Here is a 72,089-nt window from a genome sequence, read left to right as displayed (position 1 = left end):
AACACGTCGCTGCCTAAAATCACTTGGATTCCTTACAAAATGAATCAAACATTGTTGTGAAATTCATTTTCGCTGTTGCATTTCGTTAATATCCAACAAAAACTGCATTTAGCTTTAGTAAAGTTGTCTCACAATAAATTTACCATTCTCTTTCTTCTGATATACAGGGTGAGTCACCCAACATTACCGCTGGATATATTTCGTAAACCACATCAAATACTGACGAATCGATTCCACAGACCGAACGTGCGGAGAGGGGCTAGTGTAATTGGTTAATACAAACCATAAAAAAATGCACTGAAGTATGCTTTTTAACACAAACCTACGTTTTTTTAAATGGAACCCCGTTAGTTTTGTTAGCACATCGGAACACATAAACAAATACGTAATCAGTGCCGTTTGTTGCATTGTAAAATGTTTATTACATCCGGAGATATTGTAACTTAAAGTTGACGCTTGAGTACCACTCCTCCGCTGTTCGATCGTGTGTATCGGAGAGCACCGAATTACGTAGGGATCCAAAGGTACAGAAGAGACTGGAACAGCACATTACGTCCACATGCTAACACCTTTTTATTGGTCTTTTTTCACTGACGCACATGTACATTACCATGAGGGGTGAGGTACATGTGCGCACGTGGTTTCCGTTTTCAATTACGGAGTGGAATAGAGTGTGTCCCGACGTGTCAGGCCAATAGATGTTCGATGTGGTGGCCATCATTTGCTGCACACAAGTGCAATCTCTGGCGTAATGAATGTCGTACACGCCGCAGTACATCTGGTGTAATGTCGCCGCAGGCTGCCACAATACGTTGTTTCATATCCTCTGGGGTTGTAGGCACATCACGGTACACATTTTCCTTTAATGTACCCCACAGAAAGAAGTCCAGAGGTGTAAGATCAGGAGAATGGGCTGGCCAATTTATGCGTCCTCCACGTCCTATGAAACGCCCGTCGAACATCCTGTCAAGAGTCAGCCTAGTGTTAATTGCGGAATGTGCAGGTGCACCATCATGCTGGTACCACACACGTCGACGCGTTACCAGTGGGACATTTTCGAGCAACGTTGGCAGATCATTTCATCTGTTGCAGCCGTTTGGGTCCCTGCAATGAAGTGAGGACCAATGAGGTGGTCGCCAATGATTCCGCACCATACATTTACAGTCCACGGTCGCTGTCGCTCTACCTGTCTGAGCCAGCGAGGATTGTCCACGGACCAGTAATGCATGCTCCGTAGATTCACTGCCCCGTGGTTTGTGAAACCCTCTTCATCGGTAAACAGGTAGAACTGCAACGCATTCTCTGTTAATGCCCATTGACAGAATTGCACTCGATGATTAAAGTCATCACCATGTAATTCCTGATGTAGCGACACATGAAACGGGTGAAAGCGGTGACGATGCAGTATGCGCATGACACTACTTTGACTCAGTCCACCGGCTCTCGCAATGTCCCGTGTACTCATGTGTGGGTTCATGGCAACAGTAGCTAACACACCAACTGCACCCGCTTGTCCTGTGACGGGCCTGTTACGGACCCGTTTGCGTGCTACGACCATACCTGTTGCATACAGTTGGCGGTAGATGTTTTGCAATGTGCGGCACGTTGGATGCTCTCTGTCCGGGTACCGTTCTGCATACACCCTGCAGGCTTCAGCTGCATTTCGTCGACACTCGCCATAGATGAGTATCATCTCTACCTTTTCAGAGTTCGAATACACCATGGTCATAGTTCCTACAACACTGCACTATCACAGATGTCTGGTAACACGGTGTACTACAGTTGGTCTGCGTGCGGAGACGAATGCAGAATAACGATAGCAGCAAGCGCTACATGCGGACACTGCGACAGCTAGACCAAACCACAACAGTGCACTATACCCACACAAGTAAACACGGTCGTCATCGTAAACATGTCCCTGCAGATGCTACTCGCCGACCGTGGCCAGTGTTTGTTACAACACGCAACTGAACGTCGGAGGTTTCAAGCGTCAACTTTAGGTTACAATATCTCCGGATGTAATTAACATTTTACAATGCAACAAACGGCACTGATTACGTATTTGTTTATATGTTCAGATGTGCTAACAAAACTAACGTGGTTCCATTTAAAAAAAACGTAGGTTTGTGTTAAAAAACATACTTCCGTGCATTTTTGTATGGTTTGTATTAAACAATTACACTAGCCCCTCTCCTCACGTTCGGTCTGTGGAATCGGTTCGTCAGTATTTGATGTGGTTTACGAAATATATTCAGCGGTAACGTTAGGTGACTCACCCTGTATATGTGATGTCAGCTTAAAATAGAAACAAAACCATCGATCGTTCAGTATCATTAAATCCCCTAACTCACTGATTACGTTTCTAGGACGCCATTAAGGTATGTTTTCATTTACACACATAACCCGCAGGCCACCTTACGCTGCGTAGTGAAGTTCATTCCATTCGTAAATGAAGGAGATAGAAACGACTGTCTGCATGCACCCGTATAAGCCTTGATTCTTCTTATCTTCTCTTCGCGGTCGTAACAGGAGATATGCAGGGTAGTCAGAAACAGTTTGAAAAGCTTGTAAGGATGTTGCAGGATAGGCTGTGCTGCTATATAATTGTTAAGAAAAAATTCGATACTTTGCGCCGTTTCCGAGTTAATTATCATTGAAGTTAGCCAATCAGGCCGTACCAGGTGCAAATTCAAGCGGCCCAGCAGATACAATTAGTGTTAGTTGCTCTCACAGCATAGATGATAATACACGAGACTGCGCAGCCTTTGGCTCGGGTTCGATCCTTTCTACAGGCCCATGTCCAATTTTTGTATGACTCTACTTCGGTTTTAGGAAATCAAACAAAGAACACGTTTGGCGATACCGTCTCTGGTGGGCTGCTTGAATTTTCATGCTCAAAGGCCTGATTGGTTAACATCAATGTTAATTAACTAGGAAACGATGCAAGGTATCAAAGTTTTTTCGTAACAACTATTTCTCAGCACTAAATGCCCTGAAACACCCTTACAAGCTTTTCAGACTGTTTCTGACCTACCTGTACGTCCATGGATTAGGATCGTCCTGCAGTCTGTTGCAAACGCCAGTCCTCCAAACTTCCTCAATAGCGTTTCGTGAAAGTCTTGTCTTCTTCCTACCAGAGATTCCCACTTGAGTTCAGGCAGCATTTCCGTAAGATTTGCGTATTTATCAAACCTAACAGTAACAAAACTAGCAGTACGCCTCTGAACTGGTTCGATGTCTTCCTTTAAACCGGTATGCTTGGGATCCCAAACACTCGCGCAGCGCTCAAGAATGCCTCGCAATAGTATTTTGTATTCGGTTTCGTTCATAGACGAACTACACTGTTCTATAAATCTACCAACAAGCCGAAGCCGATCCCTCGTGTCCCCTCCGAGCGACATTCCGAGTTTGTTCCATTTCTTGTCGCTTTGCAACGTCATGCTTAGATATTTAATCGAAGCGACTATGTAAAGCTGCATACTAGTAATACTGTTTCCGAACATTGTAGGAATGTTTTTCCTACTCCTCTGGACTAATTTACATTTTTCAACGTTTAGAGAAAGTTTCCATTTATGACACCAAATAGGAATTCTGACCAAGTCATCCTTCATTCACCTACGGCAACTTGGAGACGACATTCTCCCTTATGCAACAGCTTCATTGCCAGTCGCAAATTCCTGACCACCCTTATCTGGCACATCATTTATGTATATAGAGAACAAGAATGGTCCTGTCACACTTCCCTATGGCACTCCTGACGAAACCTTTGTCTCACATGAACACTCGCCGTAACAGAGTATTACGTTCGAGTCGAGATTTGAATTTTCGCCACTCCTTTTCTACCCGTTGAAGACAAGGTAAATATTTTTATCAAGATACACCCATTTTAATAAATTTCCGTTGGTGAGTGATAAACAACCCAAAATTAATATTTTTATGAGGGTAAGATTTTCATCTCCAAGCAGTTTAAAAGAAGAATAATGCGTTACGCAACTACTTTAAAGGTTTCTATTAATAAGTATTCTACAAGCCAGGCTGTACTTTATCTACGTATTACACAACATATACTGATGTAACAGATACAAAATTTCACTGTGCCATTGCGCCAGATCCGTAAAATATGACGTTATTTAACTCTAACAAAAAATCCGTACAAAATCTACTGAGTTCATTCATTTTAAAAACATGCTGTCTTTTGTGTCGTCTTTAACAGTGAAACCGGAAAATAAAAGACGAAGTATTATTCTTCCTTTAAGCTACTTGCTAAATACGACCTAAAACACACACCATACGGGAGGTCCACAGCACTTGGCAACAATTCAATTAAGTTCCATATAACTTGTTTGTGTACCTCTCTGGGACCAAAGGCGGCCGTACTCCATAACTGTGGCTCCCTTTCTTATAGAGCAAAGAATCCCTGACATCTCTAGGGCCGGTTAATGTTAGCTTCCTTCCATTAAAACTACAAATGGTTTTAATGAAACCCGCGAGAACGCACCGCATTTAATGACCTTAATTTCCTCCTGCAGACCGAAACATCCGCCATTTCCTTCGGCTTTTTAATGAATATCCGGTAATTTATGTACCACATTATCTTTACAAGTTGGAATTCTTCGAATATTTCATAATTAATTATAAGGCGGTAATGTGGAAGAGCCGATGTAAAGCAATTTCTGTTATCATCGAAGTTGGAACACAGAGAGCCATTGCGAAAGAAAGAAAAATTTGCTGCTTACAATATCGAAATCATTGCAAACAGCAGATATAAATATTTAGTTAAACAGCTAAATTCTATTAAATTTTCAATATAGATCGTATGATTCAAGGGGAGTTAGAAAGGAAAAACCTATTTTTCACATTTTCGAATTTTTATCCAATTACAAAATTTTCAATTTTCCGAATAACTCTTATAAACTCACATGGGAAGTATTTTATTTTTTTAAATATTATCTACACCGGTTGAAAATGTTAAAATTTTTACGTGCATTGCTTCAAGATGTAATAAAATCGGTAATTTTTTGTATAGAGTGCTGTGGGTTGCTGTGTTATAAATGTCATGTCCAGAAGAGGATGGGCACCAGCTTGAGGAAGTTGAAACAAAGTTTGAGAGACAAGAAACTTTCTGATGGTAGAACCATAACAGGCAGGCTGACAGACGAAATAATTGATGAACTACAGCAGTATTATGGAATGGCCATTATAAATAATACTGAGGATTTGTTGAAAATGAAGCAGTCAGCATGAGCTACCTTCTTCCACAGACTGTCAACTGACGAAAAACCAGTACACCCCCTTTTCCCTTCTGGACCTGATTCATGGTGCAGTTACCGCAATGCCCAGTAGCCAGACAGTTCATACAGCCATAAACATTCCATCCCAGTAGCATTCATGGATATCATAAAACCTATTTACACATACCTGGCAAATCCTGAGTTACTGCATGGTCAGACTCAAAATCCCAATAAGTCGTTCAGTAATCTTATATGGACTAGCTTACCAAAAAAATTTTTTGTTGGAATGAAGACCCTGAAGTGGAGGGTCAGTGATACTGTTATTGCTTTTAATGATGGTAACATTGATAGGATGAAAGTGCTACAGCATATGGGAATTAATCCTGGAGCAAACTGCATCAGAGAACTTGAACGGATGGACAAGGTTCGCATTGATAAAGCAAAGTATGCTGCACAGTTGGCCACTAAGGACTCTAGAAAGAAGAAAAGAAGAAAAAACTTGGAAAAAGATCAAGAGTATGATATACAGTATGGTGCAGGGTGCTTCTGAGTGACTAAAAACAAAAAAAAATCTAAGCATTTATTAAATGAGTTACAGTCTTTTGAAACTTTCCTGAAAATTTACATTTTCTGTTGCATTTTCCCCTAAATCTCAGAAACCACTTCGATTAGAGTATTCAAATGTTCAGGGAGTAATAACATACATATCCTGAGTCTACTGAACTAAAAGAGGAGCATAATGTTAAGTATAATTAAATTTATTTAGGATAACGTATAAAAAAGTACACAAAATTTTAACTGTGTAATTAAAAAATGAGTTACAGTCTTTCGAAACTTTCCTGAAAATTTACATTTTCTGTTGCATTTTCCCCTAAATCTCAGAAACCACTTCGATTAGAGTATTCAAATGTTCAGGGAGTAATAACATACATATCCTGAGTCTGCTGAACTAAAAGAGAAGCATAATGTTAAGTATAATTAAATTTATTTAGGATAACGTATAAAAAAGTACACAAAATTTTAACTGTGTAATTAAAAAATAGTATTTCGGAAAGTAGTGGCTGAAATGCAATTATTATATTTCAGTAGACTCAGAACATACAGTTAATGTCCTGTCAAAGTTTCATGTCAATGGCTACAGTGATTGGTTGCTGAAATACAGGGAAGCCAAATCACTAAATTTAACATTGTCGGGATAGGGCGTTCCAACTCCTCATAAGGCAGATGGAGAGTGACTGAGATGCAAATGTAACTTTTTCTGCGCGAAGTACTGACAAGGCTTTTTCTAAAATAATCCAAATGTTGCTGTAATAATCATTTACGCAACTGTTTTTGCTCAGAGTTCAGTGGCAGCCTAACTATTAACGCCGACAGCGTTGTACGTTCATTTATTTGCTTCAATCTGTTGAGTACTACTGTTACACCGAGGCTACTCTCATCGTCATTTTCATTTAGGAACAGAATTTCTTCTTTGACATTACATCAGTGAATTTCGCCGTAGTCATCTCCTATCTACCGTGCACCGCACCACTTACCCGTAATGTAGTTTGACATCTTCACAGCCTGTTGAGCGTTTGCCACCATCAAGACCAATGATATACTGTGAAGTCTTTACTAATTCTCACCGATTGTTCAACATCCTCCACTTACCATAAGCAGCAACCAACATGTGAAGTCATTTTTGCTCAACTTCCAGTCTCACAACCACACTTACCTTTACTCCACATTCATTATCCCCACCTTTTCGTCCATCGTCTCTCACGTACCCACAAACAGCACAGTTGCTACAGCCTTTCTCTTGACATCTTCACAATCATCAAGTTCACCAGCCATATTTTTCCTTTGTAGCTAATGGGATACCTGTGTACGCTGCAACGTCACCACCTTTACCCATACCAGCAACAGCAACAGCAACAGCTACAGCCATACCAGCATCGTACATGGCAGGAACAGCCGCACCACCACCACCACCACCATCGCCAACCTCATGTTCACCAACTCCACTACATCAGCTTCGCAATCGCATTTCATTTACTACCTCTGCTCCATGTAAGAAGCCACACCGGTAAAAATTCAATTCCTTTGACTGATCAACATCCTCGCCGTATCTTTAAAGAATCTCCAAAAACACTCATATCTTGCACCTACTCCAAAGGTCAAAAACCACAGTGCAAATACGATACAATTTACTTCGTTGAAGTAAACTCAGTAACAGAAAAAAATGGGAAGATTTCGGCCATGACCCGTTAATAAGTACCATCCTTGCATTCACCTACGATGATTTGGGAGTAGCATGGAAAACTCAATGATGTGGCTAGATCGGTTAATAAAATCTGTACCTTTTTGTGTAAATATTTTTTCACACTTTTCAGTGTGTTTTAGTGAATTGCAACTGTAATACTGTATAAAAATAAAGAGAATTTGAAGAACATAGTTGCAAAAAAAATTGTCGATTAATTCATACGTTACAGGGAACTACATTAACATAACACAATTAATAGGATCTGGCCTTACCTTCATTACAAAAGACACTGTGTTTCATTCACATACTGTGTAAACGAATGGTGAAATATATGTGTGGGGGGAAGGAAGAGGGGGGGAGGAGAGGTGGTGGAGTGTCCTCACAACGTTCTCTACTAGGCCCACTTTTGTTCTTAACGTACATAAATGAACTTCCAATTATTTTAAAGGGTAGTTCAGAAACGGAAATGGCTGCTGGTGACACAAATTAACAACTCAAGGACCGAAACTCAACTGTACCATACACAGCTCAGATGATAGCGATTCACAGGGAATAATTTAAGGCTTAATCTTAAGAAGACTCATATCATGCTATTTCAAACAAGCAAACATGACCTGATAGCACCAGATCTAATCATTAGTGGTCATATACTAAATTAAACATATTATGTAAAATTCCTTGAGGTCTAGTTGGATAACGTCCTAAAATGGAGTCGACATATACATAAACAAATTAATCAAAAGCGTGTTTTGCCCTCCGGATAATCCCGCATTTGTCGACCAAAAGAGAAAAGTGTTGGCTAATTTTGTGTATTTCCACTTTATGTTGTTTAATGGAATTATATTCTGCTCACGGCACAAAGCGTAAATATAGTGTTTATTCAGCCGAAGCAAGCATTAAGAATATTGTGTGAAGTACATATCCGTACATCGTGTAGAAGCCCATTTAAGGATCTTTGAATTCCTACATTCACTTCCCAATACATTTACTCCTGTCAGTTGAACTGTGAGTTACACTGTCACAATACAAGATACAAAAATAATGTTCATGTAAACTTTGCCTCCTCATACAAGGTTCAAAGTTAAATACTCTTGCGGAAAGATATTCAAAAAGCTCCTGCCTAACATAAACCAAGAATTGGGAATTCCTACCAGTTCAAAAGAAAATCAAAACATCTCATCAACCCTCTTTCTACAAATCACCTTAATATCCAGATTAGAGGACTGAAATGTTTCGTTAGCTACATGACAAGTTCGTTGTAACGTTACTTTAAAAAGTAGCAATATGCTGCAAATAGGATTCATTGTTTACAAATGCAAGTTCAAATTTTCTTTGATAAACGGCAGCTGTCTAGTATAACTAACAAAGCACTACCATTTTTCAAAGCAGCAGCTATCGTTCTCATCTGCTCGACTGCATTTAAATGCCATAAACATGAATACATTAATCAGTACAGCAATATATTAGTGTTAACATAGCAAGCACGCTAAGTTACTATGTTTTCCATGACATTTTTAGTGTATACCTTGACTCGTTTAACAATCCTGAAAGTTTACCTCCTGGATAAGACTTACGGCAGACGAAGAATGAATGAATGAATGAATGAATGATCTACAATACTACTACAGACAGGAGAACGAGTTAAACTGTAACTTTCCAAAGGTAATTATATAATAACCTCCCAACAGTAAAAAAAATATATAATTATATAATTCACATTCAGTGTAATTACCCAACAGATAAATTCCGTAACCTACCAGTAGTAAAAATGTGACTAACCTCCGAATTAAATTGTGGCTCACCTATAACCTTTCAATAATTGACTGTGAATTTAAACTGGTAAGTTTTGGACGTCAGCAGCGCTGCGCCATGGCCCTGAAACATCATACTGAATAAAATCCTTACCTCGATAAGGTCGCCGGATAACGCATATATATCTGCTCCTGTAAGAAATTTTGCTGGCACAGCGCAGTGCAATGCTGGCCGATAGATTTGTCACGTATAAAAGGGAACAAATGACTTTTCTTCACAATAATCAGGGTGACCATGGACTGGAGAAATTATTAAATTCTTTAAATTAAGATGAATGATTGTCAAAAGTTAATTTTTATAAAAAAGATTATTATGAAGAGATTTTTTAAAACATTTACCTGGGACTTGATATAACAATACTACATATGCGTGAGGCTGCGTTTACCTTATATTATATCGCTCAGGCTCCGCCATCGCTCCCCACGACTGGCCCAGCCAACTCGATACACCAGACTGCTAGCAACTACTTACTCCTACTGCTACACAGTTCCTACTGCTGACAACACAGCTCTCTGGTCTGAGATTCTCTTATAGCTTACATATCGCAGGCAGCGCGTGAGCAATCCATCGAAATTACATCTGCTCGAGTGCGCTAGCAACAAATTCCTTAATCATGGACCGCTTACAATGTATACTGCTGTTCCGTTTCAAACAATTTCGTGTTGTCGATCAGTTTTAGCTAGTAGATGTATTGTGTATGTCCAGTTCGTTAAACCTACAAGACCTCCATGAATTAATACTGAATGAGCTAAAATTATCATTTCTGCCCAAATTAACTGCTGCAAATTTTTGGAATGAAAGTAAGTAAGTTTTATCGTATCAGCGTTGCTGACTAAACAATATTTTAATCGTAAGACTGGCTGCATACCACTAACGCAGAAGATTAATATGCAAGTCATGTACATTTAATATTCACACCTGCCCTCACAACCTTAAGTTATGTAGCATCTGTTTCATTTACCCGATCACTAGTGTATGAGAGCTGAATGTTGTCACAATGGGAAGTTAAGTCCTGATTTGTCTCCCAATCTTTAAATGTCTCTTCAAACATAATTTTTGTAAGAAGCTTGGACTACCGTGTTTAATCTCCTAAACTATGAGAACCTACTAATGGTGATCAAAGAGTGAATTCCCTTCAGAACATGATTTGCTACTGCAAAGACTTTCGCAGGATGGCAGTCGTAAGTTCGTTGCTCGCTAGCGAGATCGGCACTCAATAGAGAGCTGCCCAACACCACAATCGGGCAGCTCTGAAAAGTCGCGAACATCGGACACACCCCTCGTCACAGCTGCTTTCCACATGTGTAAGCACCAGGATTTCCAGTACTGCCGCCTTCCGAGCAATTAAATCCTAAACCGCCACTTCCTTTGAACGAGCTTCTCGCAACTCCTGGAGACAGACGCTCAAGTTACGAGTTGGTAGCTGAAAATCTCAAATACCAGAGGATCCGCCGGTTTTGGACGTAGTCAACTTTTTTTGCATGTTATGAAGACATGAGACGCCTAGCAACTTATGGATGCCTAGATCGCTTTTAAGGCGCGTAGGTGAGAGCTGACTAACTCTGAGAAATGTGAAGAACTGCCGAAACGTGTAAGAAAAGAAAAGAAAAACAATAAGCTGCCAGTAAAAATCTCGATCATTAGCAGAAGAGCGGAAGACTTCCGACCAACGTCTCGAAATTGGACGTAAGTGTGTCTCAGAGGGCGCAGAAGAGGACTGATCGAATGATTAAAAACCACACTTTAGAGAAGAATATGTTTCATTCTATTTCAAGAGGTCTTTTGTCACCTAATTGTGTTGTTTGTCTGAGTCTTTTATTTTCATCTTCACCAAGTTACGGCCTGCTTCTAACGACTGACTTCATTCATGCACCAACTGACTTTCAGGCATGGTACACAGACGACTATACTGAAAAATATCTCTACAGTATGAGTTGATGCCACAGCTGCCTGTTGGCCCAACCAATGGCGAATTGAAGTTCCCCGACAGGAACTGCACTGATGTGTTGAAGTCCACTAATAAGCCTAAGCCAGCCGCGCGAAGAACAAAACAGGTCTTCCGCCCCTAAACTACGAGGGTTGTCCAGAAAGTAAGTTCCGTTCGGTCGCAAAATGGACACCACAGTGTAAACTCGACGAAGCTTTCCACAGATGTGTTGGGTAGTATGACCGTCGACCGCGTCAAGACGTTCTTTTCAGTTGTGAGCGCACTGTGAGCGAGTAAAGGTGCATGGAACAACAATGCCTCGCGCCAAGTAGGAGGTCCCGCTGGAAGCTTCGCCTTAATGAATGCAGCCCACCTAACACAACTGCCACGCACTTCCTTCTTCAAGGCAATTCTCAGCCGCACTCAGCGTAGAGAATTATCGTAAAAGCACAGGCGGCTGCCTTCTATGACGACGATGTCGGAAATTTGGTATAATACTCCGACAAATGTCTATGTCGTACCGGCGACTATGCCGAGAAGTATTTGGAAAGTGTAGCAAACTCAAGCAAATAAAATGTTTCTGATTTTCACTGTGGTGTCCATTTAGCGACCGATCGGAACTTACTTTCTGGACAACCCTCATACATTCGCAAGGTGACGGGGTCGCCGCCTCATCTGCGACCTAAGACTCCAGTGTCCGAGGCAGACCATAAGTTCCTCCACCTGTCCACAGGCAGCAGGGAACAGCCTGCACTTCATCAGCGAGAACAAGCAGCTTCATGATATGCGCCTCCACATGCTCACCACATCTCGCCCAGGCCAAAAGCTCATGGATTTTCTGGGTACAAGTTAATTCCTTTTTTTTTTTTTTTTTTACTGTAACATAACTTGGCCATTAATCGCTCTCCACCAAGGCAGTACCGAAGTGATCTCCCACCCCTGGCAGAACTATAAAAGTTTCGCCCTTACCCTTCTCAGAAAACTACCTTTCTAAAAATTATTCCCTGCAGAATTAACGAATTTTATAACTTGGTAAGACTTGAGAGGTTCCACGTCCTCTTTTGCATGTCGCTTGTCATTTTCATCAATTTTATTAATGTTTTATGTCATTTCACGGTGGTAACAGGCCGAATAAGGTTATTGCAATGAGAGTATTTGCACTGAGAGCTCAAAATATTTTTCAATTGATTCCTACGCATGATGGGTTACTTCCCTGTGTGGCCTGTGCGAGGTGAGCACCGGAGGACGCGGCACACTGCGTTTCCGGTTGGGGACTGCACTTCTGCAAATATTGAGAGGGTCGTACATCAATAGGCTTAAGCGCCCAGCGGAACGATTGACGTCAGTCGAGTTTCACCTACTGTATGCAGGGCGAAACGACCTGCGAGACGTCTGAGTGTCGCCGCAGTTTATGTGTTTACCGATCCAGCGCATGCAGAACAAAGACTGCTGGCACCCACTGACTGAATTGTCCTCATGATTCTGAAAATACTTATAGACTGTGCCCTGCTGGGCGCGACTGTCTAGCGCCAGATGGCCGGTGGTCTAGTCATGTTGTCTTCTTAGCTGGTCAGGTGGCAAGTTCAGTGCCTTGAGTTGAATAGCAGAGGCATGATTGGTCAACTTAAACTGTGGCTAGTTGACGTCATAAAGCCCTGCTCGAAATTCCAAGGAACAGTCGCTATTGGCGCCAATGATGTTCTGAGACGGTGTGGGGGAATTTTGGAATCAGCACTGAATGCTGATTCCCAGTTTTCGAGGACAGTAGGGAGTAGAGCAATGTTGTTTTCGCTCTTGCATTGTGCAGCCGCATGGCATTCGGGATCTGATCTTCGTCGTAGTCGGATGGTCTTGCGACTTAGTCGCACTTTTTCGGCAGAACTTAGAATTCTCGGAGAGCCTTCGAGGGCATTAGTTGAAACAGAGTTTCTGCACAGCAGAAGTAGGCACCTACATCATCAGAACGTTGCCTACCGACGACGTGCTGCAGATTTCAGGTCTGGTACAGTATTTTGCGGCTTCGGCATTGTAGGACCTATCATTTTTGTACTGAATCCCTCAGCAGCACTCTCGCTCGCTTTACTACAAGTCCACCTTGCTTGTTTCTCCATATGATCCCATTTGAACTCTCACTACTAATCGAAATACTGCATTATAGTTGGGAGAGTAATATTTGATTCATTAGCACCCCCAGTCATTATCGTCAATCTATTACATCACAAAGAGTAGGAACCCCTTGTCCTCGAGCCGAATATTCTCATAATAGTTATGTATAACCTCCCCTAAAGCCTACTGCATGTATTGACAATCAAGTACGTTTGTGTTCTGATTTATAATAAATCACATTGTAATATTTTATCCGCATATCATTTCATATATAGATGCAGAATCTCATTTCCTGTAGTTTTTTATGATAAAATTTCGCTTTTTTTACTGAGTAGATAATGATTTTTACTAAATTATTGTGAGTGTGCACTCCTTATTTTACCAATTAGCAGGGTCCACCATCAATTCCTTTCGTTACCGTTGCACACATAATCAATTAGGTGGTAGGTAAGGAGGGGGTGGAGTGCATGTCCAGTTTTCATGGAAAATTCTCCAGAATTAAAGAGGTACAAACTCTTCTCCACCCCGACACATTGCAGACTATTTAGTAAAAATATTGCTTTCTTCAAAAATACTGCCCACATCAAATTAAGAGCATCATAACAAATTAAAAATACTTTCTGAAAAGTGTAAAGTAAAACAAAATCAATACATTTTTCTTTATGGCAGCTACTGCACAACGCCTTCAGTTTGATCTATAACGAAGAACACATTTTACTTGCTTTCAAAAATTATTAATAGTGCTTAAATTATTACTTAGAAACAAAAGAAAAAGTTTCATCAGATTCGACTCTATATGGAACCAGTGTGTTCTCCGTTGTGTTATTTAAACTGAGAAACTTAGTCACTAACAATCTGTTTATTGCAGATCTAGCTACATTTCAGTAATGTGTGGCTGTCACCAGTGCTAAAAACATAAAATAATACATTGCGATAAGAAACATCCAAGAATCAAAGCAACCATGTTAAGGTGATCTTCCAGCCTCCTACGGATATTGTAGCCTTACTCCGATCTGTGAAGGATGATTGATTGCTTCGTAAGACGTGTGTGTATCAGGTTCCCTTCAGAAATTATGATAAGTCATACACAGGTCAGACAACATGCACCGTTCATGAGAGGTGCGTGGGACACCGAAGATACGCCCTTACTACAGCCAGAGAAGACAACTATGGCAGAACATTGTATAGATACTTTAAAATATCCAAACGGGAAGCCGTGCCAACGCTCTTCGTCAGCTGTGACACCTGGTACTTGAAAGCAGACATTTCGCCAACAGTCCTCGCTGTATCAGTTTTTCTGTTGTATTTGGCAATATACTCGGCTGTACATTTTTCTAGAGCTTGCATTCAAGCGTTTCCAGTCAGGAAATTAAAGTCAAATAATATGGTATGCTAAATGTGAGATCTGTTCTTCATTTCATTTATTATTCTATGAGATACTTTGAGGCACTCTAGCCCAAAAGTCTCGATACAGAACTCGGTCATCAGGAATCGGCCAGATTGGATGCCACCGGTCTACTCTTGTGTTTGCCTCAGCACCTGCTCGCCGACATTTGAGATCATGCAACACAATAGCGAAGTAGCTGCAAAAACGCCATTGATGAACATGGCGAGTTGTTCAGGCGGCAGCCGTGTCAACCAAGGACTTTTTTGCCACATAAAACATGTTGGCCACAGACGTGTGTTCATCAGTAGGCGTTTTATTTTTTATGCTATTTCGACGAAACGACATTGTAGAAATGACACTCAGGCAACACACTGGGTTTACAATCGCGAGCCGAGGGAAAGTCTTCTTCTTGTAGGCAGACGACGGGAACACAAGGGGGGGTCTCCTGCTTAATACCTAGCGCGCATTTTTTGTTATCCCTGGTTAATTGTTTCTGCCCCCTCTGTGCCTGTATCGTCATCCCCTCGGTACGGCTTAGCTTGCGACAACAGTCAGGCACCAAATTACGAAGGCAGCAGGTGAAGAGTACGAGCTATTACTCGAAATTCTTTAGTTACTTACCTCAAATCCAGAAGACAACTTACTGACAACCCAACTGTTAAATTTCCAGGCATTCATCACTCGAGAGAAGAGTGGGTACAGTTTAACAGGTAATCGACTGCAGAAAGTATGGGCAAATTCTTTGCACTGACGGTACGTGTGACTGTCATAATAGTCAGACGATGAGCCACAATGTAAATGAGTGCCTTAACATCAAGGATCTACACGAATCATCCAACAAGGTTCTACGATGGATAGAGTCTTCCTCCATTCATGTGTAGTCTGCACCGTTTGATATTTATATAGAGTAAGTATTTGCAGATCTGTATATTTTTCTTAAATGTGTATTGGATTTTTTGTAATCGACGAATGTGCTAATAATGATAAAAGTTACTTATCTGGATATGTAACAATGGTGCTTGTATCAACTGTCAAAGTAACAGCTTGAGAACTATCTACTATAGGTGACTGCAAGCTATATTTCACTTCACATGCTTCCCATTTTTCGGGCAAGATTGAAGCCAGTTGTAGGAAGGAAGGAACGTGAGTGTTTAACGTTCCGTCAGGAGTTGGCCGTTGGGGACAGCGTTCGACGTACTCTGTCAATCCTGAGCTAAAAATCTACAGCACCAAATCCAGTACCTACATCTCCGTTTCCAACTTATTCATTTATCCAACTTGTGATACTCGCCACTGTTACAAGCCATGTACAACAGCGTTTCTTAAGCGCACAAAGTGCCACTTCTCTGTCAGCTAATGATTCCGATTTGTGGACTTATCATCACCACATCAGCCAGGACCTAGTAGCTATTCTTTCCTTTCATTTTGGCAGTGAAACCATGTCCCTAAAATACTTGCCTGCTGTGTGATTGCCCTCTATCTATGTGTTCCAATCAATCACACTTTTTCTCTTGCTACAAAATTAACATTCAGCTTTAAAGAAATGTGAGCCCAGTGCGTTGGATATCATGATGTAGTCCATAGACCTTCAACAGTGAGTGATCCACAAATAATTTCTAAATATGTGATACAGATTGTGGAATGAAGAAATACCGCTGTGGATTGCTTGAGTGAGGCGTGAGAAGCAATATTTCCTGGGTTTTGCACGACATTTATCTACGCAGACTCGCAAATTTTCCTGATACAAATCACTTTCTCATCAGAACAGTCTTGCAAACGATTATAACACTGCACAGTTGTTAAAAGCTCGAGCATGTCCTTGCCATTCAGCTGTTACAATCACTGAAACGAAGATACGATTATGAATTACTTCGACGTTACCGTCCATTATCCATGAATGAGACGTTTAATTACAGACGCGTAACAAGTAACGTCCCCTTAGGAAGCATGGAGATTTCCGCGATGGTGTGACTTGCGTGGTTCAACGATTCAGATAGACATACAATAGGTGCAACCTCAACGGAGGTGTATCTATGGAGAGGCCAGACTGGCATATTGTGTTGAAGAGGGGCATCAGGCTTTCTTGTAGTGTCGGGGACAGCAGTCTGGATGATTGATCTGGCATTGTAACATTAGCCAGTACGGCTCTGCTGTGTTGGTCCTGCGAATAGCTGAAAGAAAGAGGGAAGTGCAGCCGTTTTATTTCTCGAGGGCATGCTATTTTTACGTTTTTTAGGGCCTTAACAGCTTGTAGCGGTAATGCCGACCATCTTAAATGGCAATCGATGCTAACGCTATACATCTGCTAGGAATTTTTGAGAAAGTTGACCTTGAGATTATCTAATGGAAACAGAACAATCAAACTAGTATTCGTTTCCGAAACACTCAAGCAGAGTATAACTAATAGGTGGGTCAGGAACAGCCGTTCTCCCACCACAAAAGCAAGTTGTAACATTACACATTGGTATCGGTCGACAGCCTAATTAGTCATTCTTGTGTCAAGAAATATAATAAAGCAAAAGGCAGAGCTAAGACTAACCTAAGTTTCCTTGCCACATCTCTTTTTTTTATACCCGTTCGACTACCACCTTGCAGATCAATGTACTACTGACTTGAAAATCAGACATACAAACGGCCAATGAGATACCAGACAGTAACATATCCCTCTCAACAACAAGTACCTTAAATGAACTAGATGCAGCAGTTTATGGAACCAATCACCAACACACATGAAACTAGAAGCAATAATGAACATGGAAGAGCATGAAATGATCCTGATTTATATCAGGGGCTCTGTTAATGATCATACTCTGTAACATCAATGCTTAGTACAGGGTCTCTATGCCTGTGCATTAACCAACTTACATTAGAATAGCTAACACAATAAATATTTATTTCTTTAAACTCGGTTTGAAGCAATTAAACAAAAAGCAAATCTAACTACACTGGCTTCGAAGGAGTCCTTGCTTTGGTTCATTATTAATTATGTAAAGCACAATAAACTATAACTCTTTAAATGACAAATGTGGTTTGATAAGCAGTATTTTAACATACTCAAAATACAGTACGAGTCACTAACTGTTGCCACCCACAATAACTCCGAAAATATGATAGTAGCTGAAAAGTGTGTGGAACAAATGGTGCCTGTGACAACGTTGGCCATTATATGATGTTGGTTTTTTGTTCCTAGGTAGGGTCGCGTCAGAGATTTGAAGGTCAACTTTGTTTTTTTAAACGGGATGCTATAGTTCGGATAGCTGGATAGCGGCTATCCAGACGAATCCAATGATGTGTAACAGTAAGGTCTTTGAAGGTCAGGGAAGGTCATAATGGTGGCATGAACGTCCATTTGCAGAAGGTGTTCGAAGTGATGACCATTGGTATCAACATAGTGCTGCAATCTTCTTATCATGGATTGTATGGTATTCCTTATCACTTTGTCACTTACTGATGCACATACTCTGACAATTCTCTCTCGTATATCGTGCAAACAGTAAATATTCGCTGAATATAGCGTACCCATCTAACGTGCCATTGACATGTAAACGCCATTCGACGGTTTCGAAATACAACACTAATAGGAACGGTAAGTCTAGTATCGTCGAATCAAGCGAATGTAAATGATGTATTCCTTCGAAGAACAAGTCGATATGCTTCTCATTTACGGAGAATGCCAGCAAAATTCAGTGAGAGCTAGAGACTTATACACTGAAAGGTATCCTCAACGCACTCACTCTACACGTCGTACATCTAAATATGTGTGTGATAAATTGAGAACAACGGATCTTTAACGCATCGGAAACATATCCGGCAAAGGGAAGTTACTAATGAGGAAACGGAAATTGGTACTCTGCCACATTGTTCGAGATCCTTGTGTTAGTTCGCTTCAAATCGCATGGGAATCTGGCATGAGCCACAGGATTGTTGTTCGTGTTCTGTATCGCCATAAATGTCATGCTTACCATGTCATTCTCCACCAAGAATTAACTGGTACGGGTTGTATGCGTCGCATTTAATTCTGCCAATGGGCTCCAGTTCAGATTCAGAGAGATGACACATTTATTAATTTGACTTTATTTGCTGACGAGGCTACATTCACGAACCATGGAAACGTTAATTTGCATAGCATGCATTATTGTGCAACTGAAAATCCATGTTTGTTGCAGAAAGTTGCACACCAAAAACCGTGGTCTGTGAATGTATGGTGTGGACTTCTGGAGGATAGAATTATAGGCCCCTATTTCATCGAAGGAAATCTGAATGGTAGGAAGTACACCATATTCCTGCAAGAAATATTAGGTCTGTTACTGGAAGAAATACCTTTAGGAACAAGGAACAGAATGTGGTATCAACACGATGGGTGTCCGGCACATTTTTCGCTGATGGCTAGAAATGAGTTGCAGAGACAATTCCCAAATCGCTCGATTGGACGCGGAAGAGATGTGTCGTGACCGGCTCGTTCGCCAGACTTGACGCCTCTGGATTTTTCTTGTGGGGATTCGTAAAAGACATTGTTTATAAAGACGTTCCAACTACACCTGAAGATATGCAAGAGAGAACTGTCAGAGCATGTGCTTCGATAATTGCTAAAGTGATAAGGAATACCACGCAATCCACGATAAGAAGATTGCAGCACTGCATTGATACCAATAGTCATCACTTCGAACACCTTCTGTAAATGGAAGTTCATGCCACCTTTGTGACCTTCTCTGACCTTCAAAGACCTTACTGTTACACATCATTGGATTCGTCTAGATAGCCGCTATCAGAAAACAAGTACAAAACTATAGCATCCCGTTTAAAAAAACAAAGTTGACCTTCATATCCCTGAAGCAACCCCACCTAGCAACGAAAAACCAACGTCATATTATGGCCGCCGTTGTCCCATGCAACTTTTGTCCCACAAACTTTACAGCTCCTATCATACTTTCGGAGTTATTCTTGGTGCAATAGTTAGTGATTCACCCTGTATAACTGGCTATGCAAATGCAATACTACATTAAATTCAAGTTCAAACACTTTCTCATGAAATGTATACTGAGAAAACTTCGGAACTCTGATCAATTTAAGAAAGTGACTGCAGATTGATTTAAAATTGCACTGGAAGTGGAGTATTTCTCAGACTATAAAACTGAACTTTAAACACTGTAGCTCCACACATTAGAAAGCAATCATAACTATTTTTACAGCTGCCGAATAAGTCTTTCCATAATAAATTAGGACACTCGGAGTTACATTCATTAGGATAGGATTCCTGTCCAGGTTTGTGATTTGGGATAATTACGGATGAAAGATAGAGTTTTTAACACCAAGATTATTATTAAAATCAACAAAATTTCACAAATACCTGGTCCATTTACAGAGTGCCAAATATAAACAATTTAGTGGAAGGCTGATGGTACTGGTGGCTTAACTTGCAGTGGCTATCAACATGGTGGCGATGGAGTCACGGCAGTACTGTTGGCCTCACCCTATTACTGATCTTCTTGGCGTCGGAATTATAGTTTTATAGGGCCAAAAACCATGCCATGATAATAGTATCACCAAATTTAGCATCCATAAATACTGCTCTTAAGCTCTTCTGGCCTCAAAGCTCCATAAATATGAGCCACAATGATGCTAGTGAGGTGCTAACCACAGCACTGCTCAGCCCAGACTCCTTACCTGTTACGATGGACGAGTTGCCACTTGCGCTCCAACCGCACCTTTTCCTCTCCTCCAGGATACTTCCGTAGCTGCGGGACTTACCCACATCTTTTACATTCAATCCTACGTTCCCTAACTGTGGACCAAGACATTTACAGTACATTACATAACAATCATTCCAATAGTTATTTAAATTCACAAGCATGATTCAAACAACATTGTTCAAAAGTTCACATAACTTAAATATGTATAAATAGTCAAAGAATTTACATGAGAGATACAACGCTCTACATAAGCAACACTACAAACTGACATAGAAATATCGATACAGATACAAAATAGCGAAAATAGGTGTTTCAGGCTTCTGCTACATTTTATAAATTTTGTCATCCACATTTCTTGCATCTACCGTAATTTATAAGTTATTTTTGTGCGTTGTTTCTCTTTCTGTATAACGAACATTTTCATAGTTCGGGCGCAAGAACTTGTCTCCCATTAAAGTCGCCTTTAGTCTTGCCAAGAAACTCTCACGGTTTCTGACAGGCTTCTATCACTGATTATCCTTAGCCCTCTTGTTCAGCACTAGAAATAAGCATCCCTACTAGCGGCCAGAATGATAGACCCCAGACATCGGAATCACGTTTATTTTGGTCGGTTAGAAACATAAGAAGGAGAGCCAAAATACGTAAAAAAGATAATGGCTCACCATATACAGCCTACCTAACAAAGTTATACAACGCCACAAGCAATGTGAATACATTACTTGATCAAAAGTACCCGACACTTATTGCTGGGTATCATTATCGGGCGTGGCTATCATTCATCTGTATGACGGCTTCAACTCTGTTGGGCACAATTTCATTGAGGCGTCTGATTGTCTGCGGAGAAATGGAACCCCTTTTTTATTCAAAAATCGAAATCAGATGTTGGACGCTGAGCTCTGGAAGCGAAATCGATGTTCTAATCTCAAAGCTGTTCCACTTGGTTCAGATCAGGACTATGGCCTGGCCAGCCCGTTTCTGGAATGTCCAAGATGCTGGGTTATGACATGGTGGATTTTCGTGCTGATACACAGAATCTTCGTCTCGGAACTGTTGCTCTACTATAGGCAATACGCAGTCCTATAAAATGTGTTCATATACTTCCACATTTAGCGTTTTCTTAAGTGCAATAAACAGCCACCCCGTAACCACGAAAAACACCTCCAACCGTAACAACACCTCCTCTGTACTTCACTGTTAGCACTGCACGTCATTCAGGTAAGGTTCTACAGGCATTCGCCAAACGCAAACCCTTCCATTAGGTTGCCAAAGAGTATAGAGTGATTCATCACTGCGAATCATTCGTTTCCAGTATACACTATCCAATGATGTCTCTCTTTACACCACCTCAAGCGTCGCTTAGTCTAGATTAGACCACATAAATGTGTGGTTTATAAGGAGCCATTCTTTTTAACTCCGTTCGCACACTCATTGTGCTAGCTGGACTGCCTGTAGCACTCTGGAGCTCACGAGTGTTTCTTTCCTTTCATTTCCGCCAGTACACGAGGTGCCTGCCTGGCCTTGGTTCAGCTGTGGTTGTTTCTCCCCGTGTCCACTTCACATTCACACGACCAATAGTCGACTTCGGCAGCTTTAGACGTATTTGTTACTCAGGTAACATCCAACGAATGGTCCACTTCGAAGTCACTGGTCTCTCCGGACCAACTCATTCTGCCGTTACGGCTTCTCTACTGACAACACAATACTCCCCACATCCTCATGTACTGGCGGGCCCATATCCCGTGACATCTAGTATTCAATTCCGCATTACGTAGAGTTGTGCCAGATATTTCTGATCAAATAGTGCAGGCATTACACGTAGCCCAAAAAGTGTACATCTGTTAATACATTTTGATTTTTCCTTCCTTTTTCCTTCTTTGCCTTTTTCTGTTTTAAGTCATCCTCAGTTACTATTCACTGTGTATAAATTTTACTTTATTCATAGCTAATTTCGTCTGTAACAAGTTTCCCGGAGAGTGCATCGCTACAGGGAAAGCGGATGCAACGCCTAAGGTAGCGTCGGGCGGGTAACATAACGAGCAGGGGCCGGACCGTTGGCGCTGGCCTTGTCTAGCGCGGTGGCATTGAACAGCGGTGGGCGCTGCCCGCTAACGGACGGCGCCGCTCGTATTTACTGGCTGGCGGCTCCTTTGAGGCTGACCAGAGCAGCACGCTGCTCTCTACTGCTTTATATCTAACACAGTCGACGACGATTACATGTGAGAACGAGATAGCCTCGGGAACTGCTTCCCACACGGTACACTAAATAAATGCCTCTGTAGCTACTGTGTGCCGACGGTTCCTTCTGTGTAACTTCAATATCGTAATGAGAGTAGATACTTTTCTTAGAAAAAGACTACAACCTGAGGCCCCACAGTCCGTCCGCGTTACCCCATTGAAGAGGGGTGCGCCTCGAGGAGAGGTGTAATGTCCACGAACACTGAAGTGCGCACCACTGGACTCGAAAGATGTCCGAAGGCTTTCAGCGGTGTCTCATTTACATTTACATTTATATCCTGGGAGCCACTGAACGGTGTGTGGCCGTGTATACATAGTGTTTCTAAATAATGTTTCTCCTTCTTTTCCAGAAAGAATGGTTTCTGTGCCGGTCTGTAGGACTTTAAATCAATCTCATTGTCACAGGAGATGTACGTTGGCTTGACTCGTACTGACAAATGGCTCAAATGGCTATAAGCACTATGGGACTTAACATCTGAGATCATCAGTCCCTTAGACTTAGAACTACTTAAACCTAACTAACCTAAGAACATCACACACATCCAGGATTCGAACCTGCGACCGTAGCAGCAACGCGGTTCCGGACTGAAGAGCCTAGAACCACTCGGTCACAGCGTTGTACTGACACGAATGCTCTCGGGATTCCAAGAACAAGCCTCTCCGCAATGTGAGATGCCATTTTGCGTCTCTTATTAAGCTGTGTTGAGCAGTATTGTGACTTCTTGCACGTTCGAAGTTGAGCGATTCTGTGACGATCTCAGACGGACTAAAAAGTCCATGACGAATCGCGCAGCACTTGATTCAATCTTCCCGACCTCTTCCGTTTACGCTGGTTGGCAACGGTGCCAGAGCAACGAAGAGCACTAACAGAAAGGTAAAACTTTCTGGTTCCTGGGTGTATTACACTTCTTTATGGTCGTTACGGTAAATGTCGCTATGACATCTGCTTTCGCCAAGACAAGATTTGTGATTGCTCTACCTTCATTTTCTCTGGACAGATATTGCTAGATACTTGACGGTCGTGACTGATGACACTAATTGATCGCATCACGCGCAAATAAACGATACTGTATCTTTTCACCTACTTACGTGCATTACATTACATTTATTTTCAATGACCATCTGCTTTGCATAAAACGCCAGTCTTTCTACCTTTTGTAACAATCTTTTAACGACGTGATATTTCCGTGTACAACCGCATCGTCTGTAAACAGCGTCAGAGAGCTGCAACAGTTTGCTACCAAGACGTTTATGTACGCTATATCCTAAACTGTAACAGTCATATCACACTTCCTTGACGCAGGACAGACGCTACTTTCTCCTGCCACTGTGACACAATCATGAAGATTTACCTGCTGAGTTCTGTTTGCTACGAACTCTTCAGTCTACATCCCTACCTGGTTTAATTCCGTAAGCAAGTATTTTGTATACTTACAGACGGAGTGGAGCTGTATTAAATTGTTTCTGGGGTCAAGAAACACATCATCAACGAAGAGTCCGTTATCTATAGCCTCCTGAATTTCCTGAACGTAAATTCGTTTTCACAATCGATACCTGCGGGAAATCGCGTTGAAGCCTATGGAAAAACTTTTCGACCTCCAAACAAAATCCCCTTCCGTAAGAATAAAATACATACCATGATTACACAGAAAATTGACCACAGTGAGATAGGTGTGCAGTTCTGAGTATTTGTTTGAAGTCTCCAGCGACTTGTGTTTCTCTCCAATCACGTGGAGTGCACACTTTGTCAGCGGTCTGCCCTCTTTTACATTTTGTTTTGTTAGTGCAGGTAAACTGAAAATGCCTTGAATTGGAATAGTTATGCCTTAACGTAGGCAAGTCTATAACCCATGGAACGCAATCTCACTGTAACATGAAAGTTAACTCAGCACAACAAACTTACAGTAATAGCACAATAGTAAAGGAACAGGTATAACATCAGTAAATTGAACACAAGTGTACATTAAATGTCATCTCTAATATTCCATCAACATTGAATGCCTTTTGGCAGCTCAACGTTTAGCCAGTCGCGGTGCGCTAGAGATGTAAAGTCCGCTTTGTGATTATAACAGTCAAATACAAAACAGTCAACATACACGCTTCTGTAGAATCACATTTCCCGTAAAATGAGTGCAGAGAAAGAGAGCACGTAATGTTTAGAATTTTGGGTGCTATTTATCATATGAAATATTCGAGAAAATTACCAAATGCATCAGCTATCAGACACAAATGATGCGTTTCGCAACACGCGATGATGTAATGGCGGCAGAATAAAAGTTATGCAGATGCATTTAAATACCGAGTAAATGACCAGGGTAGTAGAAATGAGAGAGAATATTTAATTTCATTGTCGCATAAGAAATTCAAGAATCAGGTGACCAGAGTAACTCATGACCTGTAAGCATCACAAAGGCACGTACTAGGCAAGCCAGGTATGCAAACTTCACTTAAACAAGTATTTATAAATGACGCAAAATACTTAACTAACTAACCTCAAGGGAGAGTGACTGAGTTGACTGCACTATTCTTCAGATTAAATGACAAAATTCAGACTCTGTGCCAAGTCTCGTTGCTACTGACCTGCCACCATTAGACTTAAATTGTTTTCCACTCCTATTTATTCCTTCATTTGTTATATTTCTAACAGCAAGGCCATCGAATTTGATACTGTGTTGTAATCTTCTTCGGTGAAGTAATTTCTTCTAAATCAGAAATTAATTTAAAATGTAGCCTACAGAACTTCTAAAACACGCCACAGTTTATCGTTTTCTATTCTCCAGGCCTGAATGTTTGCTCTGGTGTTTTGTATTCACTTTTTGATCCTCCCGCAGAGAATAAATCTTGTCCTTCTTAAATTTTCTCTCAAAACTATTAATCACTGGTCCATTTGTATCCTATGGTTTACGTGTACTATCTCTGTAACCATGACTGAAAAATGTAGGGCCTCTTAGTTACCAGAAGATATAATATGTTTCTATAGCGAGTGGGTCATCTAGCCAATTGCTAAAGGTAGTCATCAGGAAACACGTTTAGTAAACACTGTGTCTCCTAAATAATTATCCCTCGCTCCCACACAAAATCCATAGTTCTCCCACTCTATAGCTGACAAATCGAAATATTCATCTATTGCTAAAGTATTATTGCGAACTTATATGCGGATAAGTCCCTAACCATCTATGAAAAGTTCACCACTTACGTACTTGATATTGATGATCGAGCGCAGCATTCAATTATTATTTTAAGCTACATCTGTATCTGCATCTGTACTCCACAAGCCATCATGTGGTGTGTGGAGGGAGGTACTTTGTGTACCACTGTTAATTCCTCCCTTTCCCGTTCCAGTCACGAATAGTTCGCGGGAAGAGTCATTGCCGTCGTGTTTGCTAATGAACCTATAACGAAACGCGCTGCTCTTCTTTGGATCTTATGTATTTGTGCCATCAGTCCAATCTGGTACCGGTTCCATACTGACGAGCAGTATTCAAGTACTGGTCTAACGAGTGTTTTGTAAGCCACTTCCTTTGTTGACGATTCTTCCAGTGAATCTCATTCTGGCATATCTCTTACTCGCAATTTATTTTACCTGGTCATCCCATTTCAAATCACTCCGTATGCATACTCCCAGATATTTTATGGAAGTAACTGATTCCAGCAGTTGTTCTGCAATTGTGGAATCACTCAACAAAGAGTCTTCTGTATATGTATTCGCAATATGTCACATTGTTTATGTTGGGGATCAATTGACACTACCTGCAACGACCGTCGATCCACTGCAGGTCTTCTGCATTTCGCTGCAATTTTTTAGCATCACGATTTCTCTGTACCCAACAGCACCATCCGCGAGAAACCTCATGGAACTTCCACCTTTTAATACTCCCCTGGAGCACGCCCGAAGTTACTTTTACGTCTGAAGACTTCTCTCTGTTCAGAATGACATTCTGTGTTTTGTTTACACTCCAATCACACAGCTGGTCTGATATTCCATACGGCCGTACTTTGTTCACTAGCCGAAAGTACGGAACGGTATGGAGTGCCTTACGGAAGTCACGGAACATGACATCTGTCTTGGCGCCTGTATCTACTGCTTTCTGGCTCTCGTGGACGAACAGAGCCAACTGGGTTTCACACCATCGTTGTTTTCGGAATACATGTTGGTTCCTGTAGTGGAGATTTTCGGTCTCCAGAAATGTCATAGCACGCGGCCATAACACATGTTCCAAAATTCTACAACAGACTGACATCATGAATATAGGCCTTTGTTTTTTTTTCAATCATTAGGAACGCTTCGCCCCTTTCTCGGGAGCTACAGTACAAAGCTGCTACAAGAGGGATAAGTTCTTTCGAATACTCTGCGTAGAATCGAACTGGTATCTCGTCAGGTGTAGTAGCCTTTCCTCTGTGGAGTGACTTCACTGACTTTTCTATCCCAAGGTTACTTATTTCGAAATCTGTCATTCTGCTGTTCGTGCAACGATTTAAAGGAGGACCTACAGTGCTATCTTCCTCTGTGAAACAGTTTTGGAAAAAGACGTTTAGTATTTCGGACATTCCTACGACATTGTCTATTTCAGTGCTACTGTGGTCAGAGAGTATCTGGATAAATGGCTTCGATCCGTTTACTGATTTAACATCAGACCAAAACTTCTTATCATTTTCTGTCGAATCGGTAGACAGAATTTCACTTTCGAAATCATTAAACACTTCATGCTTGGGTCTCCTTACTCTAACTTTGACTTCGTTTAATTTTTTTGGCTATGAGGCTATGGAAAGGAAAAGGAAACCCCGTGATCATGCCCTGAAGACTACGCGATAGTCGTCCGACCGCCGTGTCAGCCACTCATCATCGGACACGGTCTGCGAAAGCATGGGGTCAGCACACCGCAATCCCGGTCGCTGTCGACGTTCCGATGTTGCAGCCACTACCTCTCAGTCAGGTAGCCTCTCAACTGGCATCATGAGAGTGAATGCATGTGTCAAGTATTCCCACCAAAGAAAAATATCTGGCGGTACCAGGAATCGAACCCTATATTTAAATTTGCAGTGAACCTCTCTTTTCTTTCGTAGCAGGTTTCTAATTTGGCTGTCGAACAATAGCGGGTTTTTCGGTGGGTTTTTTCCATCTCTCAAAACTTTGCTTGGCATATATCTGCCTAAAGCGTACTGTACAATACTCTTGAACTTTGTTCACTGATACTCAACGTTATTAGTGCTCGTGATGAAATTTTCGTAGTGATCGCTCAAGTAATCTGAAATCTGTTTCTTGACGATCTTATTAAGCGGGAAGATCTTCTTAACTTCTTCGTATTCCTATTTACAACAGTAATGAGTGAGGCTGTAATGTGTTTATGATAACTGATTCCCTGTTCTACGCTGAGTCGAAAAGTTCTGGTCTGTTTGTCCCCAGCAGATGTAAGATGTTACCTTCACGTGTCGGTTGTCTGATTAACTGCTCAGGGTAATTTTCAGATAAGGCATTTAAAATAATTTCACACACTTCTTTCTGCTTACTAGCCTTCCTGATCACTTGAATCTCCCAGTCTACAACTGATAAGTTGAAATCTTCGTCTAATACTATAACGTGACCAGGAAAATTTATGTGAAAGATTTTTAGGTTTGACTCTTACATTCACCGAGATAATCTCGAATTCCGACCCTATAACAATTATGATTGTACAGAAGAATTCTGAAGATTAGAAGCGTACATCACGTATCTAATGAAGAAATACTGAACAGAATTCAGGTGAAATGAAATTTTAGGCACAACCTGAGTAGAAGAAAGGCTAGGTTGATGGGAATGTTCTGAGACATCAAGGATTACCAATTTAGTGATGGAGGGAAGTGTGAGGTGTAGAAATCGTAGAGGAAGAACAAGTGATGAATACAGTAAGCAGTTTCAGAAGAATGTAACTTGCAGTAGTTATTCGGAAATGAAGAGGCTTGCACAGGATAGAGTAGCATGGAGAGCTGCATCAGACCAGTCTTCGGATTGAAGACCACAACAACAATTATTTCATTATACATTACTGAACTTTTATGGTAATAAATGCACTACCATTATTCCGGTCTAGTATATATGATGGACATAGATTCTTAAAAGAGTTTGAGAATTTGCTACTATTTCTTTCTGATGTGAGCCATCGCTCTTTTTCCAAGTGTTACACTACCGTTGACAACAGTGATTAACTATTTCACTGAATGCTTCTGTATTTGTCTAACATTACGCGCGCATGTCTTTTTCTGACCTATAAAGACATGTATGACACTCCGTAACAAGTACAGATGACTCGCTAATGTGTTTCTGGTATAGTACACCATATTGGTGAACTGGTTTAGGAAGAAGTTTCCTTAACCTAAAAATATCTTTATGTGCTGGCTACACATTACCATTCAACGACCACTTCTACGGAAGCTCTTCTCATAACAGTAGAAATCTGTCCTTGTGACCCAGGATGTACGATTCTAGTTCGAAGAGGTGACACAGAAAAAGTGCGAAATATTAGGGCCAACAGCAAATTCGTGGGAAGAAACGACTTCAAGCATAATGCGAGGCTTGAAACGTCCCCTTTCCAAATTATGAATGACCGTGGTGGTAAACTTCTACGTTATTTGATTTTCAAACAGCTGAGCAAAACTGAACGTACTCAGAAAGTTCTCTCTTTACTTATTCTGATCATCACTAAACTGACACACAATATTTTTTTAGCGCAATAGAATCTGATGTTCAATAATCCCCACAAAAGAATGGCCCTGACTAACAATAACCCATACCTTTCATGAATCACTTACCTCACAAAAATCTTCGTTCCTCGAACTACTGCAATACAGCGAGTGCCAATACTGCCAGCTAAATAAAAGATTCTGACTACTGAAGGCACTAATTACTGATAGGCGCAGTTAACTAATGAAAGATTTTGATATAGAACAAACAATGTATTTACCTTAATAATGTTCAAAAGTCATCATATATATATATATATATATATATATATATATATATATATATATATATATATTATATATCTCAATTCATGATATCCATCTTTACAAATTTCCTTTTTCTGGCGGACACACGTCCAGATCGTTCACTTATAGTAACCTCTCAAAACTCTGACCTCTCTCTCCACATCCAACTGCCCAACACTACACAAGCGAATATTCCAACAATGAGTCCAACCAGCCACAGACTACACACAGCGCAGTCAGCGGTTTTCATACAGAGCACTATGTGGTGTTACCAACATAAAAACCTAAACAGCCTACTTACAGGCTTAAGGTAATTCTACCCTGGAAGTGTATGAGCCATCGTCTTACAGGATATGGAAATTATCCCACGTATCTAAATTGACTTAGATGTCAAGTTAAAAGTAAATGTGAAGAAATTGAAAGACGGTCCATATTTTTCGCCATTGTATTCATTTCAGAGACTTCAGAGAATACAGAAAAGCTGGCATAACGGATTAAACAACACACAACATCGTACGGAACGAATGCTATAATTTTCTGAGTTAACTCATCACACAGAAAGTAAGTACTGATTTCACAAAAGCGAACAATAAGAATAACATGTGGTGTTTGGCCACCGTCGTCATGTAGGCACCTCTTCGAGGAGTTAGGGATGTTAACTGCATCATCACAGTACATGCATTCACTAATGGAATCCTTCATAAACAATTCATCACAATTTGAGAAGCATAGTGATGTCCACACGTGCTAATAACGTAAAATATCTGCCACGTAGTACGCCAAGTTTTAAATCTAACCTAAAATCATTTCGCCTGGACAATTCGTTCTATATTATGGACAAATGTTTGTTTAATATCTAGTAGCCTGTAAAAAATTTATGACATAAAATATAAAAAACACCTTATTTGGAAGCTTGGCCACGTGAATACGACTAAGAATAATAATTTCAGTAACATCAAAGCTAATGATGTCTAATGGTTCAAATGACTCTGAGCACTATGGGACTTAACTTCTGAGGTCATCAGTCCCCTAAAACTTAGAACTACTTAAACCTAACTAACCTAAGGACGTCACACACATCCATGACCGAGGCAGGATACGAACCTGCGACCGTAGCGGTCGCGCGGTTCCAGACTGTAGCGCCTAGAACCGCCCGGCCACAACGGCCGCAATGACGTCTGTATAACTTAAAAAACCGCAAACTCTTTCAAGACTATTTCTGTAAAACAGTCATTCAAACGATCTATGGAATTTGTGTGTATATGTGTGTTGGGGCTTACGGACGCTCAACGTCGAGGTCATCGGCGCCCTGACACACATTAAAAGAAACGAAAGTGGGCAAATTTAGTAAAATGTAAGCATACGAGCAAAGAAAGCAGGAAAAGATGAAAAATGCTGTATAAGAAAATAAAACGTTAGGAAAACGAGAACGGAACGTCAAGGATGCCACAGGAAATTGTCACTGGCTGGCCACTTACGTAAAATATGGGTGAGCCAATCATCCTGTGGACAAATTAGGACTCTCTCCCTAAAATCTTGGTGAAAACATTGGACAAGTCACAGAACTCTAAAACATTAACCACATTCGCCCGAGTGTTGCCTAAAAGAGATGGCAGGTCCGCTGGCAAGTCAGCCGCGGCCCGCTGGTCAGAAAATAAAACGCAGTCCAATAAAACGTGGCGCACAGTGACCCGGACGCCACAAGTACCACACATTGGAGGGTCCTCGCCGGAGCAGGAAGCCATGGGTCATAGGAATGTGGCCTATCCAAAGCCGAGTGAGGAGGACCTCGTCCCGTAGCTCAGTGGAAACTTTTAATAACTACAGGCTTTATCGGATTCAACTTTTTTAGCCTAGCAATGGTCTTCCGGATTCCAGAAACACTATGCTAGTGCAGTAGACAGTAAATATGGCGATAAATTTTTTGAAGTAAAATGCTATTAAGAAGGGACCGAGCTGTTAATTAGTAAACAGTTTACTAATAAACTTAGTTAGTCGGTAGTGTTACCTTACGAATTAATGAAATAGTCGAAAACCGTTTTACGAAATAGTTACCAGATGAAGTTATAGACTAATCGTAATAACACACAGCAGGATGTTGCGGTCTGCTTTAGCTTGTAGGTGGCACACCTATGTATCTACCACCTATAAACAAATAAACAAACAATATGACGCCAATCAGTACAGTAGCGATTTGTGGAGTTTTTTATGTGAGCGGTAAGAGGGGCGCGATATCCCCGGAATATCGACTACAAATTTTCAGATAACTAGCATAAAATGAACTGAATTGAGTGGCACAATAAAACTATAGGAAAATACACCTTGCGCTGAATGCTTGCTCGAAAACTCTTTTCTCCTTTGATTAAGCGCAGACAATCTGTCAATGATGCATTCACTGACGTCTACGCCGCTGTATACGAGACCCTTTTGCTTTCGTGCGCGCTGCAGGTGCAGTTAGCCGCTCTTGACCTGCAGTAGGACGCTGAATAGTTTCTACTCTCCTAGGATTAGGCAGCACTGGAGGTAGCCAGACAGGCCGTTTTCCGCGCAAATTCAAGAGGCCGTCAGATACAATTAGTGCCCTCATAGCGCAGATGATAGTGCACGAACTGCTCAGCCTTTGGTTCGGGTTTGATCCTTATTACCGTCCTCTGTTCAATTTTTGTTTGGCTCTCTCTCAGCCGGTTTTAGGTAACCAAACGGAGAGCACGTTTGGCGACACTGTCCGTGGCGGGCCACTTGAATTTGCGCGCGCAAATGCCTGACTGGCTAACTTCAGTACTAATTAACTCGGAAACGGCGCAACGTATAGAATTTTTTTTCTAAACAATTATTTCTCAACACAGCCTACCTTGTAATTCTTACGAGCTTTTAGAACTGTTACTGACCACCCTGTACGCACACCTATTTCTGTTAATACAACTGTAAATTATTTATGAATGTATTTTGTTGTATAAAATTATTTCTTGCGTAAACGATGCTATTTTGAAACTTTGTACTACGAACTAATTTATTGTAATTCGACTTTCAGGTGATACGCCCAGTTATGATTAAATGTAAGCTGTGTCGTAAGCGAAACAGGAAGTCGAAGACAGTGAACAGTGGAGTTGTGAGTTGAAATGGAAGTAAGCTAGAGGTCACGAAATTGAGTACAGTCAAAACGTGGATGACCAGTATTTTGGGCTCTGTTGCTAAAAGGAGTGTTAAATGAAGTGTCTATTGATAGAGTGAAAGGTGAAACATGATATGAATGATACTGCCGCGTGTTGAAATGTGTCCCAGTATCGGCGCCAAATGGCGATGTTTCACAATTATTTGATGAGTAGTACCGTTTACATAAGTACGCAAGAACGCTGGATGTACTAAAAGAAGTCAAACAAGACGACGGAAGAGTGGACGTAAGTGTTTCCATAGTGAAGATTCACAGTCAAGAAAAGATACCATCGGTATGTTAATCGCGAGCAACATTTGTGTTAAGCTTCGAAAAATTTCTTAGGTGTTGGAGATTGTAGCATAAAATACAGGTGGAAGGAGTCACCGGAATGATTACAATCAAGCGTTAATAATCTTGTCGGAGAGTGAGTTAATATGTGAACAGACTGTGGTTATCGAATGAACTGTGTATATGATTAACTGTTATATTTCCTGAACATCTGAACTGTTGTTGTTGTGGTCTTCAGTCCAGAGACTGGTTTGATGCAGCTTTCCATCCTACTCTATCCTGTGCAAGGTTCTTCATCTCCCAGTACCTACTGCAGCCTACATCCTTCTGATTCATGTTTAGTGTATTCATCTCTTGGTCTCCCTCTACGATTTTTACCCTCCACGCTGCCCTCCAATACTAAATTGGTGATTGATGCCTCGGAATATGCCCTACCAAACGATCCCTTCTTCTAGTCAAGTTGTGCCACAAATTTCTCTTCTCTCCTATTCTGTTCAATACTTCCTCATTAGTTACGTGATCTACCCATCTAATCTTCAGCATTCTTCTGTAGCACTACATTTCGAAAGCTTCTATTCTCTTCTTGTCTAAACTATTTATCGTTCACATTTCACTTCCATACATGGCTACACTCCATACAAATACTTTCAGAAACGACTTCCTGACACTTAAATCTATACTCTATAAAGGCACATTTGCATGCCGAGCGTGAGTTTCCTCGGAAACGCGAGATATTAATTAAATAAATAATCAGTGACAAATAAATAAAGCCTATGGCACACAACTGCAGCGCTGTGTCGCTGATAAAACAAAAGCACAATTACGTTACTCGTATGTTTGATTAGGAAAAGGAGAGCTCTGGTTGAAGTGGTGCGAGAAGCACGTATTTTAGTTTATTGTCTGGCACACCGCCATATTTCATGTTATAGAAAATTACTGCGAGTTGCAACCATACTAGGCACTCGATTCTGAAAAGAATTTATATTTATAAAAGTAAGTAGGATTATGAACTGTAGGCTTATTCATTGAATATATCTGATTTAACTAACTGTGTAACTTTTTTATGTTTAGTAGACAATCACCTCTGTACGACGTTTTGGCATGGCTGGCAAATTATTGTAATATTGAGATTTAGATTATGAGTCCGCAGCTACCGCAGCAGTCTTTGGAAACGATTTAATTACGAAGTCCGATTATTTCAGTTTTATTTCACGGTCAACTACGAGTAACATTGCCTTTACGAAAAAGCCATTGTCAAGCGTCTGATACCGAATAATTAAAACCTGACGACTCATAGGAGAGACAATCATACAGATAAAATAATTAATATTTTATTTTATTTTATTTTATTAATTTTATAACTCGATGTTAACAGATTTCTCTTCTTCAGAAACGCTTTCCATGCCATTGCCAGCCTGCATTTTATATCCTCTCTAATTCGACCATCATCTGTTATTTTGCTCCCAAAATAGCAAAACTCGTTTACTGCTTTAAGCGTCTCATTTCCTAATCTAATTCCCTCAGCATCACCCGATATAATTCGACTACATTCCATTATCCTCGTTTTGCTTTTGTTGATATTATGTATTGAAATAAATAGTAAAATGATCACCATGCAAAATAAGAATAACAGTATTCAATTATACAGCAGAACATCCGCGCTGCTGCATTGACTTGCTGATATTTTCATAGTGATGCCCAACAGTTGGCAGCATTTGCGCATGATGAAAAGATTGAACATTTACAAATGTGTACCTCAGGTTTCCATTGGGAAAAAATACTTCAGTTGCAGCTAAGACACAGTAAAAGTTAGTGAATGTAGCCAGAGGCTCTGGAAGGGATAATATTGTGTCTTTTCTAAAACCACACGCCGAGTCTCATTCAGGAATTCCATAGTGTAGTTTAAAATTTATTTTGATTCAAATCAGTGAATGAATTACTTTCAGGAGAAAGACCTTGGGGAATTAGAAATTTCTATGCAATTTGTTCAGAATGGTTGCCGAGGGCCGCCATTTGTAGCAGACTACGACATTCAGTTACGATGGAAGAAAAATAGAGACCATGCAGCTTCCAACAGTGCAGCCAGGTGACGTCATATAGGTAGGAAGTTACTGAAATGCGTCGCTGTTCACAGAAACAAAAACAGATCCATTGAAGATGAAGAGCGAACTGTTGAAGTACTGACATAATCGCTGCTGTTAGTTATCCTAGTGAGACTGTAGTGACTGTTTCGCAGAGACGGCGACAACTCTCTGCAGTGTTTCTGTAAACTACTGTGCCCCAGACAGTGTGATGAACACCCATCTGCAGTTAAAACCAGACCTGGCCTCTTGTTCTCTTCTTAATCGTTTATAACTTCCCATTTCGGATTGCGCGATGACCACGTATTCTATTGTGATAGTTGGTTATTTCCAAGTGAATCTAGAAAAATGCCCTTCTTACACTTCAACAACCATCGCTGATATAAAGTAAATTCGGTGTTTAATCGAAGCCGTTCATCTCAGACAAAGAATTTCTAAAATTCACTGCCTTGTGTTTTGCCCTGGATCAGCGCAGTGTTGGCATGGTTACGAATAGATTGAGCCTGGTTAATTTAAGTGATGGCTGCATGATCTTCCTGTGTAACCCTGTTACCCTCTTGGACGGTATTGTGTTCCCCAATTGTCTGCACGCAATGTATTCATGCGAAAGCGCGCGAGTTTTCTAAAAGTTTGCGAATTGTATAACTGAAACGGGACTTGGGTAACAGCCCAGCATTCACCTAGCTGGATGTGGAAAACGGCCTAAAAACCACATTCAGGCTTCCATGCACACGGACCCATGTTGTTAACCTGCCGGGCAATTCGATTTGGGTCCAGCGCTCAGAGCCATTTGAACCATTTCTTTAAGAAATGTAAAACTGAGGTTCCAGAGGTCCTGTTCCCACTTCGGTCAGAAATCACCGGGAGAAATCAACACCCGAATCGTTCGTCTCGGCCCTTTGACTCTGCACAATAGTAAATGTGTAAGGATACAGTTGCAGGCCCTTTTTGGTAGTGTTTTGAAGCGGCTATCTCTCAATTCACACTTGCACAAGTAAACGGCTTTGAGATTTCGTTGGACTTTGATCCACAGCTTCCTTTACTTTAGCAGTGTTTTCTGTCGTTCGAACACTTTCTGGATAGTTATGGTTTTTATTCGCTACAGAGACCGTTTCTCACCATTTGCAGCAGTGTATCTAAAAACTGTAGCCACTGACTCGTTACTTTTGAGATACACCTTGTACAGCTGTGTTACAACAGGTCAGATTTTATGGCAGAAAGGACAGAGCTGCACAGCACGCAGCACGCTGCTGCAAAATGCGTGCCGTTATTTTGCCGCAGTGGGGATTGACGTAATACCGGGGCCGGCGCTGGTGCGAAGTGACCCCTGCCGCCGTGTCGGCATCTGTCCTGCCTCTCCCCAGGGACACCGTTATCTGCGTAGAGGAGAGCTCTTATCACACGGTGCTGTTTTGACGTCCACTTTGACCCTAAACAAATTGTCCACCACAAATATTAAACTAGTACCGTAAAAAACAAATACTACGCCGCTAAAACGATGGTCTTCTACAATACCATAATTTCTCCTTCACACTGTTCAGCAATTCAGTTGTAAATAGACGAAATGAAACATCGACTTGCATTTATGAGCTTAAGTTCTTTTTTTCCTTTCGAAGTAAACGTATTCTACGTAAAATTTATTTGCGCTTCCGTAGCCGACAGTTTCGTATCACAGTAAAGGAAAACTAAATTGAAAATTTTAAATTTACCCCTTAAGCATAATTCTAGTTCACGTCTTTCAAGAAACCAAATCCGAACGACGAATTTGATTTATTCACCATTTACAGAATTACACTGATCAATAACATTTTTGTTGTATTGCTAGAATGTGTGATTTTACCTAATTGAAGGGTGCTGGTTTCACATCTGCTGACGGTTTTTTCTGCGAGCTCCAGTTTTTTCTGCAATCACCAAATATCAATATTCCATGCTTTTATAATTAGATGATAATGCACGAGATAAAAATTTGATTTAAGCCTCTTTAGCTTAGCTGGGTAGTACAAACTAAATGAAATGAAATACAGATCAAACAGAAACCCAGTCTAAACCTATCCAGTGGTACAAACTGAAACACAAAATCATCATGAAGAAGCTTACAGTTAGATGGTAATTACTTGTAACTAACACATTCTATTGAAGCAGAAATTTTCGTTTCAAGCTCTTCCGTTCAGGACTACTTCATGGAGATCTCGTTTAATACTACAGCATTAGTCTGCCGTCATATGTTTGTACCATCTCCCATGGTGTTATGGTCCTGAAGGAACCGTTCGCGTTGCTCGCCACTGACGCCACCTAAGTTGTCAGAGAATTTATCAGGACGACTATATAGGAATGGACTTTCACACTCATATTACGTCTCACGATATGAAATGCTGACAGGGTCCCGGGTTCGATTCCCGGCGGGGTCAGGGATTTTCACCTGCCTCGAGATGACTGGGTGCTTGTGTTTTCCTCGTCATTTCATCATCATTCATGAAAGTGGCGAGATTGGACTGAGCAAATGTTGGGAATTTGTACGGGCGCTGATAACCGCGCAGTTGGACGCCCCACAAACCAAACATCATCATCATCATCATGAAATGCTGACAGCATATCAGCTACGAGACTTTCATAGTTAGCAGTTTTCGTATTACCAAAACCGCCTGGACTGGAGAGAAAATTATTTTTTCTCGACTGACAAGTAGACAACAGACAATATCTGCCATACAGGCTTGCAGACTCTTACGTTTGGGCCACTCCCGCTTGTTCCAGCGCCTGCCTCGCACTCGGCTGTCCCGCATGCAAAGATAGCGGGGGTAATTTGTAAACCCTCTCTATTGGCCTAGCACGAAATTAATCGTTTAGAAATCAATACACACTATGCAGTTGTGTTCCTGTTATTACAGTATGTTAATGAGTATCTTCATGCCATTATGCTCCTTTCGTAAATACACAGAATGATCAAGTGGAACAGGTACATAAATAATAACATTGTCTTCCAGAACACACTTTAGACTGTGCTTTTAAGTGTGTAGAAACAATGACAACAGTATCACCAGCCATCTGGATTGTACGATGTAATCCTTAATTCTTGGAGAAGATCTGAGACATTATAGTAATAAACAAATTTGTTTTTGTCTTTAAAAAATGTTCAAATGGCTCTGAGCACTATGGGACTTAACATCTGAGGTCATCAGTTCCCTAGACTTTGCAGTACTTAAACCTAACTAACCTAAGGACATCACACACACCCATGCCCGAGGCAGGATTCGAACCTGCGGCCGCAGCAGTAGCGCGGTTCCGGACTGAAGTGCCTAGAACCGCTCGGCCACAGTGGCCGGCTATTTCCTCTTTAGTATATGGAAGAAAGACTCCCTTCTTTCGATGATACGACACTTTTACAGTATCACTCAGTACACATTTTTCTTGCATTCTAGGCTAACACTTCGGCTGCAGATTTGGAGAGACTAAAATCAGCGCAAATGTTCATTCTGTTCAGACTAATGGGAAGTTGAGGACTGTGAGGGATTAGGGGAAAACACGTAAAAGTCACTTTCTTTAGCTGTCTCCGGCTTTTCTTCGCTGTCCTCATCTGCAGATGGAGTAAACTCAGTAAAATGTGGATGTGGTAGCTCATCAGAGTGCATAGTAGGTCTATTGTTGAGAGGCTATTAGCATACGGTGTTTTATGTGTGTTTTCCTGCCAGTTTCCTTTGTACTAAAGTTACAAAAAGAGCATTCACTTGTGTGATCCACTGCTTCTTGCCAGAACATGGGAATTCCGAATAATAAACCCTTAATCTTTCCTTTCGTCCAGTCACGCAGCATCCCCTCATAGTTGTGACATACGGGATGTGCGGCCCATGTTTTGTCTTGGTCGCCAAATTACTCTGTATAAGCTCGCCCTACAAAGAATGTTATGTCACGTCTTTGACGAAGAAGGGTGTAGTATCCACAAATGTAACAGAAACTGTCTGGATGATTGTTACATTGACGTATCTTCGTAGCCATACTGAAATGACACCGGATCCGAAAGCAAAAAGTTGCAGTATATCAACTCTGTCAGTAACATAAACTACGTAAGTAATTAGTCTCACTACAAACAGCTGGAAAGGAGATGTTTGAACAGCATGAAAGCCAGAGCATGGAAAACAAAAGCGATTCCAGATTTGAAATGAGCAGATGAGGATGAGAAAAAAAGGTTTGATGCAACTAAGAGTTCGAAAAAAGTTGATGACCAGTGTTATATAGTGCTGACTTTATATCACAGAACAAAATGATTGTACGCCCGATTCTCCTTCACACATCTACGCCTCTGCCTGTTTGGTAAACATTTATTTGAATTTAGACTTCTAAAAGGAGAATCTGCAAAGAATGCTCTAAACTAAAACAGTCGGGTTCCCTCTGGGCAAAGCTGTAATTGAAACATGTCCATTTGCACAAATACCCAGACAACAATAACAACAGTATCACGAAAAGTAGTCGAAAATTATTTATTTTCAAAGTCCAAAGCGTAGAAATTTTGGAATAGCCAAATGGGAATTGAAAATGAACGTAGAAAAAATACGCAACTATAAATGTCACTACAACATAATACAGGCTTGAGGCAGTGCAATAGAACCGCGGTTTATGAACTCACAGATGCAAATGTTACTGTTGCCTACGGGGCAAAATAAGATCTTAATGTTAGACTGGCTTTGTGATTTAATTGAAAAAATCTTTTGCTCGCAGTGGAAAGAAATCCTCAACGAAAGGAGCTTCAGCCGTACCCCAAAGAAGTTGCTATTCGCGATCTGTAAGTAAATTATTTGGCGACAAACGTCGCAACCTCCATAATACTGCTCGCAGATAGTATTTCTGCTCATACATATATGGAATTTTTAAAACCGGGTATAGTAGTGTAGTTCAGGTAGACTTGCAAAAAGTCGATGTTTCGTACAAGAATTTCTATCTGAGTGTCAACATAAAGGAATGTAAAATAATGCCCATAAAGAGGGGAAAAGACGAATTTTTGGTTGATAAATCCATCTATCAGCAGAAATAGTAACAAACTGATGCAGATATGTACATGCAGGGGATTCGCTCATAGCTGTTTAAGCCAATCGACCACACAGAGCTATTTGTAGGAGAGCCAGAACCCACACTGCCTTTCATAAGGATAATGCTAAAGAAACGGTTGTTCGATCTATTGTTATGTACTGATCGTCAGTCTTTGATACAAAAATGATTCAAATGGCTCTGAGCACTATGGGACTTAACATCTGAGGTCATGAGTCCCCTAGAACTTAGAACTACTTAAACCTAACGAACCTAAGAACATCACACACATCCATGCCCGAGGCAGGATTCGAACTTGCGACCGTAGCAGTCGCGCGTCCCGGACTGAAACGCCTAGAACCGCTCGGCCACCGCGGCCGGCAGTCTTTGATACATTTGTTCATCCTATTGCAGTAGGAGACCTCACAAGAGACACATTACGCATTAAGGTGAAGCTTCCTAGACGTCCGATATCCCACGTTCCAAGTAAAAACTCAGTTAAAGAATTATTTTCTCCCACATACGTTACAAGAAGTGGCCACAACAGTAAAACCCAGAGAAACTCAAACTTTCACAGAGCCTTACTGGTAGTCATTCTTATTGATAATAAAAAAAAAATAGTTTCGCATTCTCTTTACTACCATACTGCATTTCAATAAACGTTTTCCTTCAAGATCGCTCATGAGATCTTTATTTATTACATATTTCGGCGCATTCATCTTCAGATACTAACAAATTACATTACATACGTTAACAACACAAGATGAAGTTTGGTGTTATCTAGAACAAAACACAACATTAGACTCGAAGTTCCGCCTCAAGTACTTGAATTTTCATTTGACAAGGTGAAGTGACAACTGCTGACACGGTGTCAAAGAGTGCATCAGGAAAGAGGAACAGCCGCAAGGCTTTGAAAATAGAATTCTGCTGTGACTTCGTAGGCTTCGCTATTTTTTCCCAATAGCACCTCCGAACGAAGGATAGTAGATGATCTTCCACGTATTCTGGATGTGCTCCTAAGAAATGAAGAAGATTTAACGTCTCGTCAAAGATGCACCAATTAGAAACTGAGCACAAATTTAAATTGAACAATGATGCGAACAACAAATCAAGGCGACCTAAATCTACATGGCCGGAGGGGGATACGAACCCCGCTGCTCCGAAAAGCGAGAGTATACAGAAGTGATCACTCTAAAGGAAGGTAGAACATGGAGACCAGATGACCCTTGAAACAGTCCCTATCAACTTTAATCGAGTTGGAAAATTGTAATGGTTTGGGAAGCACCTTTACACTGCAGCCAGCGTGTATGTAACTGAGCCGCCCCCTTTTCAAAGTGCTACAAATATTATCAACGTTAAGTTCCTTGCTGTACTTTACTACGGCGCCAGGAGAGTCACGAATGTGGTCAAAATGATATTACCCCCACTTCCAGAGTTCAGACCCTTCGCACAACTATGGAATCTGACAAATATTGACTTTATCCTACACTGAAGCGCCAAAGAAACTGGTATAGACATGCGTATTCAAATACAGCAATATGTAAACAGGCAGAAAACGGTGCTGCATTCGACAACGACTATATAAAACGACAATGTTTAACGCAGTTGTTACATCGGTTACTGCTGTAACAATGGCATGTTATCAAGATTTAAGTGAGTTTGAATGTGGCGTTATAGTCGGCGCACGAGCGATGGGACACAGCATCTCCGAGGTAGCGGTTAAGTGGGAATTTTCCCGTACGACCATTTCGCGATTGTATCGTGAATATGAGGAATCCGGTAAAACATCAAATCTCCTACATCGCTGAGGGCGGAAAAAAATCCTGCAAGAACAAGACCGAGAACGACTGCAGAGAATCGTTCAACGTGACAGAAGTGCAACCCTTCCGCAAACTGCTACAGATTTCAACGCTGGGCCTTCAACAAGTGTCAGCAGGCGAACCATTCAACGAAACATCATCGATATAGGCTTTCTGAGCCGAAGGCCCACTAGTGTACCCTTGATGACTGCATGACACAAAGCTTTACGCCTCGTCTGGGCCCGTCAACACCGACATTGGACTGTTGATGACAGGAAAAATGTTGCCTGGTCGGACGAGTCTCGTTCCAGATTGTATTGAACAGATGGACGTGAACGGGTATGGAGACAACCTCATGAATCCATGGACTCTGCATGTCAGCAGGGGACTGTTCAAGCTTGTGGAGGCTCTGTAATGGTTCAAAAATGTTCAAATGTGTGTGAAATCTTATGTGACTTAACTGCTAAGGTCATCAGTCCCTAAGCTTACACACTACTTAACCTAAATTATCCTAAGGACAAACACACACACTCATGCCCGAGGGAGGACTAGAACCTCCGCCTGGACCAGCCGCGCAGTCCATGATTGCAGCGCCTGAGACCGCTCGGCTAATCCCGCGCGGCTCTCTAATGGTGTGTGGCGTGTGCAATTCGTGTGATATGAGACCCCTGATACGTCTAGATACGACTGTGTCAGATGACATGTACGTAAGCATCCTGTCTGATCACCTGCATCCATTCATGTCCATTGCGCATTCCAACGGACTTGCGCAAATCCAGCAGGACAATGCCCCCACACGACCAGAATTGCTACAGAGTGACTCCAGCAACACTCTTCTGAGTTTAAACACTACCGCTGGCCAACAAACTCCCCAGACATGAACATTATTGAGCATATCTGGGAAGCCTTGCAACGTGTTGTTCAGAAGCGATCTGCGCCCCTTGTACTCTTACGGATTTATGGACAGCCCTCCAGGATTCATGGTGTCAGTACCCTCCAGTACTTCTTCAGATATTAGTGGAGTCCATGCTACGTCGTGTTACGGCACTTCCGAAAGCTCGCGGGGGCCCTACACGATATTAGGCAGGTGTAACAGTTTCTTTAGTTTTTCAGTGTATAAAAACGTAAACAAAGTAACAATGCTCAGTGTTATCGTTTGATTATACTTTTGATTATGGTATACAATTCTTTTATTAGTTTACTTAGCCTTTACTCAATTGGTCACATGTGTCGTTGATATCGTGAAATACATCACAACATACTCAGAGTATGAAACAGAGTAACAAAGCCTCGTTCTGTGAAATTCGAGAATGAAATTAATTCCAAAACAATGATAAACATAAAGTGTAATACAAGTGATTAGTTTCACTTTCCAAATAATTATAATTGTCAGGAAAAGGAGACGATGTGAGCTATGGGGCAGTGGTTCTTGCCTGAAATTGTGGAAAACAACGGATAACCCAAATGAGGATGGGTGTCGGGTAGTACGTCTGCATCATCTTTACATGATCTGTTTCCCTACTTCCGATTTAGTTTTGCAGATTTTCGATTATGGTGAAACAATCAAAGAAGGCAAACGCACTCACAAATCAACGGTATTCTCTACTCGTATATTCATTTCAGTGATTTACATACCTATGGAAATTAATTAAATGGTGGCCTCGGAGTTTTTCGGGTTGGGATCCATGTAACAGATTTCTTGGTGCTCAAAGAAACTCGAAATTTATGATATATTCAACACTTTCATCGTCCATTCCAGGTAGTCAGTCAGGTCCTGGCGTGGCTTGATCACCGAAAAAATAAAATTAAGTAGGCCTTAAGTTTTTCTCCACAAAAGAGAGGGAAGTAACCAGGGCAAGTTTTGAACTAGGGTTTGCAAACCAGCATTTGTCATTAAGAGCCATAATATCTGTTTAAAATGTGTGCTGCACATATTGCTTGAAGAGTATTTAAGGACATGCTAGCAACATAAAAATCGTTCCCCTGTGTTGTACTCACAGTCGGCCACAAATTTATATTCTGATCAGATATTTTTCATTGCGTATACATACTGACAGAAAGGCCTCACTCGCATTTTAGGAAAAAACTATTACATACGAAATGTATAGGAACATGTTTTCGTTTGTGAGCTATTTTAGGACCGATGGAACTGCCGACCGGGCATCTTAATACAAAGTTTCAGAGATTTTAACAAATGCTGAGATGGTTACTTAGACATGTCTACGAGCGACACCTTTTTCCCCTCACCCACCCCTTTTATCTCTCTCTCCCCCTCTCTCTCTCTCTCTCTCTCTCTCACACACACACACACACACACACACACACACACACACACACTATCCAGTCAGCGCTTATGGTCATTCTCTAATGATCTCCACTCCGAAAAGATGATGAACTAAGTTTTCCGTCGTTCTCCTACAACAAATTCGCTTAACAGGGGACAGTGTTGTACCTTGAGGATGTGTACGGCTCTGAGCACTATGCGACTCAACATCTGAGGTCATCAGGCCCCTAGAACTTAGAACTACTTAAACCTAACTAACCTAAGGACATCATACACATCCATGCCCGAGGCAGGATTCGAACCTGCGACTGTAGCGGTCGCACGGTTCTAGACTGAAGCGCCTAGAACCGCTCGGCCACACCGGCCGGCGAGGATGTGTACCTAGTGACTCATGACGTTTCCTGGTTTGTGTTTCAGCCTAGTGAGCATTTTGGTAATCGTACGAAGGAATAAGACCGCCATGCGGTTTCCGGCATTCTCTAGTGCTTTAGTTGCAGTGAGACATGAGATTGTGTTTAGTGCAGTATTTGTAAATATTTAGGTCTACATATTTAAATGCTAAATAACATATTAAAACTATTTGGAACATGTTGTTAATTCTTCAGTTACAGAATTTTAAGGCCAGTAAAATTATTTATATTTTTAACACTAGTCGTATAACGTGTTGAAGGTTAAGGCTTATTTCGTCGATCGCGCGTCATCTTGTACCTTGAAACCGAAGAGGGTCTTCTACCAAGGATGATGTGATACCGCATTTCCATATGAATTCAGTTTCATGGAAATTTGTGTTAAATTTCAGTAGCTTCTATTTCATAATGTATTTAAGTTGTAAGTGGATTTTGATAATACTTTTACTTAATTTGATTCCACTTAATTGGTGGGTAGCAGAGTAATAATGGAACACAGACTGATTAAATACTCAACAGCCAAGGTTCTCTATTACAGAACTTTAAAATTTCAGTAGAATATTTTCTTCTGGATTCATTCCGTGTTGTACCTTGGGACATTTTTTCACATTAAAATGTTTTGTATTGTATACTGTGTATATGCATGTGAAATGTGATGTAATGTTCTGCTCACACACAAACTAATTTCGTCGCGTCGTATATTTCGCGATTCAGGGTGATTTGAATATTTATATACATATACGAGGGTTGGAACTCTAATAGTGGCAACTATTTATTTACAGCTCGTACAAAATAGATACGGGTTTCAAAGTTTTACTGATCTTCAGAGTAGTCACCAGCATTGCGTATAGCCCGTTGCTAGCGGTGTGGAAGTCGTAGGATACTTTTAGTAGTGCCAGTTCTGTTGCCAGTTTGAGCGGCGCGGTCTATTGCCCGATGAATTTGTAGCAGTTCTGCAGCAAATGCCGTGAAGTGTTAGCTTCAGTTTAGAAATCGAGTTTAACTTACGAGGGCTTAAATCAGGGGAGTGCAGTAGGTGGTATAGCACTTAGCAGCCCCACCAGTCAAACAAATCAGCAACAGCTTGCACTGTACGTGCTTGAGTACTGTCCTACAAAATGATGGTCAGGTCCTCCAGAAAGTGTCATCACTTCTTACTCTATGCTGTTCATTTATCGAACACAACCTACGACCAGCTTAGAGACAGAAGTGATTACACTTTTTGCAGGACCCCACCGTGATTTTTCAGGGCAATGCTCAAGCACGTACAGTGCAAGCTGTTACTGATTTGTTTGACTGATGGGGCTGCTAAGTGCTATATTACCTACTGCACTCCCATGACTTAAGCCCTCGTAAGTCCAACTCGATTTCCAAACTGAAGCAAACACTTCACGGCAATCGCTTCAGAACTGCTACAAATTCGTCGGGCAATAGACCTCGCCACTCAAACTGTCAACAGAACTGGCACTACTAAAAGTATCCTACGACTTCCACATCGCTGGCAACGGGTTATACACAATGCTTGTGACTACTTTGAAGATCAGTAAAAGTTTGTCCGCAGCTCGTGGTCGTGCGGTAGCGTTCTCGCTTCCCGCGCCCGGATTCCCGGGTTCGATTCCCGGCGGGGTCAGGGATTTTCTCTGCCTCGTGATGACTGGGTGTTGTGTGATGTCCTTAGGTTACTTAGGTTTAAGTAGTTATAAGTTCTAGGGGACTGGTGACCATAGATGTTAAATCCCATAGTGCTCAGAACCATTTGAACCATCAGTAAAACTTTGAAACACGTATCTATTTTGTACGAGCTGTAAATAAATAGTTGCCACTATTAAAGTTCCAATCCTCATATATATTTGTTGTTGACTAAAACTGTTCCCGTCTGTTGGTCACAGTTTCGTCGAATTCTCAGTGTCGCGCCGACCTTATTCAAGTAAAATCTGAAACTTTCTCATAGGTATTAATAATGAATAAAAGTAATGATTTTTCGTCCAGTTCACCAAATAAACGTTATTCTGCGAAAACCCATTTATTTTTCTTTGATGATATATAATACTTTCGTATTAATATAATGATGATTTCGTTAATAGCCCATCCAATGATTTGTTTTCTACCACGGCCAGCCCTGAACAGAAGAAGACTTAATCCTCTTACTCTTAATCATTACGTCCAGAGATCATGCTGCCTGAGAGATAATTTTTAACCACTGTCCGCTACTGTGAGCGCAGTCACTGAGTAATGTCTTTGCTCTCACTCTCGCTGCAGCGATTCTACACATATACACATGGTATAGAAATGGTATATTACAACATTTAGATAAACCTTACTTTCCCAGGTGATTTTTGTAATTTCGGAAAAAGACTGCAGCATACGAAACGTGAATGGTATCATTTAAAAATAGAATCAGAAAATATATTAAACCTTTGTTACAGGGCTGGCTAGAGGGGAAGTCTGGAAGTTGTTACAAGGTACAACACGCTCCCCAATTTTCATTGGCAGCATTTGGCCGGCGAGGAGAGGAGAGGTGATGGCGTAAAGTTCCTAATCACCAGACTTTGCGCCCATGTCCTGGTTTAAATTCCAGACCTCTCCGTGCTGTCTCATGAAGTGAGGGCACGTGACACTATTGATAGTGATCAGTCCGTCGGATAGGGACGTTCCGCTGGCGTTCCCTTGTTGCTATTCGCTAGACGTAGGCCATGTGCTGGCACCGGGTTTCACCCGCTCTCTTCTCTTTCGTTATCATCGTCATCATCTTCATCACACAACACAAATATCACACTACACTACACACGCACACATACGCAATACATACATTTAATATTACAAATATTGTGATGGAGCATGTTGCAAATAAATAAACAAAAGAAACACTTCACTACAATGATAAGCAATACAAAAGATTTCAAACAGCTTTATTAAGAACGCATGTTAAAACTGGGTTTCTCCAATCCACTTCTTGAACACCGTTCTCCCTATACATAGCCAGTTTACCTCAAACTTCGTAATGTCGCCAGCGGACAGCTGTTGTTTTGGTAAATGAGGAAGGGGCGGCACCTACTTCGGTGTACTAAGTTCAGCATGCGGAGGTCATTACTTAATAGTCGATACAATTTTCTAGTAATTATCCAATGAAGAAACGAGATTTAGGAATCGTATACCCAGTGCTAGAATTTCACTCTGTGAAATGCTACTGACCAGCCATTTCCACTGAACACAGACATTTATGTACAAGAATATACAGTAGAGTCTGACACTTTTGTAAATTGCCATCTATTCTGCTAACCGTTAGCTATTCCTAATACAACTCATATTAAGAATGTTTTGCCCTTAACTGAACTTTTGCACTCAGAAAGAGCCTCACTTCAATTAACTACTAACTCATTTTTTCATCTTCATTTAGTGTCACCCTTACTACTACTTATATAATAGGCTTTACGGAGTTACCTCCTGACCAGCACGTGCATTACGTTGATGGCACTAAAGGCACTATAATGTATAACAGCACACGCACTTACGGCCAGCTGAGATGTGTATGGTAGCAAACACGTCTTGCAAGACTTTCTAGATTATGTATAACTACAGTAATTAATTCTGTTACTTATTAAGTCTGTATCCACTTAAGCACCAAGATAATTATAGACATTCAGAGCGCAATCGTGTCTCTTTACTTTATAAAGTTATAAATACACATTTATGCCTGTTGCTCCGTTGCTGTTCAGTTGATATAAGTTCTAGTTGTCAGCTGGTTTCCTCTAGGTGATTGTGAAAATGTTATTTTTTTGAATATGTATTTATGGCTACTCAAACGCTTTATTAAACCCGTCGGATTTACTTCCCTAGACTTCGGAAAACTTTCTTTTTTGCACTCTGTATTTTCATTCTCCATCCGATATAGTACAGCGAACTGTTTTATATCCGGCTCATTACAGAGTCGTGATTTTTCGCAGTCAATACCAGGCAACGCGGTAGTGGGTCTCCAATTACAAACAACTAGGAGGGGGGGGGGGGTGCCAATTCCGGTATTTACCCAAGAAACACTAAAGCTTCAGAAAAACTTTGGTCAGAACAGGAAGATTGGGATTATTTTAATTCAAAATGGTGTGCATGTGTGTGTGTGTGTGTGTGTGTGTGTGTGTGTGTGCGTGTGTGTGTGTGTGTTATTGTACAACGTAACATGTTGATGTGTATTTCATCCGTTACATTTTGCAGATTTTACTCTTATATTCTATCCAAAAGTAAGCCAATGCGGGAACCAATACTTTTGTTAGCTAACGTATCGAGGACTTGAAATCTCTGTTCTTAGAATTCAAACAATTCTACCTCTATTTTTTCTACATCCAGCATCTCTCCGAACAGTAGCTGAAATTAAAATTATTCATGTTGAGTACCGAATGTTCCCTGTCATGTACTGCTTTGTTTAGTTCCTCTCTTTAGAAATTCCTCCTGACAATGGTGAGTCTCAAAGCAACAGTCTCTTACCTCTTAGAAGAACGGTGACACTCCACCAACGACGTCTGGTCTAGGGAACCTGAGTCTTCAATATAGCGTTGGGTAACAATTTATAATTTCCACCAGTTGAATACTTACATCTTGTAAATTCCTGTATTCAAATACAAGCGACGCATATGTACCCTGAAAAGTTCAGCTAAAAGTCCGGGCAATTTACCAATTTCCTATATAATTCAGGACAGCGAAATCGTAATTCAAAACCTAAAACTTTATCGACAGTAGGCATGCGATCTAGGTATTTCCTGTATACTGCGATGTTTATTGTAGCACCATTCAGCAAAAAACTATCATTTGCACAAATACAACTAGGTTAGTCTGTTACAAATAAGTCTGACCTTCCTCCAGCGCTTTTCTCGTGTGTAAAAATTACTCTTCATCGAAGTAATAGAGTAATTTTTCTTGTCTTTCCTTGAAGAAAATCATACGTGTTGCCAAAATTTCTTTTTATCAGGTCACAACTGGTGGCGTTCCACTGTTGAAAATTCACTCCTTCTAAATCAATGCTTTTCCTTTTGCTGTACCTCGATAATTCTCGCTACCACGTACAACTACAGTCTCCCTCTTTGGTTTCACTCCGTAGGCAGCTTCTTCTTTGGACAACATGCATTTTTCAAATGAGTTCATTTGCACTATACCATTTTTCTATTTAGAGAAACGATCAGACAGCACAAATTTACAAAAGTATTTCTATCACTCTTTGCAACAAGCGACACTCTGTAGTAGAAGGGGGGGGGGGGATGGGACTAGACACCTTTAGACGCCTTCCTATACATTTGGAGAAAATTTGCCTCATTTACTTCGAAAATTTGGAATATGCTAGTCATTTAGCAGGGCATCTACATCTTAAATTCGCAGAAAGTAGGAGACATAAGCTAAACACGAATGAACTGGAAAATGTGTATTTGCTCTCAGTAACTAAACAACAGTAAAGAGAAACACACCTTCCCCTTACAGAGCAATTTGATGATGCCGTCCTTCAACATATATCGTTTCAATGAACTCCTGAAGCGGACGCCTGCCAATTGATGACTTGACTGTTTATAATCCTGAATCTTCTGTCTTCTCCTCTTAATTGCTTAACACTTTTTACAGCTGTTTAATTGCTTCTCAACGAGGTTTGACAGCAGTCGTGCCAAACTTCCAACTGCACCACTGCACCAGACCAATCCATTATAACCAAATAAATATCACTGGGGTGATGTGAAGCTTTGTTGAGTTTACTCTTTGTTTATAATGAACTCCAGAGATGTAACGTATCGGCGGCACCTACTAGGCGTTTATCCTTACCTTTTATTCCTCACAAAGTATCTGCGAAAACGATGTACTGGAAAGACGGGAGAGCCTGCTGACACAAAGTTTTTGGTGCGCATGTGACACGCATTTTACTCTCAAGGAACATAACTAAGTGGAAAGATAACTCCATTTCTTTCAGTAGCGCACAGATCCTATACAGGGTCGTCAGAAACAGTCTGAAAAGATTTTGAGGATGGTAAAGGGTACGTCGTGCCGAGAAATAATTTTTAAGATAATATTCGATATGTTGCGTCGTTTCCGAGTTAATTAGTATTGAAGTTGGCCACTCAGGCCGTCGCGCGTCCAGATTCAAGCGACCCGCCAGAGACGGTGTCGCCAACCTTGTACTTCGTTTGGTTTCCTAACACCGGACAAGAGAGCGGTACAAAAATTGGACATGAGACGATAGTAACGATCGATCCAGCGCCAAGGGATGTCCAGTCTTGTGTGCTGCCATCTACGGTGTGATAAGAACAGACACCAACTACATCTAGTGAACCACTTGAATTTGTGCGCGACGGCCTTATTAGCAACTTCAAGGCTCATTAAATCGGAAACGTGCGACTTTCTTAACAATTATTTGTCAGCACAGCCTATCCTGCAACATCCTTACTAAATTTCTGACTGTTTATTACTATCCTGCATAGTTAAATACCACACCTATCGTACTCACGTATTTAGAGAGAATATCAAGCTTCATAAACAGTTTTTCTAGGTGATAAGAAAGAATAAACGGTGAATGGTGAATATCACACATCAGTTATGCTTCTGAATTTCCAGCAAGTAACTCAACTACATGTAATACCGGTCTTCATCCGTAGCAACAGCATGAATTTGCCTGTGAAACCGAAAAATGGCTCGAATTTCATTGTTTTAAATACTGCACGATGACTTACGAATCCGGTAGACCACTTTAAGGAGAACATGGTACACAACGAGCGATAAGGTTAAACAGGTGATCACGTGATCATCTCAATAATACGTTAGACGTGTTTGTTTCGCGTGATCCCCATCGCCTCTCACAATCGAGGCGATCCAGTGTCTTTCTCTTATTGTCTAAACAAGCAAATGTAATAGTGTATTCATCAATTATCTTTATGACTTAAGACTTTAATACCCTTAAAACTATGTTAGCTATTAACAAATGGTTTTCAACATGTGATAAGTCATAAAGTTTTGTTGCCTCATTCCTAGACATCAATGTGTGCACCCTTAGAGGCACGGGTAGTGTCTACTCGGAATTCCATTTCTCTCGATTCAAGATCTCCACCGTGACACGTTCAAATGCATTGCGAATGTGAGGCTTCAAGTCCTGTAGGTCTCTAACCTTCGTTCGGTACACCAGATCCTTGAGTAAATCTAGTGGTGTGAGGTCAGGGGACCGGGGAGGCCACTGAATTAGACAATCTCGTTCAATCCGCCTATCCGGAAACTTTTCATCTAGAAATTGCTGAACATTCAGGGACCAAGGGGAGGTGCTTCATCCTGCTGAAATATGACATCAGGTTGCAGGCGTTCCAGTTGGGGCGCAGCAAACCCTTGTAATGACGGGAGACTCGCTGGAAAAGAGTGGACCAATGATGCAACTGTACGTAAGCCAGCTACGAAAAATGACCTAGGGACTGTCTCTTTCCACTGTATGTGAACCCCATACACGAACGTTATGAAGATTCAGTCTTCTAGATACAAGAAATGTTTTCTCATCGGAGAAACAAATCTGTTTCAAAAAATCATTGTTTATTAGTCTTGCCTAGCACATCCACTACAAACTGTTCTCGCTGAGGCTCGTCCGTAGGCTTTAATGCCTGAAGCAGCTGCAAGTTGTAGGGATATGGCCGTAACCTCTTATGGAAGACATTGCACATTGTTGATCGTCTCGTTTCCAAATCGCTCGCCGCCATACACACCGATTTTGTCGACTACCTTGCAAACGCCTACCGTACCTTTTTATGGAGAACACCACCTGTTTCCATAAACGACGTTCCAAGACCGAATGATTGCTTGGGATGGTGGTTGTTTACCATATCGTGTTCGGAAGTTTCGTTGCACTTGGGTATCGGACGCCGTCTGTGTGAACCAGGCCACACATTGAGTTTTCTTCTGTGGCGTCCACATTTTATCAGGTTTTTAAGTTCAATTTAATGTCGAAATTGCGTTACCTGAAAGACAAAAAACTTTGCGACGTATTTTATCACATGCTGAAAACCATTTGTTAATATCTAGTATAGTTGCAAAGTAAGGATGTAGAGGCATATATCACTAGGGGTAAGATAGATACTGCCTACAGGAAAATTAAAGAGACCTCTGGAGGAAAGAGAACCACTTGTATCAATATCAAGGGCCCAGATGGAAAACTAGTTCTAAGCAAAGAAGGGAAATCAGAAATGTGGAAAGAGTATGCAGAGGGTCTATACAAGGGCGATGTACGTGAGGGCAATATTATGGAAATGAAGTATGTACTGAGCAAGCAGTAATGGAGTAGGAATTAAAATCCATGGAGTAGGAATTAAAATCCATGGATAAGAAATAAAAACTTCGAGGTTTTCCGATGACATCGTAATTCTGTCACAGACAGCAAAGGACCTGGAAGAACAGCTGAACGGAATGGGCAGTGTCTTCAAAGGAGGAACATCAAAAGCAAAACCAGGATAATGGAATGTAGTCTAATTAAACCGTGTGATGCTGAAGGAATTAGATTAGGAAATGAAACACTTAAAGTAGTAGTAAGTAAAGCGTTTCTGCAGAAGAGAAATTTGTTAACATCGAGTATATATTTAAGTGTCAGGAAGTCGTTTCTGAAAGTATTTGTATGGAGTATAGCCATATATAGAAATGAAACATAGACGATAAATAGTTTATGCAAGAAGAGAATAGAAGCTTTCGAAATGTGATGTTACAGAAAAATTCTGAAGATTAGATGGGTAGATCAAGTAACTAATGAGGAGGTACTGAATAGAACTGAGGAGAAGAGGAATTTGTGGCACAACTTGACTAGAGGAAGGGATCGGTTGGTACGACATGTTCTTAGGCATCAAGGGATCACCAGTTTAGTATCGTAGGGCAGCATGGAAGGTAAAAATCGTAGAGCGACACCAAGAAATGAATACACTAAGCAGATTCAGAAAGATGTAGGGTGCAGTAGTTATTTGGAGATGAAGAAGCTTGTACACGATAGAGTAGCATGGCGAGCTGCATCAAAGCAGTCTCTAGACTGAAGACCACAACAACAACATTTTCAAAGATATTAAAGTCTTAAGTCGTAAAGACAATTTATGGAATCCCTGTACCATCAATATAGCGTCTTGATTGCTTCAAATACCCTGTGTGTTTGTAAGCTGACCATACTAACTTCCATTCTTCAATAAAGAGTTTTAAGTTGTGACAAATTTGAAATAGTGTAAAGTAAAAGACTGTTATTTTCTGTATGAGCATCTATAACACAATCTAAGGTTTACAACTAGAAATATTATAATGATGTTAAGACAAAATGTACGACTGCTTTGCTTAATGTCAATATAAATCGAACAAGGAGACACAGTTTTCTCGATCTTAATTTATAAAGGCGCGTTTGATAGCAGGAAGTTGCGGGGAAGTAAGTGTGGCCCGCCCTGCCTCAGTCGATGATAATAGTAAGGAACGCCGCCGGAGGGTTTTCATTGCGAGAGCAAAGCCGTTGCTCCTAGCGCAGTCACGTGATACCACGTACATTACGTAATTATAATTTCTGTTACTATAATAGAAAGAAACAACATTTGGTAACATTTCTAGAAGGTGAAGTAATAGTGAGAAAGCACGCTGGTTCTTCACGTCTCATAAAAGTCAACGGAACGAGGGGCTAAGTCAGATGCTGCAACCAATTTTGGATCTGTCACATGTTACTCCATATTTCTTATCAGTAGTAGGCAGGAAAGATAGGAAGTTCACCTTCGGCAGAAACTTGTAATTTGAAAAAAAAAATTCCTTATCTTTTTGCAATTTTGAATGAGAGCTTTAGCGAAATGTGATAATACGAAAATGTTAGTAGAATCAGTATAAATTAGCTATCTCTTGGTTTTGATACATAGTTCTGAAATTTTTAGTATGTTTTAGGGTCCAGAAGTTAATGATCTGATGGTTATTGGTTCGCAAATGTCTCAGCCACAGTCTACATGTGAAGGATTCTCTCAGAGCGCACACAAAATCACGTCATATTATTTTTTTTAATTCTGTTCATTTTTTCGTACAGGATTGAGTGATATACAGGGTGCTTCAGCAGTACATACCGACGTCGTTTGCCGGCCGCGGTGGTCTAGTGGTTCTAGGCGCGCAGTCCGGAACCGCGGGGCTGCTACGGTCGCAGGTTCGAATCCTGCCTCGGGCATGGATGTGTGTGATGTCCTTAGGTTAGTTAGGTATAATTAGTTCTAAGTTCTAGGGGCCTTATGACCACAGCAGTTGAGTCCCATAGTGCTCAGAGCCAGCCAGCCGACGTCGTTTAATTCAACCCGAAGTGTTATACCTGGCATTCAAAAACCACGCGCAAGATTTTCATACTCTAGCTCGATACGCGCAGACTGTTAGTCTTACATAAAAAATGAAAGGGACCGTTTTGTAGTAAATTTAAGGTAATTAAATTTTTCTCTCAGGTACGTTTTCGCTGGAAGCCACGGTTTTCCCCTTATTCAAGAAAAAGTACAAAAATGATCTTCAAACGCACCTATAGTCCCACACTCATCCCTCACCAGTCAGTATTTCTAGTATGTTCTTCGTGGCACTCTCTCCTGCCACTGTACAGAAATTTCCAGCTACACGAACTGTTCCCGATATTCGACCTTTTTTGGTCTCTGTTGATTGGGCTGTTACGCCAGCAGGCTAGCTGGCTATTTCGACATTGTTAATTCAAACGTGCCCGCGAGGGCAATGAAAGAAAAACGACTTTCGTAAACGTTACACTAAAACTAATTACTTTGACAGTTCGATCCAAACTTAATCCTTATTAGCACAGCAGTGTCGGAGTCAGAATGTCTGAGGGATACAACAATGTAATTGTTTATTTTATGGTGTTAAAATTCACAAAACTCTTAAGTAAAATGTACACAAACGTCAGTTTTATAATTTGTAAGTGCTCGAGTAAGCCGGTGGTGAAATAAGGCCAGTCGATGAAGACCAAAAAAGATGGAATGTGGAAAATAATTCGTACAATCGCAAATTTTTGTACATTGGTTGGAGGAGTGCCATGACCAACACACTAGAAATCCTGACCGGTGGGGGTGAATGTGGGAGTCAACCTGCGTTTGAAGCTCGGATTTGTACTATTTGTTTACAAAATTTAACTGCATTAAATTTCCTACAAACAGTTTCTGTTTATTTTTTCTATCACTAACAGTTTTGCCGGCCGGGGTGGCCGAGCGGTTCTAGGCGCTACAGTCTGGAACCGCGCGACTGCTACGGTCACAGGTTCGAATCCTGCCTCGGGCATGGATGTGTGTGATATCCTTAGGTCAGTTAGGTTTAAGTAGTTCTAAGTTCTAGGGGACTGATGACTGACCTCAGAAGTTAAGTCTCAAGTCCCATAGTGCTCAGAGCCATTTGAACCAGTTGAACTAACAGTTTGCCCGTAGCGAGCGATAGAATATGAAAATGTCGCACTTTGTTTTTGAAGGCCAGATATACGAGTAACGTTGGAGGTTGCTTTAAACAACATCCGTAGGGTCAGCTGAAACCCCTGTATCTTATTAGATTTCCCTTCCAGTGAAAATTATGAGGTCACTGCGAAGTCCCGAATGAGAGTGCAGTGATCAGTTTCAGTAACTGGCTACAAGAGGCAACTGTGGGCACTATCTCCTCAAAGTAGGATGTTCCGTAGGCCGTCCACGCCCGGGTAAAGAATCTGCCCGTTAAGGGAGGAGTGGTGGCTATTAGTCGAAGCAGTCTCCATATCTCGCCATGCATTACCATGGATGTGGTAGAAGTTTGTTAAATTCTTCTTGCCACATGGCAAGTTTAGTATTTTATATGTGCAGTTCTAATTTAGACTATTGGAGCGTTATCCTGACCTGCACTTTAGGACGAGCAACATTAACGATTGAACTTCACCGTCGGCAGTTTTTCCACTGTGACGTTAGCGAGCTCTGATAGACCACATTTAGGAAGAAACTTATGTCTTATTTCAGTTGTCAAACCGTTGGAGTGGATGTAAGGGACTTTATCGTCGTAAATCTAATTCTGGTTAGGCACTACTGAAATGATCCGCGCAAAAATAGAGTAAAATACACATATTTCGTGAATAAGGGCAGTTTCTCTAAATGTGCAATAAGTTTACGTTCACGTCCACAATGACTGTTTTATTTAACTTTGATCTGGATGCTATTGGAAAAAGACGGCAAATTGTTTTCTAACATAATTTTCAAATATAATTTATTAAACATAACTGACAAACGTAGAAAAAATTTTCCAAAATAATTTTTGAATCAAAAGTAATCCTATGAAATCAAATGACTCCTCTGCTATGAGCTATTACCAAGAAGTGTACCGTCTGGTGACGAGTCGCAGGCGATATGGTACAGGTAGTTGGAAAATAAGAATTATATTAACACAAAAGAGGACTGGTTGTAGTCATTCCTGAAAAGATGGTTTTCATTTATTAGCAAAATTTTCATTCTAGAATTTCGTAGCTACCTTTTTTTTTACTATTCTGTGTGTTTTTTTTAAATACGTTCTGTTTAGGCTATGTTATGACGCATTATATAACACAGTATCACTGACATAGATGTTCAGACGAATAAATACAATATATGTAAATGAATTCCTTATTAATTTTTGTTCGTTATACCCACCAAGTACTTGCCAGAAAGAGGTCGGACACAATTCTCCTGTTTTGAACATTTATTGCACTACATTCCCACACCAACGAACTATGAAGCACTTATTACAACATCTTACGCAGCTCCCTTATAGATTACCACGAGAATTTGTTCCGAGGAAGTGTTCCGTAAACCTTGCTCGTCACAGCACTCAAATTTCACAGTTGTAAGTGCACAGAAATTCGGAATTTGAAACAGGATTATTTTCGTAGAACCTAACGGTTAGGCACTTCAGTCTACAACACTATCTCAACTACGATCCACGTCTGATGATGATACACTGTTTTCTATTTTACTCCTATTCATTATCGTATTAGAAGTAGTCGAAACTTCGGGACAGTCGGTTCTTCCGCATTTGATCGGAAAGGCCAGCCAAGTGCTTGTACTGCCAAGTGATCTATGATATCCTGAAAATCGAGTAGCCGAAGCTACAGTATGAAGCGCGTTCTACATACAACAACACCATGGCGTTTTTTGTCTAAAGCTGTTAAAAAACGACCCTCGTGAACTACATTAGGGTCAGATCTCTTTCGTGGAACACTTGAACCCTAATGCCGGTAATCAGAATATGAATAAATCACTTCAGTGGTGCGCTTTCGTCTATTTATTTCACATATTTTTACAATGGTCTCCCATCTTTCTGATAGCGAGCCTCTACAAGAGACGGGCGTACGCCAGGAAGAAGTGTACATATATTAATCGCGAGCTCCTGACTCGCCCCATTCGTAATTCTGCAGCTGAATTTCATGGAACTCTCACAATCTAAAATTAATTGCTATGCCGGATCATGAACCTTGCTGGTCCATAAAATCCATTCAGTGTATTATCACTTCTTATGGTTGTCAGTATCAGAAAAGCGTTAAAACTGTTGTATTGTGGTACTGGCAGCGATAGTTAAATTCGTGTATCAGTGGTCTTTGCGTTGCGGCCTGGCGGGTAGAGCGATAGTCTCCGGCTCTGGAGATACAGGGTTCAATACCGGATGGGGGCGCAGGGTTTTCCTCGTTTCAGTCCCTCCAAAATTGCGCTGGGTCCACTCAGTCAGCTATCGAATGTGAACGGTGGATCTTCTCCGGAGGTTGGAGGCGGCCGGGGCTACAGGCCCGTCACCCACCCCTTCCTGGTACCCTGTCGAAGAAAGGTTGCATTCTACATACAGTCACGACAATAGCCCGATTACGACTTGCACCCGCAGAATTTTCTTACAGAAATTTGTAGCAAGAAGTGCCACAAATTGGTAGAGACAGCTTCTCGTTTCTACAATAAAGGCATCCACTAGAGTTCCATTCGAAGTTTTGCGCTTCCATACCACTCTGTTTGTTTGACACATTTGTGGGAATGATTATTTTTAAATTGCGTCTTTATTCTGCGATAACACACAAGTCACTTAGACCAGTATCTGAAACAATGCCGTCTGAAACAATGTCGCATCTGACGTATTTACATGATGTTCTTCGAAAGAAGTAGAGAATAAGAACCACGAAGAAAGCTTTAGGGTGTGAACCGAAATTCAGAATAATTTCAGAGTTTTCATTACTGATGTTTTAAGTTGATTCCAAGCGACAGAAAGATAAAGTGAAGAGCCCGACACTTGCATTAGCGACTGGACGAAACTCTCTACTTGGTAGTAGCCCAAATTGAAACCACAGCGAAAGGTCCAACTAGCGCAAATATGTCCGCGGAGCAAAGATATTCGCGACAGTAATTAACTATTAAGGAAGATTAAACACCCGTTGGAAGATAATTCTGGTCACCGAGGTCGCGCCCTGTCCATCGTCCCGATACCCTCCATGGCGCTGATTAAGATACTGCCAGAGAACATGCTTATGCAAACGACCCAAAAAACACCAGACGACGGCGTACCGTTCGTATCAGTTTGTCGTTTAAATTTACACTCATATCTAAACTCTGCCGTTCATTCTTTGAAACTTGATGGAAAATTCCATTTACTGAGGCAACAGCAAGAAATCCGCTCCTCTGTTGGCTCTCATACAAGAGTTACATTTCCTTCGGAATCATCAAAATTATAGTAAGAATCCCTTTCAAGCTCGCATTTTTATTAACGTAATGATCCAAAGAGAACTACGTATAATCTTCATGTCTGTCACGTAAGTTTTCTCTTTGTGATTTAAATAGTAATGTCACTACACAGATGAAGTCTTGCCACAGCTCAGATTGTGTCTCCTTCCTTCATTGGCTGAGTTGCCATGACAACTACTAGAGATTATTCTGTTACTTATTTTTCGTGAGGATAAGTACCTAGTACAAGCCTTTCGAATGGCCGCTACTTCTGCGGCATTAGTACTTGACATGTGTAACCATATTGTGTATGTGTATCCGGTGTATTTATTGTTGTTGTTATTAATGATGATTATGATGTCAGAGAAGGGAGTAGATGAAATCTGCTCTTGGCGCGATGCCCACTTTCCTAGAATTGCATCTAAGGGGCAAAGGTAAAGGAAGGTTTCACATAAAAGAAACTTGATTTTCTTCGTTATTTATTTAAAACAGGAATAATAAAAAATAGCTATGTATGTAAAACATTTAAAACACGACGTTGAGCACTGGTGTTAAAGCAGCAGTGACAGTCGTCACTAAAACTTGAACGAGCTTCCTGCGAAAGCTCGCCTGTTCTTAAAGGGGAAACTAGTTGAGCGTTGAGAGGGATAAGAGGGAGGGGATGTAAAGATAGAGGACTGGTAGGTAGTATCGATGAAGGTGTGGATGTTTGGAAACAAACAGGGAGGAGTAGTTGGAGGTTTATCAACTGAAGACGTAAAGTCCGAAAATTAGTCCGTGATCATATTTTGACACTTTATTTTTTTTTTCAAGACAGGCCTGTAAAATAAATTAGTTGGAGGTGTTGGCAAGGCCATAATTTGAAGGGAACAATTGGGTTATGCAAAGAAGGGAATGGGGAGAAGGGGTACGAAAAGATGGGAAGGAAACGAAAAGGGAGACGTGATGAGGTGGATTTATATTTGGGAGGACGGGTAAATGTCGGGGTGGAGTTTATAGTCTGGGAGAGAGACTCGGTTGAAATTTCGTTGGAAGAAAAAGGAAGGGCGAAATATTAAGGTTTAACGTCCCGTCCATATCGAGGTCATTAAGGACGGAGAGGAATATCGAAACGTTTCAACGATGGGGAAAGAAATCGTCCGTGCCCTTTCAAAGAAAGCGTCCCAGCATTTACCTGAACCGATGTAGGATAATCGAGGATAACCTAAATCTAAATGGCCGGATGCGGATTTGAAGAGTCGTCCTCCCGAATGCGGGTCCAGCCTGCTAAGCACTGCACCACCTCGCTCATTTTGGGAGAGAATGTGGAGAATGTGCAGGAGCAGAATTGGCGGAATCTGTCGTTAGAGGCGCAGCGGGGTACTAAGATAGGAAATTACAGAGGAAACAGTAGAATTATTGAAGTCGAGTTTGCGGATAGTGTAGGTTGTTTGAAGGTATTCAGTGTGAGTTATGAAAGGTGAGAATTTGATTAGATGGTGAAGGATCCACGTGGGGGACTATTTTTCTGTATTGCGTCAGTGTTTTGTCGTGGCTGCAAATTTAAATTTATATATGTGCTATGTAACCATCAAAATAATATACATCACACATAATTTTTTTCAGTACATGTAAGAACTCTGAATACAGTGCAGTGGCAGTGGTAGGGACAGAGCATCGAGTGACATTATACTGAGTGCACTATCCGAAAATTACCTCGAGCAATTAAACAGAGAACCGACTCGTGGAGATAACATCTTGGACCTACTGAGAACAAACAGACCCGAACTTTTCGACTCTGTATGTACAGAACAGGGAATCAGTGATCATAAGGCCGTTGCAGCATCCCTGAATATGGAAGTTAGTAGGAATATAAAAAATGGGAGGAAGGTTTATCTGTTTAGCAAGAGTAATAGACTACCTAACAGATCAAAACGAAAATTTCTGTTCCGACACTGATAATGTTGAGTGTTTATGGAGAAAGTTCAAGACAATCGTAAAATGCGTTTTAGACAGGTACGTGCCGAGTAAAACTGTGAGGGACGGGAAAAACCCACCGTGGTACAACAACAAAGTTAGGAAACTACTGCGAAAGCAAAGAGAGCTTCACTCCAAGTTTAAACGCAGCCAAAACCTCTCAGACAAACAGAAGCTAAACGATGTCAAAGTTAGCGAAAGGAGGGATATGCGTGAAGCGTTCAGTGAATTCGAAAGTAAAATTCTATGTACCGACTTGACAGAAAATCCTAGGAAGTTCTGATCTTACATTAAATCAGTAAGTGGCTCGAAACAGCATATCCAGACACTCCGGGATGATGATGGCATTGAAACAGAGGATGACACGCGTAAAGCTGAAATACTAAACACCTTTTTCCAAAGCTGTTTCACAGAGGAAGACCGCACTGCAGTTCCTTCTCTAAATCCTCGCACAAACGAAAAAATGGCTGACATCGAAATAAGTGTCCAAGGAATAGAAAAGCAACTGGAATCACTCAACAGAGGAAAGTCCACTGGACCTGACGGGATACCAATTCGATTCTACACAGAGTACGCGAAAGAACTTGGCCCCCTTCTAACAGCCGTGTACCGCAAGTCTCTAGAGGAACGGAAGTTTCCAAATGATTGGAAAAGAGCACAGGTAGTTCCAGTCTTCAAGAAGGGTCGTCGAGCAGATGCGCAAAACTATAGACCTATATCTCTGACTTCGATCTGTTGTAGAATTTTAGAACATGTTTTTTGCTCGAGTATCATGTCGTTTTTGGAAACCCAGAATCTACTGTGTAGGAATCAATATGGATTCCGGAAACAGCGATCGTGTGAGACCCAACTCGCTTTATTTGTTTATGAGACCCAGAAAATATTAAATACAGGCTCCCAGGTAGATGCTGTTTTTCTTGACTTCCGGAAGGCGTTCGATACAGTTCCGCACTGTCGCCTGATAAACAAAGTAAGAGCCTACGGAATATCAGACCAGCTGTGTGGCTGGATTGAAGAGTTTTTAGCAAACAGAACACAGCATGTTGTTATCAATGGAGAGACGTCTACAGACGTTAAAGTAACCTCTGGCGTGCCACAGGGGAGTGTTATGGGACCATTGCTTTTCACAATATATATAAATGACGTAGTAGATAGTGTCGGAAGTCCCATGCGGCTTTTCGAGGGTGATGGTGTAGTATACAGAGAAGTTGCAGCATTAGAAAATTGTAGCGAAATGCAGGAAGATCTGCAGCCGATAGGCACTTGGTGCAGGGAGTGGCAACTGACCCTTAACATAGACAAATGTAATGTATTGCGAATACATAGAAAGAAGGATCCTTTATTGTATGATTATATGATAGCGGAACAAACACTGGTAGCAGTTACTTCTGTAAAATATCTGGGAGTATGCGTGCGGAACGATTTGAAGTGGAATGATCATATAAAATTAATTGTTGGTAAGGCGGGTACCAGGTTGAGATTCATTGGGAGAGTGCTTAGAAAATGTAGTCCATCAACAAAGGAGGTGGCTTACAAAACACTCGTTCGACCTATACTTGAGTATTACTCATCAGTGTGGGATCCGTACCAGATCGGGTTGGCGGAGGAGATAGAGAAGATCCAAAGAAGAGCGGCGCGTTTCGTCACAGGGTTATTTGGTGACCGTGATAGCGTTACGGAGATGTTTAACAAACTCAAGTGGCAGACTCTGCAAGAGAGGCGCTCTGCATCGCGGTGTAGCTTGCTCGCCAGGTTTCGAGAGGGTGCGTTTCTGGATGAGGTATCGAATATATTGCTTCCCCCTACTTATACCTCCCGAGGAGATCACGAATGTAAAATTAGAGAGATTCGAGCGCGCACGGGGGCTTTCAGACAGTCGTTCTTCCCGCGAACCATACGCGACTGGAACAGGAAAGGGAGGTAATGACAGTGACACGTAAAGTGCCCTCCGCCACACACCCGTTGGGTGGCTTGCGGAGTATAAATGTAGATGTAGATGTAGGCGGATAAGAATAAATGCTTCCGTAATTGTATTTTTGTTCATTTTCATCCAGTATTACTTTCATACTACAAAAAATACTGTAATATTTTAAGGAAAGTCATTAAAATGTTTAGTATGCGCGTCCTGAAAGAAATTAATAATGCTTGTAATAAGATTAAAATTACAGGGGATATGATCGAGCAGGAGACAGGACAGCCAGTCAGTGTACAAGATACCATAACAATTAAACTAAATTACAATGTTGTGACTAATAACTCACAAGTTGCGAGTACTGTTAACAACCTCTCTCCAAATGAAGCAGCAAAAAATATGATTAAATGGTTGAGTTGTAGTTGCAAAAGAATATATCAAAAACGTAATTCCACAAAACATTAACTAGCTAGAATTATCACTAATATCCTTCAATGAAATGAATAGAATAATAAAAATTCTAGAAGACAATAGCTCATGGTGTGTTGATGGAATTTCAAGCAGAATTCTGAAAAGTTTTTCTAATTTAATAAATAACGTCCTTAGTGGTATAAGTAATGCATTACTGGCAGGGAATTTCTCCAGATAGTGTAAAGTATACCACTGCTAAACCTCTTCATGAGAAGTGTGACAAGAAAGACTTGATCATTATTGTCCAGTCCCCTTAATGACAGCTTTTTCTAAAAAAATTGAAAAAATAATATGCTCAAGAGTAGAGTCACATTTAAGTAGAAACAATTTATTTAGCATATTGCAATTTGAATTTCAGAAGTATTGGTCAACTGAGAATGCTGTTTATACATTCACTCATTAAATATGAGAAGTCTTCAATGTTAGTATATTTTGTGATCCTTCCTCGGCGTTTCATTGTATGGATCATTTTACACTCTTAGAAAAACTCAAATTTTATGCAATCGACGACTCTACAAATAACTGGTTTGAATCTTACTTAGGAAATATAATGCAAAAAGTTATGTTGAATAATTCAAACGACGCTGCAAGGGTAGAAAATTTTCAGTGACATGAGTTAATCACAAAGGCCCACAGGCTTCAATTTTGGGTCCACTCCTATTACTTGTATATGTGACTGACTTTCCACTTAACATTTAACAAGCATAATTGGTTCATTTTGCAGATAAAACTAGTGTTATAACAAATCCCATTAGAGAGAAAGTCACGGAAGAGCCTGTTAATGGTGTTTTCAAATAATTATTAAGTGGTCTCTGAAAATGGACTCTTCCTAAATGATGAGAAAACGCACTATATTCAGTTCTGTACAACAAACAGTCATCCATCAGTTGATGTATCACATCAACAGGAGACAGTAAATGGGGTAGAGTCACCAAATATTTGGGTGTGCATACTAGTGAAAACTTCAACTGGAAGAAGTATATTCCTGAGCTACTCAAACTTTAAGTTCAGCTACTTTTGCTGTTCTTACAGTTGCTAGTTTGAAAATAAACAAACCAACCTCCTGACATATTTTGGATATTTCCACTCAATAATGAATTATGGAATAATTTTCAGGGGTAACTCATCACTTGAAAAGAAAGTATTGCTTACACAAAAGCAAGGACTAAGAACAATACGTGATTTTCACGCATGGTCGTCATGTAGGCACCTCCTCGAGGAATTAGGCATTTTAACTCCACATTCACTGTACATATATTCGCAATTTAAATTCGTGATAAATTTTACATCACAATTTGAGAAGAAAATTGATGTCAATACTCACAAAAGTAGACCAAAAATGACATTTATCACACATTATTTAAGCCGTCAGTACCTCAGAAAGGAGTGTAAAATGCGGCAACAAAAATGTTTGGCCATTTGCTCAATAACACAAAATGCCTGACAGATAGCCAAGAAAGTTGTAAATTTATCCTAAGGTTATTTCTCCTGGACAACTTTTATTCCATGGAAAAATTTCTGGATATAAACTATTAGCCTGGAAAAATAATTATTTTAAGTGTACTTATATGAGTTGAACTAAAATAAATGGTGTTCGTCAATGTTAACAATTATCGTTATATTTATCCTGTTAGCTGACTAGATCCTCATGATTTCGATAAAGAAATCGTCCAAATAATCCATAGACCATGTAACTGACGAACTAACTACAATAAATCCCGAAGAAATAAGCGAAGCTATTGACGGCGCATTCTAGTGGCACTTAGCTGAACAGAAAAACTTTCAATTCCTAGCAACGCCAGGTGTTACGTAGTGTAGCTATACAAAGCCACAGAATTTTCAAATATCGCACGACATTAAAGGCAAAGACTTGATATTGTAACGCATTATTAACACGTTGGCAAAAGTAATGTTGAAATCCCATCAGTCCCGGCGGAGGTTCGAGTGCTCCCTCGGGCATGGGTGAGTGTGTTTGTCCTTAGGATAATTTAGGTTAAGTAGTGTGTAAGCTTAGGGACTGATGACCTTAGCAATTAAGTACCATAAGATTTCACACCCATTTGAACATTTGAAATCCCATCGGCTCTGGTACCTCCACTCCATTTCTTTAAGTCTTAGTGGAACCGTTCACCCAGTTTTCAGAATAACACAACAATAGAGCTGATGACTGACTGCAAATACGTAAGACTGACAAGTGGTCTCCTACATTTAAAAAAATTATATTTTCTGAGAAATTAACGTCTTCATAATAAGGTAAAGATTCTTTTGAACATCGTAGTGCTGTATAGCCGTATCCTATTAGAAGTGACACTTCTTGCCTCCCACTGTATTGAGACTGAATTATCCGGGGATGGGCCTTATAGTGGAATCAAAACCAGAGAGCATCCCGGCATTTACGCATATTTTCACAGATGAAACTTGTGATATACATGAGAAAAGTTCTAGGACAGTCCTTAGGTAAACCTCAACAAACGAGTAAAAACTATCTCATGACCTACAGCTGTATCTCCTCTGCACACTAGCAGCTGCAACAAAAACTTCTGGTTAACAAAAGAGGGTGCTGGAGCTATTTGTTTACAAGTGGACTACACAGCTATCTACGCCGTCCCTCGCGTTGTCTACACCGAGCGTCTCCGTTTCCCCATTCCTATTAATATATTGTTCTTCTATTCATAATCATCCTCTCTCCTTTTACTCACTGCTTCGACATTCCTTTTCTTCTCTATTAGAGGTATTTTTCAAACCAAAATCATTCTTGAACATCACTTGTCTGTAAGTTGAATCATACACACCGAACGGTATCAGTCGTCACCTTCCAATTTTTCCATAGTCATTTACGTCTTCATCTATGGCTTCTGCAGTCACTTTAATATGAAATATTATCACAGCACACTTCCGTGAAAGTGAAAAATATGCACTCTGAATGTGAGCACGTTTGACATGTAATTGATTTTAATCATTACGCAACGACTGCTGTAGGCAGATAACAAAGAAATGCAGGCTGTAGTTTACATCGTTGCTTTAGACCAAGCATCTGTGTGGAGATTCGATTCCTAGTTTCTAACAATACTGGTAGTGTAATAACCACGCGTACCTACAAGAAAAGCTCTAAGGATATGTACGACCAAAACTGTAAATGATTAGTAGTATGTCAAGACTGTATTTCACTTTTTCGAAGCTAGAAGTTGGTGGTTTATCGTACTGATTATTATGAAATGGTGAATTATCCACAATGTTAAACTATTTTATGCTTAATCTCTACTTTTACTGTAATTTACTATACGACAGTTCTAAATTCTCTCTTTTGACACGACGAGAAAGAGTAAAAGCGGAATGAAATCCACATTGGCGAAAATACATCATAGTTCAAAAATGTAAAGATGTTGTTTACTGCGTCCTATGGTTCACATTTAAGCACTCTCATCCTCTGGTACTTTTAAAACCGAATCCGAATCACTAAACAACTTTCTGGAAGTTTGTTACTAGGCTTACACAGGAAGTTGCGTGAAGTTTCCGCAAGGTTGGTTTTGCTGTACGGTATTCGTAACATCAGTGAGACTTCAGCTTAGTAGCAGAAGCGTGTCGTCAGTGGAATACTAGTTCCGAACACTTTGCTTCTTTTCTTTGGGATAGGCACTCGAATTCTCTTCCCCTACACACCATGCCCCTGCTTACGTAACTTAAACACCTATTCACATTTAACAACTAGTGTAGTTGTTCTGTCTCTTTCTCTGTCAGCGTTGGCACACATTTTCACCGCCAGAAAATTTAATGACACTAACCATAAATGATCTGAGCAAATCCAGAATATTCGATAGGTAACAATGTGCACTACTTTAAACTTGAGTGTGGCTGCGTAGAGTACGTGGCGAAGGTAGTAAGGATGAACCCACGGATGGCTTTGATTTTTGACTAATGCACACACTCATCACAGTTGTCTAAGCGGAAAACAAGCAGTTAAGAGCCAAGAACCACATTTCACAGTGGAGAGGTACATAGTGTATATGAATAACTTGGCTTTGTGTAGGTTACATAATCCATGTACTAACGACATTTACTCTTTTATTTACCTGATTAACGGCCGAAGTTGACCCCTGTGATAACTTCATCGTCTCCGAGGTACTCATTGTTTGCGATGTGCAACCTTCTGTCGACACAGTTCACTAGCACTTGCGTTTTAGAACTCTCAATTTCTACTGATACACGTCCGGTGACTCGCACAGTACCATTTTAACATACACTGTTCACTTCTATTATCTGTACCTCATCTCTCACCTGAATTGACAACGCTAGGTTCCGATGTCGGGCCGTGCACGCAGAAACACTTTAAATAGCCACTGAGGGACTTATTTCAGTTAAGACAAGCTCCGCCTGTGTCTGCACTCCGTTGTTCCTGTCGATTCCACTTGCAGTGTATTCTGCAAGACTGCTGTGCCCGTATTGTCGACCTCATGCCCTCCCTGCCGCTGATAGCGATTGTCTGCCAGCTACTCCCACGTCATTGTGCCGGCCATCGCATTGTTCCCTTTCTCTCTGTCAGCCAGGATAGTAGCAGAGGATTATCTGGCGCTGGGAACAGCGGGAGCTGTGTCTAGGAGTCACTGTCGACTAGCTGCTACACAGTACCGAAATTTATCATACTAGTTGTTACTGGAGGAACTCGCTACGCACGCTTATGCACCGTCAAAAAAGCTGTCACCTGGAAGTCTTGCTGCGAGAGTTAATTGGGGCCCAGCAAACCGCGCGATGTCAACAAAAATAGCTCACCAAATTTTGAGGCGATGGGGAAAGCTGACAAAATTAATGTTTCTCGCAGTTCACTCATTTACTTCACGGAAAACACTTATATGAGACCGAGTAGCGGATTACAAAAAGTGGCAGAAAAGGGAACAAATAATTTCACGACTGTTTGCGACATGCTCGGCACGGAAAAGATCATAACAGTCTCTGTGTGTATGGAAAGTAGAAATCTCCTGCAGTAAATATCTGTAAACAACGTACCAAGACTGCGTATCTTTAGAGCGTTGCCCAGGTGTGTAATTATTCCCATCTTCTACTAATCTGCCTCCTCCTTCTTTCTCTCTATGCCCACCTCCTCCTCCCGCCCCCCCCCCCCCATGTCTATCTCCTACCCCCCTTTCCAGCACCACATCCTGTACTCCTCACTCCCTGTCAATCTCCTCCTTCTCCTTTCTCTATCTCCTCCTCCCCCCTCTCACTGTCCAACTCCTCCTACCACTCTATCTGTCCATCTCGCTTTGCCCCTCCCTGTCCATCTCCTCCTCTTTCATTTTTCTGTCCATGTCCTTGTCTTCCACCCTCCATGTCCATCTCCTCCTGTTCCCTTTCTCTGTCTATTTCTTCCTCCCCCTCCCTCTGTCCATTTCTTCCTCTCCCTCTGTCGGTACAACTCCTCTTCTCCCTTATCTGCGTCCATCTCCTTTCCCCTCTTTGTCTGTCTATCTCCTACTCTCCTTCATAGGAGGCTGATAATTCTTACCCCCACAGTATTTCTTGCCAAATTGTAATTCTAAAGGGTGATCAAAAAGTTTCCGTTCGAAGGCCATACAGTCCAGAATCGTTATACCAATCGCGCAAAATCGCCGTGAACATTGAGGCAATCATCCTACCGACGTCCCAGGTTGAAGATGCCGGTTTGGTAAAACACTGTGTCCTGCTACGTGAAGAACTACCTGTTGCACATCCTAGTCCGACAGGAATCATAGACTTTTTAAGGGGCCGAAGGTGTGATAATCGCGTGCTCTGAGGTCAGGACTACAGGGCGCGCGCCCAAGTGTCTGCCACTTGGCGTAACTTCTACGATACGACTTTTGCTATAGACGGACACATGTTATCATGAAGCAACACGTAACCTGTCGCACCATTCCACAACAGTGGTTGTCGACAAATGTACTACTCCTTACACACTCTTCATTCTCCAATGGATGTCTAGCGGTGTTTGACCTTCGGCAGGCAAGAAAAATCATAGCAGCTCATTGGTCCTGTTTGGACGGATTTGGTAACAACGTCGCTATAGTTAACATTTCTACATTTGCCGCACGCACGTCGGAAAGACACGAAGATCACTCTGATCCCTTGCATACAATTCGATGCTAATTTATACCAGCATTGGAGTCGCAATAAGTTGCATATATGCCTAAACAGCGCCCTGAAATGGAAATTTTTTGATGGTCTGTCATCATAGTCTACCAAATTTGGTTGAAATCGTTGCGTTGGTTTTGGATGAGCTTCTTACCCGTAGCTTTGCCCGTTAATTTGTACACATATGCCGGCCGGAGTGGCAGAGCGGTTCTAGGCGCTACAGTCTGGAACCGCGCGACTGCAACGGTCGCAGGTTCGAATCTGCCTCGGGCATGGATATGTGTGATGTCCTTACGTTAGTTATGTTTAAGTAGTTCTACGTTCTAGGGGACTGATGACCTCATAAGTTAAGTCCCATAGTGCTCAGAGCCATTTGAACCATTTTGTCACATATTTTCGCCTGTATATCTAGCGAATTTCACCCTGCGGTTTCATTTCCACTCGGCGCAATGTTAATGACGTCATGTGTCCTGAACTATGTATCGTACAATAATGTAATTTTGCAGGTACATCCAGTGGTATGTGTGCCTATTGTCTGCGAAATGTATTGTGAACAGACTTAGTAGTAAAGAAGTAATAAATCAAAACGTTGTGCATGATGTGGCAGTTTTTCACGCAACTCAGTGCTTACGACGTTATAACTGCTAAACTATGTGTTACACAATGATGTATTTTTCTAGGCACTTTCAGCAACGTATGTGGATACCATCAGCGAATGTGTTGCAAGTGAATTTAATAACAAGGAAGTAACAAATTTAGACATCCTGCATGATGCGGCAGTTTTTTATGTATCTCAGTATTTGTCGTCATATCTCCTGAATTACGTGTCGTACAATGATACAATTTTCCTGGTACATTTAGTGGAATATATGAACACTGTCTCCAAAATACGTCGTGAATACAGTTAGTTGTACAAAAGAAATAAATTAAAATGTCATGCTTAATGTGGCAGTTTTACTGCATGAACAGAGGAAATTTAGCTAGCTATCATTTTTTTCCTTTCGTCATTTTGCGGACATTCCCAGCGAGGGAAGATTTCGTAATTGTTTGATATTATTTGTTGTAAAGTTTATTGCAAGTCACTAACTGCTCTCCTTCTTAAATACTGGATGAATGAAGTATGGGCATTCGTGCGTCGTGGGCTATACTTCTTCGTCTCCCTCAATCCCATCCCTTTAATATATATCTGCATCTACATCTACGTGATTACTTTGCTATTCACAATAAAGTGCCTGGCAGAGGGTTCAATGAACCACCTTCAAGCTGTCTCTCTGCCGTTCCACTCTCGAACGGCACGCGGGAAAAACGAGCACTTAAATTTTTCCGTGCGAGCCCTGATTTCTCTTATTTTATCGTGATGATCATTTCTCCTTATGTAGGTGGGTGCCAACAGAATGTTTCCGCAATCGGAGGAGAAAACTGGTGATTGAAATTTCATGATAATATCCCCTCGCAACGAAAAACGCCTTTGTTTTAATGATTGCCACTCCAATTCACGTATCGTGTCTGTGACACTATCTCCCCTATTTCGCGATAATACAAAACGAGCTGTCCTTATTTGTACTTTTTCGATGCATTCCGTCAGTCCCACCTGATGCGGATCTCACACCGCACAGCAGTACTTCAGAATAGGACGGACAAGCGTAGTGTAAGCAGTCTCTTTAGTAGACCTGTTGCACCTTCTAAGTGTTCCGCCAAAGTATCGCAGTCTTTGGTTTGCTCTACCCACAATATTATCTATGTGAGCGTTCCAATTTAGGTTATTTGTAATTGCAATCCCTAAGTGTTTAATTGAATTTACAGCCCTCAGATTTGTGTGACTTATCGCTTAATCGAAATTTAACTGATTTCTTTTAGTACTCATGTGAATAACTTCGCACTTTTCTCTATTCAGGTTCAATTGCCACTTTTCGCACCATACAGATATCTTATCTAAATCATTTTGCAAGTCGTTTTGATCATCTGATGACTTTACAAGACGGTAAATGACAGCATCATCTGCAAATAATCTAAGATGGCTACTCAGATTGTCTCCTAAGTCGTTAATACAGATCAGGAACAAGAGAGGGACCTTTTCTACAGGAAATCACGAATCTAGTCGCACAACTGAAGCGATACTTCGTAGGCACGCAGTTTGATTAGAAGACGCTTGTGAGGAACGGTGTCGAAAGCCTTCTGGAAATTTAAAAATATGGAATCAATTTGACATCCACTGTCGATAGCACTTATTACCTCATAAGTATAAAGAGCTAGTTGTGTTTCACAACAACGATATTTTCTGAATCCGTGCTGACTGTATGTCAATAAATCGTTTCCTTCGAGGTACTTCATAATGTTCGAATACAGTATATGTTCTAAAACCCTAC

The 72,089-nt window shown here is 41.0% G+C and overlaps 1 long non-coding RNA gene across 4 annotated transcripts; it reads right to left on the bottom strand.

The window, feature by feature from the left end:
• Nucleotides 1-20,001: 20,001 nt before the first annotated feature.
• LOC124777253 lies at nucleotides 20,002-68,666 on the bottom strand. Of its 4 annotated transcripts, none has more exons than XR_007015703.1 (3): nucleotides 68,623-68,666; nucleotides 36,957-37,017; nucleotides 20,002-20,487 (listed from the first exon to the last, which is right to left on the bottom strand). It is a non-coding gene; the product is annotated as an uncharacterized LOC124777253 (long non-coding RNA). The 4 variants fall into 4 exon arrangements; XR_007015701.1 differs by lacking the exon at nucleotides 68,623-68,666 and adding an exon at nucleotides 67,692-68,063; XR_007015700.1 differs by lacking the exon at nucleotides 68,623-68,666 and adding an exon at nucleotides 67,897-68,063.
• Nucleotides 68,667-72,089: the final 3,423 nt, after the last annotated feature.

This window comes from Schistocerca piceifrons, chromosome 2 (assembly GCF_021461385.2).
Source record: "Schistocerca piceifrons isolate TAMUIC-IGC-003096 chromosome 2, iqSchPice1.1, whole genome shotgun sequence".
Classification (NCBI taxonomy): Eukaryota; Metazoa; Arthropoda; class Insecta; order Orthoptera; family Acrididae; genus Schistocerca; species Schistocerca piceifrons.
This window is presented reverse-complemented; position numbering and strand designations above follow the sequence as displayed.